A 72,089-nucleotide genomic window follows, 5' to 3' on the forward strand; every position below is an offset into this window, starting at 1 on the left:
GAAAGGATGACATTAGCCTTGTCTGATTAGTAGGAGCCATTTTTAGGTAATGTGCATAGCTTTGGGCCTTCAATCTTTCATTCCTGGCCTTTATTTCTTTGTATTTCTCCCTAATATCTTGGCTCTAGCCAGTTGGAGGCCTAAATGAGGATACTTCCATGCTCTGTTGTCTCTCTAGCATTTGACCCTATGAGGTGGAAGGTTCTTGTGTACCTCCTAAGGGAGTGGTCTACCTACTTTCTACTCTTTCTTTACCTGTAGTTCCAGCTGTTTCTTCAGTAAACTCTTGTTATAAAAATGGATTCAATCTTTGCCTCATGATATAATTCTAGGAAACAGGTGTACTAGAAGGAGTGGCCTCCTCTCTATCTCTCTTAGGATTCTTGTCCTCATTAAGAGGAGTCTATAAAATAGGTGGATTACATGATATGTTATGGCTGAGGAAGTTCTTTTGATATTTCTTGCTACTCTAATTCCTCTTGCTCTTGAGGTTCTTCTTCTGCTGTTTGCTCACTGTGTCCCTATGATTCCCTTTAATATTGGGATTCTCTTGGCACCTGTACAAATGAATCTTCATGAAGTCTTCTTTCTAAATCAATCAATACATTATTGACAACAACTTCTTTGCTATCTCGATCTACTAGAGTATTCTCCACCCATTCTAGTTGATTAGCATATTGTTCAATTTCAGGAATTTTGTGGTGGATATGAGGAGATAACTTGTTCTTTTGTCTCCTATTGCAAATGAACTCTAAAGGATCATATCCCTAGATAAAACTTTGTTTCAGTTTCAGCCTTTGGAGGATTTCTTCTACTTCCTTTCCTACTTCCCTACTATTACATACAAATGGGCCAAGCTAATCCTTTATCCTTAGTTGAGCCTTCTTCTTGGCCTTCACAAAATGCACCTCATTTGAATTAATCATTTGCCTGTAGTACTCCAGGGAAAAAAATCTAATGGGAAGGTATCTGGGTAGTTTGTACGGAGCCAACTCACATCCATATATTCTGATTTCATTGTGATTTTGGTATAAGTACCAATCTCCCACTCTATATTATTTGGACAACTGTAGGACCCTCCTGATATCTACATTGATCTTGGGGGGAGGACTTCCTAATGCCATAGTTTCCATTGGGTGCACAAATAGATCTACGAAATCAGTATAAGAATATTGAGAGTCGTATAGGTGGATTAATGAAGTCTAGAAGACCACTGATCTAGGGTTGCCTCTGGTATGAAGCTTTTGGAGTGTAATTGGGAGTTTATCATCTTGATAATACAGGAAAAGATGATATAAAACTAAAAAATATTTCAACACTCTTTCATTATCGATCCTCATGAATTGATCATGCATCTTATTAGCAATGAGCTTAGCATAGTCAAACATGATGCCTAGGCACTGCCCAAGAGTGTAGACGGACATAAAGGCTATAATAATTTCATCAACAAATTCACTTGTAGTCTCACCTAACACACTGAATATCATTTCTATGGTGTCTCAGCTAAGATCAGAGAATATGGTAGATAGGTATGGTGGAGGATCCTTTGGAATGTATTGCTCTTCCCTGATGAAGATCTGGAATAACTGAGTGATTTTGATTGAGGTGAGTGTAGGGAATCTGTTACGCAAATATCCAATAGAAAGAGGGGTCAAATTTTTCCCTGGTTGCAACTGTAACATTTCATTTATGGACTCAACAGTGATGGTAAATAATACATAATGGTCAGGGGTCATCACTGGTCTCTGGTTTGGGCTATGTTCATATGGAAATAGTGCATAATCTCTGGGAATATATGAACTCTGGGGAATTGGTATTTGGAAAACCTGATTCCCAAAGACCTATTTTGTCTGCATGGTTGAGGTACTGGTCTTTGTACCTGCAGTATAGTTTCAAAGGGGATTCTTGGACAGAGGTATCTTTAATTTGAAAATCTTTATATGCCAATGGGAGATGGTCTAGATCCCTATGGGGAGTAGAAATTGGTACGACCTTCAATGCAATGAGAGCAACCATCCTTGGTTCTTGTGGATTCAAGGATGGGGGTGAAGGGCTTTAAGTGAAATTGGGGAAAACTGGTCTAATTCAGAGTATTTTGGAGTCACTAGGTAACTATCTTCCTGAATTACTTAGTAATTTGAAGCAGTTGAGTCAAGGTTCGAGAATAAAATAGGGTTTCTTAACGAATTTAGGAAAATACCTGGTTTCGTCTTTGAACAGAGTGATGGCGATTGTGCACAGTTTGTAGGAAGTGCATGTGACTGAAAGGTGGTCTGGAGCTCCAGCAACTTCAGCAAGTTGGCAGTTGGACGTGGGTTGACGGTTGCACGTACTCTGGTGCTTGCATGGAGGTTTGAGCATGCTTTTTCAGATAAAACTACAAACAATGGGTTTTTTAGTTTTATTCACAAAGTCAACTATTTTAGCGGGTACACGGGGAAAGGGACACTTGGCGTTAAGCAGGGGATGAGACATTTTGTCGTCTATTAGGAGGCGGTAAGCAGGTTCATATCACACTACTTTTGGGCTAGAGTGGTTTTGGGGGGAGGTCGCCCGATGCCATTGATCGGGCGCCACATAGCAGCGGGGTGAATAGTGAAACCACCCATATCGGGTGGGTAAAGGTCAGCCTTCGGAGGCCACCTGATATGATCGTCAACCGTTCGATCAAAAGGGACCAAATCGTACGGTGATCGGGGCAGGGATTTGATATGGAGTTTAATGGAGGGCCCAACGGAGGTTTAAGCATGGCGGGATTAATTAATTGCGGATTATGAAGGTTTAATGACATCGAAAGTGATTTCATTGGCGGGGATAGATTATTAATTAACCACTGATTGATAAAATTAATCTCTTTTATTTCGCGGTGGGTCTTGGTTATTAATTAGCCATTGATTGACTTAATTAACCCATTAATCATTTATTAATAAAGTTTATGTTTCAAACTTTCAGGGACGGGATATCAAAGTTAAATGGGTTTAATGAAATATATGGGAAAAGATTTATTTTTCGGGAATTAATATATAAATAAAATTAGAAGTTAATATGGAAAAATGGCGGAAAAACGGATTTGCACTAAGTGTAATTTGTTTTGAAATTTATTTACTTTTCACATGGAAACATTATAACTTAGGCTAAGTGTTTTCGTGGGTTTTTAGGGAAAAAGGGGTTTTACATGGGGATGATTACTTTCCCTAGGAAAATGGTGCTTTTACCTTAGGAAAAGCGATTTTTTAGGGGAAAATGAATGAATTGAAGAGGGTGAATGTTTATGAGGGAATTTTAGTACTTAGAACCTATAAGTTATTGGGTTGAGGGTCTAGTCCCTCCAGAAGTCAAAGAAATGCTCTAAGCCCCTTTAACTTAAGGTTTTAGGTACTTTAAGACTTTTCTTGGAAATTAGTTAAGTGAAAAATGTAGTGAATGAGGGAGGTTAATCAATTTGACTTTTTGTACTTTGGTAAATGCTCAATTATCATCCATTCTTTAGAAATTTGATGATGAAAGTAAATGATATGATCTTCTCTTAATCAATCATCACAATTCTGCAACCATTCAACTACTTACCCATCTACTCATCCTACCATTTTTTCTACTCTTTATTAGGGTGCACTTAAGCTGGCAAACCCTTATCAAAAAATTTTTTTTTCTTTTAAAAAAGTAATCTATCTAAGTCTATCTTTATTACATCCAAGGGCTTAGATTAAACAATTGAGCTCCTTTTATTAACTCTACCTATCTACTTATTTGCCAAGATTAAACAGTTTGGTCTGATTTTATTTTTTATCTCTAAGCATAAAATTGAAAACATGAAATAGCCAAGCTCAAACATTTTGACTATCCATGGATTGTGGCAAAGGTAACAAGCTACACACAATCTTTTTATCCTACATCAAAAGTAAATGGTAGTGGCATTTTGACTTGCACGCTTTCATGGTCTTTTTTCTTTCTTGGGGTTCATTTTTTCATCTTTTTTTTGACCTTTTTCATTCTTTTTTTCCTTTGTTTTTCTTTTAGGACATACCCTCTTTACATTTTTTAATTTCTTTTGATATTTTGAATATGGAAAACATTTGCAGAAAGCAAAGGTATGTACATATTACAGATTTGACCGCATCCATTCAAAAATTATGACTCCTATTGGTATAGGAACATAACAGTGGCTCCACTTGGGGATGGCATTTCCTGGTGAAATGTCAAAAACTAGTAGATCAATGGCCTTCTGAATTACTATGATTTTACTCTGCAACTTTTCCCTTTTACTTTGCTGCTTTATTTATATTTATGACAGTGAAAATTTTGAATCTTGGGGCCTTCTCTTCGGACTTGAACTCCAAAATTACCATCCAATCAACACTAAACTTCGTGAAAATTAAAATATGTACAAGTGATTAGTGAAAGCGGTGACTGGGATCTATATAGTGCTTAAGAAGTCGACCATTAACTGGTCCTCCTTCTACTTCTACACCATCCAATTATTTGAGAAAATAAGCATTATTACCTCTGAAAGCATAAATGATGTAAGGGCCTTTCCATAGGAAGTCAAACTTCCCATGTTTACCTTTATCCTCCCTTCTTGAATCCCATTTCAAAACTTTATCCCTTGAGAAATATTTTTCCTTGGTCCTTTTTTCAAAATCTTTCTCAATTCTCTCTTGCACAACTTGGGATCTGATATACACTTCTTCCCTAGTTTGTTGCAAGTGAATTGTCTAGTTGATCCTCCTTTGAATATCATTTGGCTCAACCTATGCTTCTTGAAGCAATTTCATCATTGATGTTCCCAAGGAAGATGGGAAAACAACCTCCATTCCATAGATTAGCCGATAAGGACTAGTACCAATGGATTTCTTTGTGGTCATCCTATCTGCCTACAAGGCATTTACTAGTTTCTTATTCTAGGTTTTCTTGTTAGCTTCCAATATTTTTTTGATGATATTCACTAAGCTCTTGTTGGAAGACTCTGCTAGTCCATTTCGTTGGGGATAGTAGGTTGTGGAGTGACCTAGAGTTATATGATATTTGTTGCAGAAATTCGTCATCCTTTTTTATTTAATTGCTGTTGCATTGTCTTTGATGATTTTGGTGGGGCAACTGAATCTGGACAGAATGTTTGCCCAAGGAAACCTATTATGACAGTATCAGTAGCTTGTCTTGAGGGTACGGCTTCTATCCATTTTGTAAAATAATCTGTGGAAATCAAGATCCATCTATGTTGGGCAGAGGATGGGGGATGAATTTCACCAATGAAGTCAAGACCCCACTACTAAAATGGTATTTCAGTAAATATAGGTTTCAAAGGTAATGGCAATAGTTTTCTTTTTCCTTCAAAAATATGACATTTGTGGCATGAGGTTACAAATTTCTTTACATCAAAAAATAGAGTGGGCCAGTAAAAACCAACTCTTAATATCTTATCAGTTGTGGTCTTTTAGTAAAGATATCCCCCATAGTCACCCGCATGAAACTCCTGCAATATTTTGTCAGTTTCTTCCTTTAACAAACAATTGAGAAGGATGCCTTCGTGATTTTTCCAAAATAAAGCATTGTCAAAACTTCAAAGATTTCATTTTTAAGAACCTACTTTTAGTTCTAGATAACTGAGGAGGAGCTTGAAGATTTTGTATAACGTATATAATGTCAGCATACCATGGTGAGTCTGTAAAGTCCTAGATGATTTTTGGAGTCACCATCTCCTCTTCGTTATCCAATTCTGCAATGAAATTTATGTCTAGGACTTGAGAGTTCAATTCAACCATGAGCTTGGCTAAACCTTTGCCTTTGATCAATTTTCTAGGTTAATTTCTAAATCATATTCTAATATGGTAGCTATCCACTTCCCTCTCTTTCCATCTGGTCCATCCTCTGTTAGAATGTCTTTGATTACAACATTGGGAACATAAGCTACTATATGAGAATACAAGATATAAATTCTAAAATATTTAATAGCTTTAACTAGAGCAAAAGCTTGCTTTTCCATTATATTATACTTTAAAGGTGCATCTCTTAGGGCTTTGCTAAAGAAGGCTATTGGTTGTTCAAAACCCTGATCATTTTTCTGCAATAGGACTGCAGCGATTGTATGTTCTGAGGCGAAAGAAAAAAATATGAAATCCCTATCAAACATTGGACTGATGAGAACTGATGGTTATGTTAAGGCTAGATTTATATCTTCAAAAGACCTTCTAGCCTCTAGAGTCCATTTAATAGTCAAATATTTCTTTAACGTGTTGTTTAGTAATCTAATTATTTTAGCTAAGTTAGAGATAAATCTTCTCAAAAAGTTTATTTTACCTAAAAATTCTTGTAGTTCTCTGATGTTCCTAGGATGTGGTATCTACAAAATGGCTTCAATTATTGTTGGGTCAATCTGGATACCATCTTTGGAGATTATGTGGCCTAATAATTTTCCCTCTTCCAACCCAAATAAAGATTTTTTAAGATTTAGAGTAATTCCATACTTCCTACACTTGGTGAAGACCTGCCTGAGATGATCCAGGTGTTGTTGATCTGATTTATACAATACTGTGATATCATCTAGGTATATTACCAGGAAGTCATGGATTTCCTTAGCAAAGGCTATTTCTATTACTCTTTGAAAGGTTGCCCCTACGTTTTTAACCCAAAAGGCATTTTCACATACATGAAAGTGCCCCATGGAGTGGTGAATGTAGTTTTTGCTTGATCATCTAGGTGGACTAGGATCTAGTTATAACCAGAAAACCCATCTAGCAGTGAGATTCTAGTTGAACCTACTACCCTTTGTAATATGTGATCCATTTTAGGAAGAGGGTAGTTATCCTTGAGTGAAAATTTATTTAAATTCCTAAGGTCAACACACTGTCTAATTTCGCCAGTTTTCTTTCTTGTAGGTACCAAATTAGAAACCCAATCTGAGAATCTAATTGGTGCAATAATCTTATCTTCATACATTCTTTTGATCTCTTTTTCTATAGAAGGCAATAGAACGGGGTTAATACTTCTAATCTTTTGTTTAAAAGGCTTCTGGTTTTCTTTTAGGGGAATGGTGTGTTGTATTATGCTAGTATCATAGGACTTAAGGTTCTCATAATTCCAGGCAAAAACATCTTGGAATTCCTTTAGCAGTTCTATGTATTTCACTTTTTCATTGGGAGGTAAAGACTTTGAAAGTTTTATCATCTTGGGATATTCTTCAAAGCCTATGTTACATTCCTCAATGTCTGATTTTAAGGGTTTTGTTTTCAGCTTTTTACAAACATGGTTTGAATCAAATAAGTCCTCTAAAGGAGTTAATCTTTTGGGCAAAAAATTGTCCTTATGATTGATGACTTCAAATTCCTCATCGATTGCTTCATCAATTTCCATTTGTTTTAGGTTTCGAATATCTGATTTTGTAAACTTTGTGGGATGGAAACTATCTATCTTTCATCTTCTACTTCGTTAATTTCTACTTTATTAGTGTAATCAAAATCTATTGTTGCTATTTACAAATTCATCATCTAAAGTTAGAAAATTATTAATTTATTGATCATTATCGAACACTTGCCATTTCTTTAAGTTTTCATGAATAGCAGGTCTATGCCTAACCTCAGCAGTGTACTGATGGTTGGGCTGAAATGGCAACTTGCAAGTACTAGCAAACATCGCTAAACTGTGAGCTTGCATATTGTGTTTTCTTGGAATAACAACAAGCTTGGTTTCTAACTCTATAAAATCCTAACCTAGGATCCCTAGTCATATAAATAGTGTTAATTTGTTTTATTACCAACTCAGAATCTCCCATAATAGAGACTCTTATGGCTCCTAACCTTTTGACCAATTTCAGATCTAACAGGAGTGATTCATATTCGACCATTTTGTTTGTACATTTAAAGTTCAATCTGTATGCATGACCCTCTAAATGATCATTTTCTAAGTTGTAAATCCATATTGCTACTCCTGCACCTAGTTTGTTTACTGACCCATCGAATTCAAGATTCCATAGAATTTCATGTTCGTAATTCTTCCTGTCTAGGGGAATAAAATATTCTTTGACTAAAGTATCTAGGTCTTCTTTATTATCTGAAATCTCATGAATTTGGACACTTGGATTTTCTTCTGTTACTTTAATTTCTTTTGGTCCTACCATGATGCTGTCTGAAGTATTTTCTTGGTTAGTTTCAGCATTATAAAGAATGAAAGAATCAATATCAGAATGCATTGAATATATAGGAAATTTTTTAGGGCTCTCCTGGGTACTCACTACATACTTCATCAGTGTCTCTCTATAAAGTTTCTTAGGGTGTCCAAAGACTGATATGGTAGCATACAACATGTCAAGTTGTGGAGATCCCTAGAGTTTGGCACCCCACGATCTAGACAACAACTTACCATACTTAGGTGGTATATCAGCAACAACTATGTCCATAAGAATGGTCTTAGCAGGGTACTGCACTAAGGAAACACACAAGTCTTTTATAAGTCCTATGCACTTAACTTGGCTTGAATCAAATGAAAATAGGTCTTTGTAGGGTCTAGTGATAGCCAAGTTTAGCTTCTCCATAATAGATTTAGGCATAAGGTTGTGCGAAGCCCCAGAGTCTAGCATGGCATTATGCAGGATTTTATCATAGATGCTAAGGCTAATGTAGAAGGGCGGTATCCCTCCTTCCACTGGTTTTCCATTAACATCAGGACTGAAAATTAACTCAGGTTGATCATCAAATAGGTTAACAAAGTCTTTATTTTTAACGAAGTTTAAAGATTTTCTTATTTGAGATCTATAAGTTTCTTGTTTAACCAGTTCTATTAAAGGAACTGAGATTTTAAGTTTAGCCACCTCTACTCCCAAATTGAAAGGAAGAGGGGATTTTTCTGTTTGAACATTTGAAATCTTAGCAACAGGGTTCTGAGTAGTTTGTTCTTCCTTTTTAGTGTTTGGAGTTTTTTTTATTGGATTTTCTAATACAATTTATGGAGATTGTTCCACTATTTCCTTTAGGGGAACTGAAGTGGAAGGTTGTTCATTAAAAGGTTGGTCATTGGTTACATCTTCAATGGTGGGGTTGGGAGGGTTCTGATTTGGTCTAGAAAGGATTTGTAGTGTTTTTGTAACTGGAGCAGATTTCACTTTCTTAGGTTGATAAGGTACTACTTTCTTGTTTTGGTCTGGAACACCAGTGTTCTTTTTGCTCCTCAAATTGTACTATTTATGCACTTCGAAGACAGCAGAATCATACCTTTCCTTGTGGTCAAAAGATTCTCCAGTTTGGATCTATAATTGTTGAAACATGTATAATTCCTTATCATCTTGAGTCAGGAAGACAATTTCTTCTTCATCTAACCCCATTAAGTTGATTTGGGTGTCTAGCTCAGGGTCTTCTTGATGGGAAGTTTCAACATAATTCTCTTGGAAAGGAGGTCTAATGTTTTGATCAGGCCCACTTTTACCAGTGTTTTGATTCTAGTTCTTCCTAAAGTTTGGATTCCTTACTGGGGGTGCCTGTTGGTTATCCTAGTGAGGTTTCCTTTCAATGTTTTCTATTCTGACCATTAATTTTTCCATTCCTTTAGCTAATGCATCCATTTTTTTGGTCAAAGGGTGAAGTTTCATCTTTCAGGGGTGTTCTCCTTTCGTTTCTAACCCTAGATCTTTTGGATAGTAGATTAGCTTCTACACTAACTACTACACTTTGCATATCTTCTAGTGTAGGGGGATTCCTTTCTCTAAGTTGAAAAGCCATGTCAATGTCAAATCCGTTTGGAAACTTTATTAGGGCTAAGCCAAGTGGAGGCTTAAGGTCAAGTGGTATTGCGTTATATACATTATTGAATCTAGTACAGTAGTCCTGAACAGTTTCGTTTGATCCCCTCTTGAGGTTTTCATATTCAGAAAGAATTTGAAGAGGGTTATTTTTCTTCTCCCACCTATTAAAAATTGCTAGTGAAAAACATCTAAACTATCTATATTATTAGGAGGCAAAGATCTAAACCATGTTCTCACATCTCTAGTTAGAGTTTGGGCAAAAATTCTCATTTCGACATCTCCTATGTCAATTTCATGCAATTCAAAATAATCTGTCATTTTTTTTGTGTGTTGTTGTGCTGTGTAAGATCTAGTGCCATCAAATAAAACAATTTTACTTTGATAATCTACTGGTAAGACACCTTGAGGAGCAGACATCACAAGAGGGGCATATCTGAGTGCCATAGCTCTAAGTTTGATAGGATTGAGAACAAGAGTTGGGGTAACAGGGGGATTTGGAGTAACAAGGGGATTTGGAGTAATAGGGGTAATGGGTATTTGATGGGTGGTGATAGGCTGATGGGGAAGTGAAGGTATGAACGAAGATGAGGGATGATCTTCAGAAGTGTGGGGAAATGATGGTGAGCTAAAAGAAGTTGAAGTAGTTTCAAAAAGTTCAGGGATTCTATCAGTAGTAAGGGATAACTAAGGGGAGATTAGAAGGTACAGATCAATTGACAAGTTTGCTCATTGAACTTCAAGTTCTGCTATAAATTCTGGATCTAGAACTGTGTCCTCAAGTTAGCTCTCAGACTTGGTTCTAAATAGAGAATGGTCAAAATACTCGTCAAAACTGAGGTCTTCTATGAACCACTCACTAGGGTAGGAATTGGATCTAAATGAAGGTCTTGGGCTTACTGAACTTTCTTGTATTCTGATTATTCTCAGAATAAGGTTGGGATTGTTAAATACAAGGGGAGGATTTGGATCAGGGTTGGCCCTAGTATAGCGAGTTCTCCCAGAAGCTAGATTTCGAGCTTTTTCTAATTATTTTCTTTTTGAAATAACTTATAGTAAACCCTTTAAGAGGCTTAAAAATAAAAATTTGAATTTATCAACCGTTTATTAAGACTAGGGGTTTGATTCCCCAGTATGGTCGCCACTATGTTGTCACTCATAAGTCTTCTGTAGAAGTTAGCAAAGAAGGAATAATCTGAGGTAACCACAAACCTAATCTTTTAGACTCAGGTTCTAGCCAACCTAAGTCCAAAGAGGGCTCTCTTTTTATAATTTAACTTTGTTTCAGGTAGGATTTTACGCTAGTTCTTAATGCTCAAGATGTTTTGTTTTGATTGGGTGGTGGAATCAAGAAAACAGATGGGTAGAACAAGTATTCAGGCCATTGGGCTATGGAGACAATCAAAGAGTGGCTTAACTGGATCAGATCAATCACTAAAGTAAGAGTTCACAAGGCAGGCTAGCATAGCAAAAAGCAAATCTGTAGGTTCAAATGGATGAGGTAGTCCTAACCAGGGCAAAGGGCAATGAAGAATCCTTAACTAGGATTAAGATGGAGAAAAGAAGGATGATCAGTAGCAAAGGGAAACTAAGAATCCTTTACTATGGACCAAAAGGGTGGGGGGGAGGGGGGACTACAAAAGTAAGGGAGAAATTAAGAATTTCGAGACCAAGATAGTTTAGCGGAAAGCATATAAAAAGTAAATAGTTAAAACAGAGAGCATTTAAGCTAATTCTCAAATATCATTCCTTGCTTACTATTCAGATTTCATAAGAGACACAGGTGAATATTTATAACATGTCAAGAAAACAATATTTAAACATGAAGAGATAATACTTTTTTGGTTCCAACTATGCACAAGAATCTAGTCAAATGTCCTTAGCTTTATATCATGATCCAAAAAAACCAATCCAGTCTTGAATACAATAGCTCCTTAGCTTGATATAAAATGTCTACAAAAATATAATTTAATCCACCTTAACTACTTCAATTTGTGAAGTATTTATACAAAAAAGTTTACAAAATATCTCATAAGAATATGATAATTATTCTAGGAAACTGAAAATATCTTCAAGCATGAAGATAGAGACAGATGGAGAACCGTCTTCTTGTTGTCCCTTTTATTATGATTGTGCTAGCTCTTGTAATTCAGATTTGGATCTTTCAGTTGCTTGATATTTATGTGCTGGAATCACTTTATGTCTTCTACCTAATGATACTCTTTACCTGCTACACTTTGACTCTACTTTACCTATTTTACCTGGTTGTCATATAGATTTATTGCAGTAACCTAATAGTAAATTTGTTAGTTTCATCCACCATTAACTGTCAAGTGATTTCATCCTTATCATCTTTCTATATATCTCATCAGCTTTTGTATACTTGGCAAAATTTGGCCAATTAACAAACAAGTGCTTGACCTCATGCTCTAGAAAAAATAGATTTTCCAGACTAGTATATAATACCTTTCCAATGGGCAAAGATTTTACCCCTGAAGTACTAGCTTGGTTGCTGGCTAATTCTTTTAGTCTTTCAACATAATGATCTTGGGTCATCAGCTTGTCATTTATTACCATAGGACTGGGAAGTCCTTTATCTCTTAAAATACCAAAATTTGTCATAAATCTATCAATGTCTTCTTGGATACTTTGGCATTTTTTTCTTAAGACTGAGCATAAGGTTCCTCATAGTGAGAACCTTCTTTATTTCTATGATGGTTCCTGTTATAACTTCTATTTCCAGTTCATCAAGCTTATACCTATTTCTACTGTTTAGGAATGTTATCAATTGGTTGGCTTCTTCAAGCTTATCTCCCAACTCTTCCATTGTCTTGTGGATTGCTTCTGTAGCCAATTTTACCAGTTCAGTCTGTTCAAAACTTACTTGAATACAAGGCCAAACACCATTGATGGAGTCAATGATGTTGGCCCAAAGAATTTCCTTCATGTCTCCCAGTGGTTGTTGCAATGTCAAGTCCTTTTCAAGGACTTTTATTCTTTCTCCAATTCTTTGATTCTTTTGAGCTTCTTCTTTCTGTTGTATTTGTGCAAGTTTGCAATCAGTTTCCAAACTTGAGACTTGTTCTCTATGTTTTTTGAGCTCTGTAGCCTGGATGGTCATTTCCTCAATGGCCTTTGCCAATTCAGCTATCTTTTCTGTAGATGTCCTTGTGCTTGTAGATGTACCTGTAACTGGCAAAGCAGTAGATGGTGGAACTATTGGTGCTAAAGAAGCAGCCAATGTGGAGGGTAATGCTGTAGAGACTGCAGGAATTACAGTCTGAGGAGAGGTGGCCAACTCACTCTATCTAGACTGTATCATGTTATCCAACTCTTTCTCTACTTCTTTTAATTGTTCATTCAGCGTAAGGACTAAGTCCATAAGCTCTTCCTCCTTCTGATTTTCCAATACTTTAGCTCTCTGAGGATGATGTAGAGGAGGAATTTTGAGCTACTTTTTCAGTGCAGCTATGTCATCATTTTTCTTTTTAATCAGTTTTTCTATAGCTTTCACATCCTTGGGTCATGCCCTAGTTCTATGACTAAGTCCTCTAAGGACTTTATTTTGGTATCCTTAGCCTATGAAGAGGCCTTCTCTAACTAGAATTGTGTCGATATATTATTCAACGAATTTTGGAATTCTGGTCAAAGTGGAAGAGACCATTTCCCAGTCTGCTTGCATAATTCTATTTGGTCAAATAGATGGATATCCTTCGCCAATACTTCAAAGTCTGTTTTCAAGTAATATGCAATTGACCTAGGCTATTGTGTAGTAGACTTCATGAAAGTCATCTGCATTTTACCTTCTTTCACATCAAAGGCTGACATTAGCCTTTTCTGATTAGTAGGAGCCATTTTTAGGTAATGTGCATAGCTTTGGGCCTTCAACCTTTCATTCTTGGCCTTTATTTCTTTGTATTTGTCCCTAATATCTTGGCTCTGGCCAGTTGGAGCCCTAAATGAGGGTACTTCCATGCTCTTTTGTCTCTCTATCATTTGAGCCTATGAGGTGGAAGGTTCTTGTGTACCTCTTGAGGGAGTGGTCTGCCTTCTTTCTACTCTTTCTGTACCTGCAGTTTTAGTTGTTTCTTCAATAAACTCTTGTTCTGAAAATGGATTCAATCTTTGCCTCTTGATATAAGTTTGGGCAACAGGTCTTCTAGAAGGAGTGGCCTCCTCTCTATCTCTCTTAGTATTCTTCTCCTCATTTAAAGGAGTTTGTAAAATATGTGGATTACTCATGATATGTTCTAGCTGAGCAAGTTCTTCTAATATCTCTGGCTGCTCTGATTCCTCTTGCTCTTGAGGTTCTTCCTCTGCTGTTTTCCAACTATGTCCCTGTGATTCCCTTTGAGATTTGGATTCTCTAGGCACCTGTAAAAATGAATCTTCATCAAGTCTTCTTTCTAAATCAATCAATACTCTATTGACAACAAATTCAATGCTATCTCAATCTACTAGAGTATTCTCCACCCATTCTAGTTGATTAACATACTATTCAATTTCAGGAATTCTGTGGTGGACATAAGGAGATAATTTGTTCTTCTGTCTCCTATCGTAGATGAACTCTAAAGGGTCATATCTATAGATAAAACTTTGTTTCAGTTTCAGCCTTTGGAGGATTTCTTCTGCTTCCTTTCCTACTTCCCTACTATTACATATAAATGGGCCAAGCTAATCTTTTATCCTAAGTTGAGATTTCTTCTTGGCCTTCGCAAAATGCACCTCAGCTGAATTAATCGTTTACCTGTAGTACTCCAAGGCAAACAATGTAATGGGGAGGTATCTGGGTAGTTTGTAGGGAGCCAACTCACATCCATATATTCTGAGTTCAGCATGATTTTGGTACAAGTACCAATCTCCCACTCTATATTGTTTGGACAACTGTAGGACCCTCTTGATATCTGCACTAATTCTTGGGGGAGGACTTCCTAATAGCATAGTTGCCACTAGGTGCACAAAGAGATCTATGAAATCAGTATAATAATATTGAAAGTCATATAGGTGGATTAATGAAGTCCAGAAGACCACTGATCTAGGGTTGCCTCTGGTATGAAGCTTTTGGAGTGTAATTGGGCATTTATCAACTAGATAATACAGGAAAATATGATATAAAACTAAATAATATTTGCACACTCTTTCATTATCCATCCTCATCAATTGATCATGCATCTTATCAACAATGAACTTAGCATTGTCAAACATGATGGTTGGGGACTGCCCAGGAGTGTAGATTGACATAAAGGCTATAATAATTTCATCAAAAAATTCACTTGTAGTCTGGCCTAACACACTGGATATCATTTCTATGATGTCTCGTCCAAGATTATAAAATATGGTAGACAGGTATGGTGGAGGATCCTTTGGAATGTATTTCTCTTCCCTGATGAGGGTCTGGAATAACTGAGTGAGTTTGATTGAGGTGAGTGTAGGGAATCTATTAAGTAAATCTCCAATAGAAAGAGGGATCAGGTTTTGGCCTGGTTGCAACTACAGCATTTCCTTTATGGACTCAATAGTGATGGTAAATAATACAGAGTGGTAAGGGGTCATCACTGCTCTCTGGCTGGGGCTATAGTTCATATGGCAATAGTAGATAATCTCTAGGAAAATATGAACTTTGGGGAATTGGTGTTTGGGCAAACCTGATTCCCAAAGACCTATTTTGTCTGCATGGTTCAGGTACTAGTCTCTGTACCTGTAGTATAGTTTCAAAGGGGATTCTTGGACAAAGGTATCTTTAATTTGAAAGTATATATCTTCCAATGGGAGATGGTATAAATCCCTGTGGGGAGTAGAAATTGGTAGGACATTCAATGCAATGGGAGCAGCCATCCTTGATTCTTGTGGATTTAAGGATGGGGGTGAAGGGTATTTAGTGAAATTGGGGAAAAATGGTCTAATTTAGAGTATTTTGGAGTCACTAGTAAACTATCTTCTTGAATTACTTAATAATTTGAAGCAATTGAGTCAAGGTTCGGGAAAAAAACAGGGTTTCTCAGTGAATTTGGGTAATTACCTAGTTTCGGCTTTGAACGAAATGATGGCGACTATGCACGGTTTGCAGGAAGCGCGCGTGATTGAAAGGTGGTCTGGAGTTTCAGCAGCTTCAGCAGGTTGATAGTTGGACATGGGTTGACGGTTGCACATACTCTGGTGTTTGCATGGAGGTCTGAACAATCCTTTTCACAATAAAACTAAAAAAAATGAGCTTTTTAGTTTTATTCACAAAGTCAACTATTTTGGCGGGTACACGGGGAAAGGGACCCTTACCGTTAAGCGGGGTATGAGACGTTTTGTCATCTAGCGGGAGGTGGTAAGTAGGTTCATATCACACTGCTTTTGGGCTAGAGCAGTTTTGGGGGGAAGTCACCTGATGCCATTGATCGGGCACCACGTAGCAGTGGGGTGAATAGTGAAACCACCCATATTGGGCGGGTAAAGGTCGGCCTTCAGACGCCGCCCGATATGATCATCAACCATTGGATCAAAAGGGACCAGATTGTACGGTGATTGGGGTGGGGATTTGATATGGAGTATAATGGAGGGGCTTGGTGGCGGTTTAAGCATGGCAGGATTAATTAATTGTGGATTATGAAGGTTTAATGACATCGGAAGTGATTTCATTGGTGGGGATAGATTATTAATTAACCACTGATTGATTAATTAATGTCTTTTATTTGGTGGTGGGTCTTGGTTATTAATTAGCTGTTAATCCACTTAATTAACCCATTAATCATTTATTAATAAAGTTTATGTTTCAAACTTTCGGGGACGGGATATTAAAGTTAAAGGGGTTTAATAAATATATACAGGAAAGGGTTTATTTTTCAGGAATTAGTATATAAATAAAATTAGAAGTTAATATGGAAAAAAGGCAGAAAAATGGATTTGCGCTAAGTATAATGTGTTTTGAAATTTATTTACTTTTCACATGGAAACATTATAAATTAGGCTGTGTTTTTGTGGGTTTTTAGGGAAAAGGGGTTTTACATGGGGGTGATTACTTTCCTTAGGCAAATGGTGCTTTTACCTAAGGAAAATGGATTTTTTAGGGGAAAATGAATGAATTGAAGGGGGTGAATGTTTGTGAGGTTATTTTGGTACTTACAACCTATACGTTATTGGGTCGAGGGTCTGGTCCCTTTAGAAGTCAGAGAAATGCTCTGAGTGCCCTTTAAATTAAGATTTTAGGTACTTTAAGACTTTCCTTGGAAATTAGTTAAGTGAAAAATGTAGTGAATGAGGGAGGTTAATTAATTTGAGGGTGCACTTAAGCTAGCAAAGCCTTATCAAAACATTTTCTTTTCTTTTACAAAAGTAATCTATCTAAGTCTATCCTTATTACATCCAAGGGCTCAGATTAAATAGTTGAGCTCCTTTTATTAACTCTACCTATCTACTTATCTGCCAAGATTAAACAATTTGGTCAGATTTTATTCTCTATCTCTAAGCATACAATTGAAAACATGAAATAGCCAAGCTTAAACATTTTGACTATCCATGGATTGTGGCAAAGGTAACAAGCTGCACACAATCTTTTTAGTCTACATCAAAAGTAAATGGTAGTGTAATTTTGACTTGCACACTTTCATGGCCTTTTTTCTTTCTTGGGGTTCATTTTTTCATCTTTTTTTTTACCTTTTTCATTATTTTGTCCTTTGTTTATCTTTTAGGACATACCCTCTTTACATTTTTAATTTTTGTTTGATATTTTGAATATGGAAAACATTTGCAGAAAGCAAAGGTATGTACATATTACAGATTTGACCTCAGCCATTCAAAAATTATGACTCCTATTGGTATAGGAACATAACACAGTGATTGTTTTATCTATTCCGTTGTCTCTGACTGAGTAATCTTGTTGTTTCTCCATTTGTCTATCTTTGTAAACTATTCTTTGCTATTGCCATCTAAGTCTCTAAGCATAGATCTACTATGTTATGTATGCTATGATCTAACAAATAGAACCCTCAACGCCAAACATTAGAGAAAACCCCCAAATGAAAATTACAATCACAAGGCATGTGAATGAATGTTAGAGTTAGTTCCCACTACACCAACCGCCATTGATTTGGTGAGGCTAAAGCTTGTTCGTTGACGCATGACAGTACCTGAGTGCACCTGGATATCACATGGACCTCAAGGCCATAATCCCCTCCAAGGATGACAGGTGTAGCAAGGTACGATCAAGTGAAACCTAAAGATACATTTCGTTATGCTAGGATGGTAAGATATTAATCTTTCCATTCAAAAGTATTCATCCATATTCAATGCTAGAGGGTACTTTTTTCCTTAACATTGAAATTTTGGGTATACATAGAACTAAACCATTTATAATATAAGAGGTATCACGTGTATAAAAATAAAAATTCTTACATCATAGAGGGTCTTCCCAACCATAGTTAATGACTATCAAGAAAGGGAAGGAAAACATATCATGAGAAGTTAATCAAGCTGTCAATAACACCATTTATTGAAATAGGGCATTCAGTGACCACAATTAATTTTGAAACCCTTTTGTCTTGTATGATTCTTCATGTGAGTTGGCATAATTTAGCACGTAAGTTTATTGTTGGCTTGATAAGGATTAAATTTTTTCTTGAAAATCATGTTCAATCCTATTCCTCTTTTTATAGGTTTCCCTAGAAGGGGAAGAATGTTGTAATAGATTTTATGGTATGCATATTTTAATCTTTATAGGGTAGACTATTATGTGAGCATCAATAATATGAATTAGAGGTTACTCTCTTGAAAATTGATATTATATACATCAATATGGTTTTTCATTAGTAAATACATTTACAATAGGTTAATACAACAATAATTTTATAATCATTTTACACTTACAAATAAAAGTTGACCTATGTCAATGCATTTGCCATTTTATATCTACAACTCATTTATTTAATGCATGTGAAATTTGGATGAGTAGACATGATTTTATAATCCTTAAGCAATGGAAGAAAAATGAGGATGAAAAAGCATGCCCTTATAATCTTTATGTATTTATGCATGTGAAAGGTGGATAAATATACATGGATTTATAAATGTGTGCTTTTATTTAATGCATTTGAAATATGGGAAAATAGACATGCACTTATAACTATGTGCTTTTGTATTATGTTTTGGGAATAAAAACAACAAGATTAGTCATATTTTATAGTACTAACCTACATTGTTACATTGGAAAAGACAAGAATGGTTTTGTATTTAAGGGAACAAGTAGATTGTTACCATGGTTTTGTATTTAAAATAACAAGTAGATTGTTAGCCATGGTTTTGCAACAAGAAAAACAATGGGAAACAATACCATGGTTGTGCAAATTGATTCCCATGGTTTTGCATTTGGATTAAATGCATTAAAAATGTGGTTTCGAAAATAATGGTTAAGGTATTACATATGGTTGAGTACTTTATGATGCATGTAAAGGTAAAATATTAGTTATGGATATGAATTTTACTCTAATTTATGCATGTGCAAGAAAGTGTTTCCAAGCCAAGAGGTATAATTCATGGAAGATTATTAGTGATTATAACATTATGACCAATAGAGATTGAATATTTGAAATTTTGATTCTCTCACTTTATTTATTTGATAAAAAATCATAATCCTCTAGGTTTTCAAAAATTGATATTTTATATAATCATGATGTCAGAGTTGTTGACGATAGTGTTTGTAGGAAAGAATCATGACTTTCATAAATAATGGGGTCACAGTTTCTATACTTATCCATTTTGCAACAATCGAAACATGGATTCTAACTAATATTATTGCAGGTGATAAGGTCATTATATATCAATACAGGTTACATGTAGAGTGGAAGACAGTAAACCATTGTCTACAATAAGTAACTTACTATGATAAATAATTGTGCCATGAAGACAATGTGCTAGAATAACAATGGGGTAAAGTGTTCAAAAAACATGACATAATGTTTAATGTAATGGCCTTTAGTTAATTATTCTTTAATTAAGTATTATTCTTCCGTTGTAAAATTTGAACAATGGACAAGGGATGGACTCCCTTGCTACCATTGGGTGAGGAGTGAAATCCCTCACGAAACATTTAATAAAATAAAAGTTTGTTAGTTTTTCCCTTTAGAGTTTCTAGGGTAATATTGGTGTCTATTTATGTTTTTTCCTATTTATTTATCTTTATGGTATTTTTTTCTTGCATTATGTTGGAAATTACATCATTCAATGTCTCATTAATAATATGTCATTAATTGAACAAGGATAATGCAACACTGCAACAGACTACACTATGATAACCAGTTGCACTATTAGTTATTCCTTTACACAAATAGCTAATCCATTTCTATGTTTATTTCACATTATGATGAGGAATGTATATAATGATCAGTTAAATATGTGATAATTCATTAGTGAGATGTTACATATTGGCAAAATTTGATAAAAGAAATATTAACCATGTGTATTTTATACGAGATTTGCCAGGGGATGTTACAAGTGGTATCAAGGCCAAGTTACAACACTTGCACCTCTTGGGTTCAATAATAACAAGAAGGAGTAGAGGTATGACATTATTTGGATAAAGCTCAAATATGATACTAATGAAATTACATTGCAATGTATGCATTAGACTACGTTTAATAGGAAATGCACAATAGTGTTGATTTCTACTTTGAAGAATAATAATGTTAATGAATGACTTGAATAATAATGGTGTTTATGTCATTTCAGTCATTATATGGATAAAAGATAATTAGTATGAATTGATTATATCTAAATTATGGACATTTTTGAATACTCACACGACAAATAGTGAGAGTGTGGATTAACTACTAGCCCTTTTGTATTGTTTAATGGTGCAATAAAAGAAATTTGTTTTGAATTGAAATGTATTTCTTACAATTTTGGGAAAAGAATTAATGTGTGCATTTATTTGTCAATAATGAAAACAATGTGATAGTGAAAGAATGTAAGAATACACGGGTTTTCCTTGATTTTGATGATACCATGCTACAATGTTTAGGAAAAAAATAATAAGAGAACCCACTTGAATGTCAATTGAATTTACGATAATTTGGTGGCATTTTATATCTAATATATTGCAATAACTTTAATGGACTATGCATCATTTAATATTTTTTTGAATATTTTTGTTAAATTTGTAAACAATTTGATAGTGGTAATTCATAATCGTGTTATTGCTCTAATGGTGACAATACATTGCTAGAAATTGAATTTTTTATTCTCTTCTAAATTCCTTCCAATATTTTTTATAGGCACTCAATTAATGATGGTAAATTAGTGTTATTGTATAATTAAAGCTTTGTATATTATTTTATGCATATTAAGATAGTATGCAAAAATTTATGATGGTTATGTAAGTGTATATTTGTTTAATCATTCGTAATCATGACTATAAATTCTAGAATATTATAAAGAACTTAGATCATAATAACAGTAGTGACTTTTATAAAGTCACTAATTAAACATAAATGCATTGTTATGTTTATAATAAGAACGAAAAGGAAAAGGGGTGTGGCTTTTAATATGAAAATGCATAAATGGTAAATGGTATGATAAAGGAAATAAAGATAACTTTATAACTTAATAATGTATTATCCAATAATGGGAACATGTACGATGGTACATATTATCTATGTTTTACAAATTTAATGATAAAACTAGTAACAACTAGGTGTTGTTGGTTACATTGACAAATCAAACTTCAAACATGACAATGTAATTCTACAAGTTAGTTGGGGTGTTATTATGAATGAGCCTATATATAGAATGCATATAATAAAATATTTACATTTTCATCCTTCAAAAGTCCATCTCATATGTGTACATATTTTGATGCCACTAGATATTAAACATAATTAGTTAGGTATATTATGTTGTAGAACTATTGTGTCTTCGTTGCCATTGTTAAACAAAATATGGATGGCATTACTCATTTATTTGATAAAAAAAATCAGTGTGATTGACTTGAAGCTAGTAATGTTTCGTAATGGCTTATGGTTAGACACATGTGGATGAAATGAAATATAATTTTTCATGGATTAGAATTGTGGTGGATGATAATGTTTGGACAATTATGGATATATATTTTAGGTGGTCTTCTTTCCCTTAATCGTTTTCATGGGAAGCATTCTCATTGAACCTTTTTTTTAAATTACCTTATATTTATTGTCTAGAAGACGTATCCTTATTTTTTATGCTTATTCTTAATGTAGAAAAATGGTTTTATGTATATGAAAAGTAACATGACCAATACCTTCTTACTTTGATGAATTTTGAGAAACATTGATGCATATGGAAATTAAAATGCATCTTGAGTATATTTGACAATTATTTTTTAAATAAGATGATTTTGTGAAGGGAATGGCTTTATGAAGTACAATTGTGAGTAATTTTGTCACTATGATTAACCATGGGTAGCTTAATGGCAACATAGTGACATCACTTAGATTCTAGCAGCACGAAACATAAGAACTCATGAAAGGTAAAAGGTTGCAATGTAATTTGTGAATGAAAATGTGAAGGTATAATGTTTACTGTTATGTAAACACAACATGTAATATTTTTGCATTAAATATATAATGGTATTTTTCTAAAATACATGTTAATTACTATGTGTGAAATTTGAATGAACACTACTCACATGAAATGAGATGTTAGTCATGATTCTTGTGAAATGTTGGATTTTTTGGGATACCTTGATTGAAGGAAAAAATTGTGAGGATGTTTAGGTAGTAGGCTTGAAACGTTTCAAGGAATCATGAGTTGGTAATAAAAAATGATTAAAGGAATGGTGAGTTAGTAATCGAAAATGATTAAAGGAACCATTCGATGATAGCAGAAATTGAACTGTAACTTTGAATTTTAATTTAAAATGCAAATTGACAAATAATGTCAAGGAAAAGTGGTACATATGTTTTACAATGAATTTTATGATTTTCTAAGGTGACATGCAACTGAAAAGGTAAAAGGTAAAAAGTAAATATTTTTATGACAAAGTAAATATTTATTTTGTTGATAAAATGGAAGTATTTTATTTACTATTATTTTTTGGAATATTAGAGGAGCCACCACATGATATGTTACATTCATAACTTATAGGAAATAGTGAAAATCAATTATGTTCCCATAAGGTACAGGAAAAATCTTCCATTTTTCCAAGACAGATGACCCTATTTCGCTCATATAACCACCAAAAGCTAACATGACTAGAGATAAATGTCATGGGTGGAAGACCACCCAATGATAACATGACTAGAGATAAATGTCATGTGTAGAATATGTATTAAAAAGGATTATGAGAGATAAAGTAAATTTAAATTTAAACATGTGAATGGGAGATAAATGCTATACTTGTACCTAGAACTAACAAGACACTACTTGGGTTGAGGAGGTGTAAACCTGTGAAATATTTTCGATTAGTTTCTTGGTAGGAAAGGAGCCTAGAAAGAGGGGAGTGAATTTTGGAACTGTAATTCAAGGGAGGCCTTTACTATATTTCTAGGAATTGATGATACTATACTTATTAATGTCTATAGCAAGAGCTAAGATAATATGACGTTTGTGTAGTTATGGCTACTATGACAATTTCTATGATTAGATAACTATATGCTCTCTAATTATTTGCAGCGGTACTATAGTAAAAGATTTATAGTTATAAATATTATGATCAACACTTGTAATTACATAAATGGTTGATAGTTGGAAATATTGTGATTAAAAATAATATGATTACGATTGAGAATTAACAACTAGAATCCATACACCATGGGGTGCTTTCCAAGGAGGTTGATAAACCACCCAAGGTGCTTGTTGTCACTCTGATAAACGAATCTTAGAGTGCTTTCCATAGCTAATAAAATACTTCTAAGTAAAATATTATGTGCACTGGCCATGGTTTCCAAGAGTAACATCTAGTAACAATCATTTTTTATGAATATGTTGTTTTGTTTTTACAAATTCAAAAATGGCTAAAAGGTTGAGAGTAAAAGTTGAATATTTTCATAGTTGTAAATATTTATTTTATTTCTTGAAAAAAAGAAAAAATAAATATCCATCCTCTACAAAGGGGAAGGATCCCCTTTTGGTTGTTCTTGATACAAAACTATCATTAATGAAGATAGATTTCATGAGTGAAAAATGATATAAAAATAAGATCACAAGAGCTTAAAGTAATCTATATGAAAAGATGAAGTTCTAGTAGGAGATAAAGATGTGACAAAAATATAATAATGAAAAAATAAAGAGGAGATGAACATTGAGGATATCATTATCTTTAAGTGGCAAAGAATGTAATATCCCTATCCCTATAACACATTATAATTTTAATAACATGGAAATATTAATGAAATTAAATGGTCTGGATGTGCTGTGAGTGGCACAAAGAATTAGTTGTGGAGTGGTTTGCAACTACCATACAATAAGCATATGGTCCTTTCCAAGCTAAAAATCAAGAAGGAGGGTTTGAGGTCATCTTTGTTGCTCTGGAAATGAGTGTAGTTCAATAAGGAATGATTCTATCTTGTAGTGGCTTGTAGTAGATGAAGTCGTCCATGGGTGGTAGACGGTTGTAAATGAAATTGGTCTTTTGATCAACTGACCTTGTTTTCCTTATCAAGTAATCTATGACATGAGTTTGAATCACCTCAACTGAAGTGTTAGAGTATTGTGATATCTAAGCCAATTGTTTGAGAAAATAGTTGACAAGGTTTAGAAGCCATAATTGTGATAGTAATTGATATGGTGTATGGAAAAGAAAACCACGAGGAAGATAGAAGTTTTGAGAGTTCTTTTGAGATTCAAAGTGCTTGTCTCTTTTGCACTTTCTTCTTCGACCCTCTTCTATTTGACAAAGGTCATATTCTTGGAAAAGGTGTATAAGGAAAAACTACTACTTTAATAGTAATCTCGAGAAAAGTGGCCACTGTTGTTACTACAAATTTTGAGGTATTCAAAATAAAGGCTCCTTCAATTTGTATATATTTGTTGAATTTTTGACATGATATCATCGACTTTGTCTTATTCTTAGATTCCCTGAAGTTAGTAGTTACATTTAAAAAAACAATGCTATATTAATATTACAATAATAATGTAATGGTAACACTCTCCTGGAATGGTAGAAAGATAATCAATCGTACATATAGAGTATATTCCTAGTTTTAACTTAGGTTGACACCATTGAAACCCTGAAAATTATGAAGGTTTAATGCTTTTCCCTCTTAATGTGTGTAGCAATTGAGTATTAGCTATCACATTTGGAATTTGAATTACATAGTTTTGCTTAAAAATTAGATCTTAGCAATGGAATACCTGTGTTAGGAATGTTTTAAAATGGAGCAGGTGAAAGTATTGAATCCAAAGAACTAGACCAAGTTAATTTTGGTAAATACGGCATTCTGTGATCGGGATTAATTTTGAAACCCTTTTTCTTGTATGCTCCTTCATGGGAGATGACATAACATAGGACATGATTTTATTTGTGTCTTAATAAGAATTTAATTTTCACTTGAAAATATTGTTCAACCCTACTCCTGTTTTTATATGTTTCACTTGAAGGAGAAGAATGGTGTAATAGATTTTGTGGTACGCATATTTTAATCTTTACAAGGTAAATTATTATATGCTATGAATTAGAGTTTATTCTCTTGCAAGTGGATATTATATACATAAATGTGGTTTTGAGTTGGTAGATACATGTACAATAGGTTAATATAGTAATACATTTATAATAATTTTACACTTATAAATAAATTTTGACCTATGTTAACGCATTTGCCATTTTATAAATACCATGCATTTATTTAATGAATGTGAAATACAGATGAATATACATGATTTTATGATCATTATACACTGCAAGAAAAATGAGCATGAATAGGCATGCACTTATAATATTTATGCATGTGAAAGATCGATAAATAGACATGGATTTATAAATATGTGCATTTATTTAATGAATTTGAAATAATGAAAAATAAACATGAACTCATAATTATGTGCTATTGTATTATGTTTGGGGAATAAAAACAACAATATTAATTGTATTTTATAATACTAATCTACAATGTTGCATTGGAAAAGACGAAAATGGTTCTGTATTCAAGATAAAATGTACATTATTATCCATGGTTTTGTATTTAAAATAACAAGTAGATAGTTAGTCATGGTTTTGAAACGAGAAGAACAATTCAGAAACAATATTATGGTTGTACAAATTGATTCCAATAATTTTGTAGTTGGATCAAATGTATTAAAAGTGTGGTTTTGAATATAATGCTTAAGGTATTGCATATGGTTAAGTACTTGATGATGCATGTAAAGGTAAAATATTAATTATGCATATAACTTTTGCTCTAATTTATGCATGTACAAGAAAGTGTTTTCAGGCCAAGAGGCATAATGCATGGAACATTATTAGTGTTTCCGACATGATAACAAGTAGATACTGAATATTTGATATTGAAATTCTATCACTTTATTTATTTGATGAAAAAGTCATAATATTTTGGGTTTTAATATATTGGTATTTCAAATAATCAAAAAGTCAGAGTTGCTGAAAATAGTGTTTGCAAGAAAGAATCACAACTTTTGTAAAGAATGGAGTGATAATTTCTAAACTAAGCCCTTTTGCAAAAATTAAAAGATGGATTATCACTAATACTATTGCAGACGATGAGGTCATTACATATCACTATGGTTACATGCAGAGTAGAAGATCGTCAACTATAGTTTACAATGGGTAACTTAATATAGTAAACAACCATGCCACAAAGACATTGTGGTTGGAGAATAGTGGGGTAAAGTGTTCAAAAAACATGACATCATGTTTAATTTAATGGCTTCTAGTTAATTATTCTTGAATTAAATATTATGTTTCCTTTGTAAAATTTCAACAATGGACAAAGGATGGACTCCCTCACTGCCATTGAGTGACAATTGAACTCCCTCATGAAATGTTTAAAAATATAAATGTTTGATATTTTTCCCTTCGAGATTTCTAGGGTAATATTTATGCCCATTTATGTGCATGCCTGTTTAATTATGTTGATGATATTGTTACCTTGCATGCCATTGAAAATTACATCATTCAATGTGTCATTAATAAGCACTTATTAATTGAGCAATGATAATGCAAAGTTGAAACATACTACATTATGATAACTAGTCACACTGTTGGTTATTCCTTTACACAAATAGTTAATCCATATCTATAGTTATTTCACATTATCATATTGCTTTTATGTAATGATCAGTTATGTATGTCATAAACCATTAGTGAAATGTTGTATGTTCGTAAAATTCGATTAAAAAAAAAAACTAACGAGGTCTACCGAAGGATGTTACATCGTTAAGGTTTATTAAAATTTTGATTTATATGACTATGTTTATCTTTCAAATCAAATATAAACAAACTAGTGATATGGTCATACATTTACTTATTTTAATATTTACTAATATGTAAATTCTATTATAATTTGGTTTTGGATATATTATCTTTACTTTAATTAGTTTGTACTATTTTTTTATAATTTTATAAAATTTAGATATTAAATTAATTATTTAAAAATAATATATATATATATATATATATATATATATATATATATATATATATATATATATATATATATATATATATATATATATATATATATATATATATATATATTAATATCTACTAAGAACGTCAATGGGTTATCACAAGGAGTATCTTACTATTTTATTCATTCATTATCAATTCATAATTCCATGGACTATTTCTATTTTGGAATTAGGCTTTCAAGAAATTTTTTTTTTCCGAGGAAAAAAGACGAACTTTTTTATTAGGCATAAAAAAGTTACATAGTATATGAGTTAACATTCTGCAAAAAACTGCATGGTCAAGAGCAAGAACTCCTCTGAGTAAGTGCATCAGCATATCTACAGAAATCTATAAAGACTCCTGTACCCGGCCTAAACAACCATATCAAAAAACGAAAATGAAAAAAACCAATGTGTCTCCTGGATCTCCTTTCATGAGGAAAACAAACCAGGAAAAAACACATACAGTAACCAAAGTTTAACATCCCGCTCTATCAAGATAGAGCCTCATAGTATATAAAAAGAGACAGTTTTTATATGCCACCATTTTCAAAATAAAAACACTGGTAAAAACGGTGCATATGAGTAAAAACAAAAACCCAAAAACATTATATGTTTGGAGGGAGATCTGACACACGGATCTGATCCTGAAGCTGTTCTGTTACTCTCCATGCGCCCACAGCTTGTTGCATACCTTCTTTAGAAAGTCGGTCGGCCTCTTCATTGCTGTCCCTGTAGATGTGATCAATTGAAAAAACATTAAACTGCATTTTTAAAGATTGGATTTCCTCTAATAAAGGCAACAACATGTAATGCTGACATCTGTATTTCCCAATGACCCAATTAACAACATTCATCGAATCTCCAAAAATCTGAACTGCAAGGATATTTTTGTGAATGAGCCAACAAAGGAGAAGCTTTAAGGCTGAAAGTTCTGCAAAGTTGTTTGTTCCCATCCCAAGTCCCACTGAGGCTTTTAACGAGTGGACGGCACTAAGGTGAATACAGATCCCAGCTCCTGTGATATTATTTTGGGCTGCCCCATCGAAAAAAGCCCATGGAATCCCTTCTCTAAGGCGCAACTCTTTCCGCTGAACATTTTTTACAGGTCCATCCGGCTCAGGAATGCTGGCAAGGATGGCATTGCTTTGAATAGCAATAGCTGCCGCTGGGGTCGTAATGTCTTTAAAGATAACTCGGTTTATGGCAATCCATATGCCCCAGCAGATGATGGGAGGCAAGTTTCTCAGATTCTTTTCGTGAAAATGGTTCCACCAATAATCCCAGGCAGTAGATAATACATCCCCCTCCCACCTAACCTTTGCGTTTAAGAGCTTTTCCGCTTCACTCCAGACTTGCTTTGTGAAGGGACAGGCGAGGAACATGTGTGAGATGGATTCTGATTCTGCTAAACATAGAGGGCATCTACCAGGCCCCTGTTTAAACCGGGATTGAAGGACATCCCAAGTAGGAATTTTGTTTTTTAAAGCACACCAGACAAAGATCCTAGCTTTTTTAGGACACTTCAGTTTAAACAGAGGCTTTGCCCACCAAACAGGAGGCTCCCAACCCTTTTTCTTCATCAAAAAATTGTACCCAGCCTTTGGAGAATATCGCCCTATCTCAGCATGAGCCCAAACCAAGGAATCCGGCCTGTCTTTAATTCTGACATTTGATCTTTTAAGCTCCTGAAGAAAAAGCCACCATTCATTTCTCCAAATGAAATCTAAGCCTAAATCATCTGCCGACTTCCAAGCCTGCCCCCAAATAGATGACTGCTCCAAAATTGCTATCTGGTTTAGGCATTTTATTCCTTTTTCCTCCAAATGATTTAGCAGTTCAGGAGATAGGGCGAATCCTTCACTGCATCCAACCCACGGGTCCCTGCCGATCCTCAAACATTCACCATTCCCTACCCGCCAAGCCAGACCTTGTTCAATTACCTTAAAAGCCTCTGTGGTGGCTTTCCAAATAACAGAACAGTTCCTTCCTTTTTTGTTTGGGCACCTAATCCAATCTTCAAGAGGAGTAGGATCAATGTACTTCCTCTTTACCACCCTAGTCCAGAGGTTCTCCGAAGAGATGATTCTCCATCCCGATTTAGCTACCAAGGATTGACTAAAGTCAGTAGGGCTTTTCAGACCCCACCCGCCCCAAACTTTTGGCCTGGCGATCTTATCCCAAGCCACCCATGGGAGAACAGTGTCTTCTTTTGACCCAGACCACAGGAAACGACTGCAAATCTGCTTTATTTTATAGAGAGTCCCTTTTGGTATCCAAGTCAATGCAGCCCAGAAAACCGGAATAGCCTGCAGAACCGAATTTACCAGTGTAAGTCTGCCTGCCCGCGATAGCCACTTGAAGCTCCAATGGGAAATTCTTTGTTCAATTTTCGCAATCAACCAGTTCCAGTCCTGCTTTCTATAGGAGGATGGTTTTAGCCAAAAACCAAGATATTTGAAAGGCTACTCCATATTACAGGTTCCAAAAGGCAAGTGAGAAGCAATCAAGATCTCCTCTTGCCTACCGAAACCTTCAAAAATTAATTGAGACTTCCTTTCATTTATTTGAAGTCCTGTTGCTTTTAGAAACTGATCAAGAATGAGTTTAAACTCTTTAATTTCATTTACATTCCCATTTGTAAACAAAAGAATATCATCGACAAAAAGTAGATGGGTAATGAATAAGTTAACAGCAACTTCCAAACCTTTAACCAAACCTGAACTCTTGGCCTTTGAGATCAGTCTGCTTAGTCCTTCTGCTGCAAGGAGGAATAGCAGAGGGGAGAGCGGACAACCTTGACGCAGACCTCTTTGGCTTTTGAAGAAAGGTGATGCAGCTCCATTTATCAGAACAGCAAAATTTACATTTGAGATGCATCCCATGATCCAGTTTATAAAACCCACCTGAAAGCCTAAATGTGTCAAGAGCATCCTTAAATACGTCCAGCTGACCCTGTCATAGGCTTTTGAAAGGTCGATTTTGATCACTGCCCCCTTTTTGTTTGCTTGCCTGATACTATGAATAGTTTCCTGGGCAACCCCGATTGCTTCGTGGATTTGGCGGCCATCCAAGAAACCAAATTGTTCCTTTGAGATACAGGAGGATAAAATAGGTTTCAGGCGAACCGCTATGATTTTTGCAATAATCTTATAGATGGTATTGCACAGCGAAATAGGCCTGAAATCTTCAAAGGACACCGGGTCTTCTTTTTTTGGAATGAGAGCTATGAAAGTAGCATTAAACGGGCCATAGATTTCTCCTTTCCTTCTAGGTTCCTCCACTACTTCAGTAAGTTCTGCTCCAATAGATTCAAAAAAGTGGGAGAACAGCTCTATAGTCCATCCATCGGGTCCCGGGCTTTTATCTTTTGCCATAGATTTGATTATGCTTTCTACTTCCTCCTTTGTCACTTCTCCAAAAAGATCTTCTGCATCTTCCTCCTCTACAAAACGGGGAAAAGCTTGGGCCGTTCTGATTATTTCAGGCAATGAGATCCCCCCAGGGTCAGAAAAAATTGATTGGAAATGAGTCTTTCCCATATTTGATAACTCTTCAAAAGATGAGGCCTCTCTGCCTTCAGAGTCCCGCAGCTTCCAAATAGTATTTGCATTCCTTCGGCCCTTTGCATAATTGTGGAAGAATTTTGTATTTTCATCCCCCGCTTTCAACCAGATAGCTCTGCTTTTCAGCCTCCACTCCTCCTCTTTTTCCAGCAATATCTTAGCTCTACTCTTTTCCATAGCTAGAATTCTTTCTTTCGATTCCTGAGTTGCATAGGCATCAGAATCTGGGTCTTCCAGAACTCCAAGAGCCTCATCGATACTGACTAACTCTTCGGATTGCTTTTTCCTCCTAGCTGATGCCCATTCGATGGCTGCTTTCTTGAGTCTTTTTAGGCTATCCATGAAAAAAGCTCCTTTGTTCTCCGAATGCCCCAAGCTCGAATGTCTCCAAGTATCATTGAAGAGTTTAATGAAAGAGTCATCCTGAAGCCAGGATGCGTTAAATTTGAAGGGAGCAGCCGGCTTTGGAGGAGGCTTGGAGAATTCCAACAGAATGGGAAAATGATCCGAATTTCCCCCTTCACCTACCCATTGCCTGAACAAAGGGATGTTTGCAGCCAACCTTTCACTGATGAGAAACCGGTCCAATCTTTTTGCAATTCTTTCTTCCCCCGATCTTCTGTTCCTCCAGGTAGGTTTAGCTTTAATGATATTTACATCAATCAACTTGTGAGAGAGGAGGGCGTTTGAAAAGAAATCTGTCAGAGGATCCTCCCTCGCAAGAGGCCCCCATGCTTCAGCAGTCCCCAGAGAAAAATTTAGATCACCCCCAATTATTAGATTTTTATCCTTTATCAGGTCCTTTGAGAGGAGATCGTTCCAGAAAGAAACCCTACCCTGACAGGGACCGTAGACATTTACGAACAACAGAGGAATATCAAAGTCTGGGGAGACAACCTCCAATCCCAGAACATTTGAAAGGCCCCACTGATTTAACAGTTTCAGTCTTCCTTCCTTAAATCCAATAGCCAGGCCTCCAGAATGGTCGGAGGCATCAATAGCTATGAAGACCCAGCCCGGTAAGAAAGAACGAAGGGAAAATTCAACATCTGCGCTTTTGCCCAAAGTTTCTTGAAGGAAAACAATGTCCGGGTTAAGGCGAGAGATAAGGTCCTTTAAAGCCAGTTTTTTGGGTTTACTGGCTAAACCCCTGCAATTCCAAGAGAAACGAATCATTTTTTAACCACCTTTGGGGTTTTTGCTGCTCTAAGCGCCCCAGGAATTGGAATTTGTTTTCCATCAGCTACATCATAAATTGCTTTAACTTGTGCTTTTGAAAGGAGAGATTTTCGACCTCTACCTTTTTTTGATAGACTCTTAGATGACTCAGCTCCTAACCCACCTACGGATTCCATATACTCATTCGAAACCGCTGGCTTCTTACTGAGGGATCTAAGGTTATAGTGGCAAGTAGCAGAGGAAGACCCAGCACCCTGACCCCCCCCCGGGAAATATCCTCACAGTTCAGATTGGAGTCGACTGACAAATTTTCTAGTTTTTGCATGACATCATTACAGTTTTTAAACAGAGGAATATCCCCGACTACATATTCAGAATTTAAAGCAGAGGTGGATGGAGAAAACTGCATACCAGGTTCTTCAACAACAGCATCGGCATCCGGTTCAGCGGGAGACGGTTCCATGATTGGTTGGACATCTGGAGGACGCACCGAAATACCATCCTCCTGAGGCTGTTCCTCCGCTGACTGATGTAAGGGTTCTTCTGAATGAGTGCCAATTGGAACTGACCCCGCCATCGGCTTCACTTTATGCTTCCAAGCCCCCTCCCACTCCTCTTCTCTGCCTTGTGTTCTTCTCCTTCTCCTTCCCAACGGGCAATCCCTTACCAAGTGCCCATACTCGTGGCACCGATGACATCGAAAGGGAAGAAGTTCATAGTCCAGTGGCTGATCGATGACATACTCCCTGTATTGTAATGTTATTGATTCTGCCAAACCATCCGTCGGATTGAGCCTCACTAGAATCCTTGCCACAGTTTTCTCATATGTCTGGAGATATGATCTATCAACATCTAGAAAGGTGCCCAAAAGATTCCCTATTGATTTGAATACAGAGTCCGCCCAAAGAAAAGGGGGCAGATTTGGAGCCCTAACCCATACAGGAAATTCTTCGACCCTTTCTTTTGAAGCATCGAATAGAGGGGTCCATCTCTTGAAGAAAACAGGCCGGTTCTCAAATTCCCAGTTCTTTCCCTCTACCCACTCCAGAGCCTCCTTACTGTCGAAACTTGCCATGAACCAACCTTTAACTAGCAAGTTTGTATTGAAAGAAGAAGCTGGGGTATCCCTCCACTGCTTCTCCGCCCACTGCCTTAGGGAATTTCCCGAAACAGGCCGTCCTCTAATTCTGCCTACAAGGGTGACCTCTGCCACATCCAGAACCTCCTCCACCTGCACATCCATACCGAGAACCAGATTTGCAAACCGCTTCTTCTTCAGAGGTTTGGTCTTCTTCCTTTTCTCCCCTGACTTCCGCGACTCCGACGCCGCTCCCTTGACACCATCAGCGGGGTTTTGATCTCCAGCTTCCCTTGACTCCCCATCTTCTTTGCCAGTTGATTGTTCAACCCCATTGCTGGGCGGGGTTTCTATCAGCCCTTCAATCGGGCTGCCCACATCACCTTCAACCGCAAAACCCTCCTCAAAACCCTTATCTGCACCTGGAGATTTTGAATCAAGCCCCTGCTTTTCAGGTCTTCCAGCACCGGACGAAAACCCCTCCGGCCCTACTATCCTCTGAGAGGAGTCCTTTGAGAAAAGGACTCTGTTAACAGTCGATAGATGGGAGGTACCTCCGACTTCAATCCCTGTAGTTTGTATACCCCCTACGGGCCTCCAAATTCCTATATTCTGAGCTGAGCTGATGATATCTTCAAGGCCACCAGTCGGGCAAAAAAATTTTGAGGGAGAAAAAGACTTACCACCAGATGGGCCGATACCCTTGGCACCCCACGCACTTTGATTTGCTTGAGGGTTTTCACCTACAGAGCCCTTGCCGTTTAGACCCAAAACGCCCGAGAGGTCCCAACTCTCGTCCAACAATCCTTTTGCAGTTTTTGAGGCCCGCAAAAACCCTGCCGAGAAAGCACCAGACCCATGACTGTCATGTTTTGCAAAGTATTCACCGAGGTTCTGCTCATTGATATCCTTTCCCCACACCGAAAGGATGTCTTCAGGGGATGGGTCAAGCTCCACCGACTCGCTAGTAATTACCATGGTAAATACCCACACCAAACCTCGAGATAACGACCCTCCTCGCAACCGTTACCCGGGAATAATGCTGAAACCGCCTGCAGGCAAAGGAAACAATCTTGCCAAGAGCTCGAAACAGCATAAAACCACGAGAAGAATCACGGGTATAGACTTCAGTAAACCGCTCTCTGCAAAACCCCAAACCGAAATGGAAAACTTCGCCAGTCTGAAAAGAGACTTTTGACTCCCAGCTGTCTCCTAAACCGGGTGCCCAAAACGAAAACCGCAGACAAGCTTGAAGAGTCCGCCAGCGCTGCAAAAACTCCGTACCTGCGTGTCACAACTGCAAAGTCTGCATCACCTAGGCCATAGGCCTAGGGTTCCCGGGTCGAAACCCTCGCTCGCCATCCATCCAGTAATATTGGGGGGACTCTAGTTGTTGTGACTCTTTGGTAGGCTTTCAAGAATTTTAATTTAATTATCAATAATTATTAAGTGGATGGTAGAGATTTAATCTACATAAAATATTTTGGAATATTCTTAATAGTATTCACAAATAAAATGTTGATCTGGAACTTCATTGTAGTTATGTCGTTTCTGCACTTTTAAATTAATTGATTAAAAAACATATCATATTAATGAGTGCCATAAAAAATGAGTTATGATTTTTTTGGACAGGTAGTATTGATAAATCATGGTAGTGTAGCAAAGCCTAGAATCTACATAATAAAGTGGGGTAAATATTCATGGATATATATATATATATATAGAGAGAGAGAGAGAGAGAGAGAGAGAGAGAGAGAGCGAGAGAGAGAGAGAGAGAGAGAGAGAGAGAGAGAATTATTTTTATTAATAATAATAATAATAATAATAATAATAACTTAACATAAATTTATAATTTAGTTAATTTATGGTTTTTTTTTTGTTTTTTAAATGTAAAATGTATCACTAAGGATTTTAATGCTTATTATGGATTCATGTCTATCAATATTTATTAACTATTTAATTTGTATAGCTAAATTAATTAATTAATATAAAAAATTAATTATTGAGTCGAGCACTAAGGATTTTAATGCTTATTATGGATTCAAGTCTATCAATATTTATTAACTATTTAATTTGTATAACTAAATTAATTAATTAATATGAAAAAAATAATTATTGAGTCGAGAGGCTCATTCTACATCATAGAATGAGGGGGATGTGTACATTTGTCTTCATCCATCCCTTGAAAAAAAAAATAAAAAAAATTAATATATATATATATATACATACATATATATATATATATATATATATATATATATATATTCTAAATAGAAAAATAATGTCGTCTATAATAATAAAAAAAAAAATAGAAGTAAAAAAAAAATGTATGATTAAGATGTTTAAATCTTATACTTTTCAAAAATATTTCAAAAACAATTTAAATAAACTATTCGAAGATTTATGTTACCTATATTGACTTCATATATATCTATACATAGAAAAAAATTGTTAAAATAAAGCATTTTAATGTTGTATATAAAAAATGATTCAATGTAGTTTATCAATAATATATTATAATAAGAATTAATATTGGCATATACTTAAAATATATATTAATGTGACGTAACTTATATTAGTCTAAATTAAGCATATATTATATATAATTTTTAAAAAATTATGTATATATCATGAAAAATTATTTTTTTATGGATAAAACGTTTATTTGGTCCTTTATATACTCTATTTAGCATTCAAAAATACAATTTAAATAATGAAAAATAACCTATTATATTTTTCACTCTAAAAAGGTTTGCAGCTGAAGAAATTTGATCCCTCTCGACGCATGTTAGATCTGTACTTAAGATCGACCTATGTTGACTTTTATCTGATTTCAATAAAATAATAATTAAAAAAAATGTCAAAAAGGAAGGAAAAAAAACTCTTCATCATTAACAATGAATATCTTGATAATTAATTAGTATCAATGACATTGATGTCATTATAGTATGCAAACACCACTTGGATTCAATACATGGTTGTTTACAAGTTTTTCAAATTTGCCATGGATATGACTTTACATCCTAGTAGGCTCGAGATTTCACATATGTGTTTAACATATTCTCTCTCTCTCTCTCTCTCTCTCTCTCTCTCTCTCAACAGAAAAGGTGGAAGAATCAACTTGCAAGAATTTCTCCCTTGATGGCCTATAAATCATTATCAAGCCACCCATTGGTAATCTTTCTCAAGTAGGCTTGTTTATATACAGGTTTGTAGTATACGCAGAATCGGTGCCCGTTAGCCATGACAAGATTTATTTCTTCATTTGTAGTGTGGAGCTTGATGGCTCCATTTTCATAGAAAATATCAATCACATAAGGGTCGATCCAGGTGATGCATAACTTCCCATTGAAGCTTTTAAACCTAGAATCAAATAGTAGAACCTAATCTCGAGCTTTGAGTTTCTTCTTCTTGATAAGTTTGTCATGCAATTGTGCCCTCTAGCTTTGTATGATATTTGTTTGGTGCAAGCTATCTTGACTTTGTTGATCCAGTTCACTAATCTAAAGGAGACTATACTTTTGAGCTTATGATAGCTCCATTCCAAGTTAAATAGTTTTTATTAATGTATATATAATTATCTCTATTAGTAGCAATACTTTCTTACCATAAACTAACTCATATGATCTATAGCCAATAGTAATCCTCCATGTCATTTAGTAGGCCCATAAATATTCAAGGGCTCTATCAACCCAATCCTTGAGGTGCAATTGCACAGTCTTAGTAATGATGGACCCAACAATTTTATTTGTCCCTTCCAACTATCCATTACCCTACAAATGGTATGGTGTAGCTACCTTGTGCTTGATCTTGTATTTCTCCATTAATTTTTTTATTAGCCTTTATGTGAAATAAGTCCCTCCATCTATAAATATCTCCCATCGTATCTAAAATCTGGTGAAGGTCATTTTTTGAAGGAATCCAACTACTACTTTCTAAGTAACAACTAGGTGTGCCTTGGTTTGCATCCATTTTGTGACATAGTCTGTACATAACAATATATATGATTTTCATTGGGAAGGAGGATTAATTGGCCCAACAAAATAAATGACACATTTGTCGAATGGTTCCAATACTAGTTGTGGTTGTAATGACATCTCATATGATTGCGCTAGTCTTCCCATTCACTAGTAGTTGTCACGCATTTTTACATATTCCTTGGCATCTCTAGAGATAGTGGACCAATAGTACCCTTAATGGAGTACCTTGTACCCTGTTCTTTTATCAGCAAAGTGGAATTTGCATGGAATATCATGGAAAGATATTAATATCTCATAGATCCCATCCTCTCTTACACACCTTTGAATTATCATATTAAAGCCTATATAGAAGAGGAATACCTCAATCTAGGAGAACCTTTTTAATTTCCTAGTATTCTTTTGTGTTTCCTTCAAAGATAGGTGAGGTGGAAGTCTACCTAGAGTTAAGGAATTAAAGATATATGCAAACCATAGAGAGTTATTTGAAACCACAAAAAGGTATTCATTAGGAAAATAATTCTATACATTAGGCTCATTTTCATTATATATGAATCTAAGATAAAATTAGCTATGGAATTATCTTTTCCTGGCTTATCTAGAATGGTAATATAATATTATTGCAATAATAGTAACCATCTAGTAACTTTGCCATTGGTAATTGGTTTATTCATTAAATACTTAACAAGAACATGATCAATGTGTAATATAATTTAATAGCCTATAATGCAATGTCAAAAAATTTCAGTTGCATGAATTACCATGAGAAACTATTTTTTGTTATCATATAATTTATTTTTGTGGCTAAGAGGATTTTTCTGATGTAGTAGATCACATATGTGTCACTTCCTTCAAGTTGTCCTTCAACTCTGATGAAGGTATATAAGTCATCTTTAGAAATATGAAATGGTAAATATCAATTAGGTCCTCTTAAGATGGGAGCCTTAGACACTCTATAATTTGATTCTTCAAAAGTATGATCACACTTCTTTGTCTATTCATACTCATAATTTTCTTACTAGTGAAGAAAGTAATGGATGAGTGATCTATGAAAAAAGATCAATAAATCTACAATAGTATGCAACATGAGCAATAAAACTCCATACCTCCTTTTGTGATCATGGAGTGGGTAGGCTTCATATTACCTTGTTTTTTATATGATCCACTTGAATAGCTATTGTTGATATGTGGTGGACTAAAAAATGACATTAGTTAGTATTATTTCAATTTTATATTTCTAAGGGATAAATTAGATTCGCTACACCTAATTAATGTTTTCTCAAAATTGTGAACTTCTTCTTCAAACTCATCACCGTAAGTTGTGAAATCATCCATGTAGATTTTCACACAATTATGGATTAGGTCTAAAATATACCAATAACAACACTCTAAAAGGTTTCTAGGGCATCACATAATCCGAATGGTAAAACATGAGAAGAGAATGTGTCCGATGGGCATGTGAATGTGGTCTTATGTTAGTCTTTGGGAACGATTTACATTTTGTTATAACCATTGAATCTGTCTTGGAAGGAAAAGTATTTCTTTCCAACTAAGGTATTGAGGACCTAATCAATGAAGAGAAGTTGGAAATGGTATTTATGGGTTTCTTTATTGAGTTTTTGGTAATCCATAAAAATCCCGCATTTGCCATTTTTCTTGGCAATAATGACAAGTGGGGAGACCCATTAACTATAAAAAAAAAAGGATAAATGAAATTGGTTATGAGTAACTTTTGTATCTCCTATTTTACTATGTTCCACAACGTTGGGTTCATTCAGTCTTGGGGTTGGTGGATGGGTCTAGATTCTACATATATATATATATATATATATATATATATATATATATATATATATATATATATATATATATATATATATATATATATATATCTGTGTGTGTGTGTGTGTGTCTTTGTGTGTGTCTATGTATGTATGTATGTATATGTATAGGTATATGTATATATGAGATGAATTCCCTTATTAATGTCTGAGTAACCCCAATCAAATGAATCACTATGCTTTTATAGCACCTTAATCAATCACTCATTTTTTTCTTCCAATCCCTAGTTGATATTCAAGGTCATACCAGGGCTAATTTCTATGGTCTCTATAGAATCTTGATCCGTGTTGATTGAAGATTCTTATTCTATAGGTGAAATGATTATGGGAGAAAGAAAGATTGTGTCTCATGATGAAAAATATGATCAAATATGTGTTTGTTATCAGAGTGAGAAGAGGAGGAGGCTATCAAGTCACTAATGTCATCAACCTTCATTTTCTCATCACTAGACAAGTATTGATCTATAGAGAGGAGTTGGTGAACTTCTCCTTTTTCATCAATATCTTCCCCTTTAGCCCAAAGAGATATTTCAAGTACTGGGATTGGTAGGAGGATAAATGATCAACTGTTTTGTATAGGTTCCATGAGAAATGGTTATGTTGCTAGATTGACATCAAATATAAGGGTCAACACTTGACAACCATGGCCTTCCTAAGATTAAAGGATTCCCTCTCAAAGATGATTTAGGTTTTAGGACCATGAATACCATGGGGTATTCAAATAAATCTACTCAAATTACTACATATTCCAATATACCTTCGAGCTTTATGGTGGATCTGTCAGCGAGTTGTAGCATGGTGGGGGTTTGTCTAAGGTCAGATAGTCCTAAGGTTTCCATTGTTTTTTGTGTCATGAAATTAATGGAAGCACCTAGATCAATTAATGTGTTGGTAATAATATATGTTTTAATCTACACATTAACTATTTAGTTTCCAAGGCCAAAATATTTAGCAATATGGACTCCTCCCATCATTAACTCCGAAAAGTTTCCCACAATGTGGATAATTTGAGGATCTTTCCTCTTCCTTCCGCAATTCCTTAGACAAGTTTCCTTGACCAATTAGAATAGTTGTGAACGTCCTTATATTCTTGAAAGAATGGTATTTTCTCACATACATTTTTGAGTTCTCCCAATAAATCAAATTCAAGGTAAACAATTGGCTTCTCGCAGTTTAATCTCTAAAGATAAGGTGGGTTTTGAGGTGCTTGGTGAAGTAAAGGTTCAACATGAAAAATTTCTGGGGTATATTTTTGTTCTACTAGTTTATTTTGATCCTCTTTATCAAGATCTTCAATATGGGCCTGAGGTTTAGTTCCAGATAGAATCCTTCCATATTGTACTTCTACTTCATTACAATCTAAGGGAGAAATAGAATAGGTGTGGTAGGCAGTTGCAGCTTGTGCAAGATTTATTATTTTCCCATTATTGAGGTTAGGGATTGCTTTTCTATGAGGTTGTGGTCTTGGAGGGATTGGATTAGGTGTTGGGATTTGCATCAATGGGGGAGGAATGAGTTGCACAAGAGGTTACATGACAGGTCACTAAGGTGCCCCATTGGTGGCATTTATCCACCTTGGATACCATAACTAGTTTGAGGGAGGAGGAGACATCAACGGCTATGCTAGAATATTCCATGGCTGAGAAGTATACTTCAAATTGGGGTTAGTCCAATAAGCATGATTATAAAATTGAGATTGATCTTGGATCATACCTGGAGGTCTGGGTTGCCATGTTTTCTTTGGAGAAAAAAATATAACAACTCTTGTTCTTCTCTTCATATACAACCTTCAATCTTGGTATAGATGGGCAGATTTTTGTTTCATGGTCATTCGCGGATATAGTGTATATTTCCATTTTATTTGCAAGGGACTCTTTTAGTGGATGCCTTCTTATGAATTTTGGGTAGAAGATATCCATGGCTACATCTATTTTCTCCTTCTTCTCCTTAGCTCTATATGCATATGTCTCAGAATATAAATAGCTAACGATATACATCTTAAGGTATTCCAATATATGGCCTAATTTGGTTGTGGTGACTCCATTTATAGTAGATTTGTTAGAACTTGCTAATAATTCTCTTGGTCCCTTTCCTAGTTTATATTCTCCTCAAGAATATCTTCAACGTAAATCTTCATTATAATAATAATTTTGTTTAGATATGTCTCCTCCACTCTTCAAGTTCAGGAGATCCATACACTAATCATGAACTCCTCCTTATAGAAAATTTATGTGTACCTTTGGGGATAGGTCATCCTTCCTTGTTTTGCACAAATTGTATTTGAACTTTCCCACATAGTCCTCATGACTCTCATATTCTTATTCAGTCATTATGAACACTTCCTCCCTTCCTCTTTTAGATTTGTAGTAATAATAATACTTCATCATGAATTCTTGTTTCAATCTTTCCACTGAGTCAATTTTATTGTTGCTAAGACCCATGAACCAATGTATTGATGCATCCTTGAGTGTGGTAGGAAATAGTTTTAGCTCTTGTCCATCTAATGTATAATCATAACTTTGTCAGAGAACATCAAATTTGAAAAATAAAGTGTTTGTATCTTCCTTAGAATGGCCATAGAAGTTTGGTATTGCTAAGTGGTGGATGTTCTTCATTTTTTCATCTAAATATGATTTTGTAGTGGGGAATCCAAAGGATTTAGATTCCCTTTTGACATTCTCATTTTCCATTCCTTTTAAAGATATATATTCTTCTTTTTCCTTCGGAATTGTGTCTTCAAAGTCGTATTTCTCTTCAAAAGTGGTGGGTTCGCCCTCTAGAAGGCCTTTGTTTCTAAACTAAGTTTCAAGAAATTGTTTTTTTCTCTCCAACGAGCCCTCCCCAATAGGATGAAAAGAGTATCTCTCAAATTAGATATTTGAGCAGACGATTTAGTATTTTTATTGGTATGAGAGCTTATTGTTGGTGCTAAATGGTGTGTTTGTCCTTTTATCTCTTTTGATTTTCCCACAGTGTTAGTTATAGGGGTGAGTTTTGCTAGTGCTAACAAATCTACCTAATACATCTCTAGCTTTGGGCATAAAAGAAAAATTAAAAATTCATCATATCTTAGTTACAACAAAACATTAAACAATGGAAAAACAAACAAGTAGTGTAGGAAAATCAAAATTGCAAATCCTAATACAAAAATTACTCTTTGTGATAGTTCCCCTACAACGGCACCAAAAATGACAAGTTTTTCAATTAATTCCTAATTACTTAGCAAGCGACTAGTTGTTCATTTAAATTGTCAATATGAGGTATTTTATGACTTGTGAATTGTCATGCACAATCTATGCAAAGGTAATGTTGTATATGTCAAGTGGTTGTAGTATTTAAATATTGTCATAGTGTAAGATTAAAGACGCTTTCACAGGTCATTGATCTAAGGAACAAACCACACATGTGAAAAATAAAGCACTTGTGATAGGAAAGTAAATTGTAGGAAATGTAAATCACACTTTGCTAAAGTAAAAACACTTGCAAGAATTAAATGCACTTGTAGAGATTATACACACCAATAGCTAGAGTGACCTATGCAAGAATAAAAGTGTTCTTAGTATACTACAACAACATTTGATGGCATGTGTCTATAATGCAATCATTAAATGACTATATCGAGAATGTGAATCAAACATAAATTTAATAGACCTCAACACCCATTCTATTGTAATTTTTAAAGCAAAGTAATTGGTATGCTATGGGTGATTTGCAACAATAGATTTGCAACAACAACTAAGAACCTTGTTCACATGATTTGATATAAGGTTGATTAGTAAGTAGTCTATTCACAAACATGATATTTGAATCGATATGAAAGCAATGAAAATGTATTACAAGTGGACTAAGAATAGTGTCAATGTAAATTAATTAAATAGCAGCAAAAAGGAAAACAACAAAAACACAATTTACTAATAAATTGCTAACCATTAATGCTATCAGCAGTACCAGGTTAAGGAGGGCATCCTAACTCCTTAGACAAGGTACTAAAAATAAGGATGTAGGAGAATTAAAGAAATAAAGACACCATCACCAAACATATGTGGTGATATTGATATATTATTGGAAACTATTACAATAATAGAGTTTTCTTGAAGTAATAATTCTTCTCCTGTATTCACAAGTAGCACCAATTATTATACATGGAAGATACATCCTAATTTTAGGAGAGAGATCATTGAGCATTCATGATAATCATGTTATTCAACCATCAATTCATCATTGTGGAAATTAGCAAACGATTGTTGATGCAAAGTAACTATGAAGTGACTAATTTCCATAAATGTAATTGATGTTTACCCATTTGAGTCACTATATACAATTTATCAACTAGAATCGTGAGTGGTGGCCAAGTTTCATGGTTGCGGCCTAATTATAGGGTGGCAACACATGTCAAAATGGTTGGTTGAACAATTGTGTTGTTAAATAAGAATTACCGCACCAATGGGAATGACTATTAGCATTGGGGATACAACGAGTTGTCTTAATGGTAGATTACGAGCTCCTACAATAATGAACCATTAAGTTGTCACAACAATGACTAATGATTTTCCACAACAACAAATGAAGGAGTTGTGTTGGATAAATAAAACAAAGAATTGTAGCAACCAGTACTTACTATAACTATGTCCTCCCAAATTCCGTTAGTACAAGAAGGTAAACAACCAAAAATGCATGACAATATACATAAAAAAAATCAGAACTATAGAATTGTCATACTTGAGCAAAAGTATAACGATATAGGTGGAAATCAGATAAAATGGAATGGAAATGGGAGAAAGGATATGAAAAACGCTATTAGACGAGTGCCAAAAAGATACTAATTTGGGCACGCATTAGTGGTCTTGGTTGACTATGTGGACAATGTTTGACCATGTGGACCGTATACCATGGTGACCTTGATTGGCCATGTTCAACCATTCTATCGATGGTTATTCTTGTTGAGCATGTTTAAGCTTGGATTGATAATGGTTACCCAAGGTTGACTATGGTTGACTATAAATGATCATTGTTGATCATGGTAGACTAAGGCTACCCATGCATGAGTATGGTTAACCATAGTTGACTATGGAAAACTAAGGTTAATTGTGGTTGAACATGCCTAACAATGTTTAACCACATTGATAATGTTTAACCATTTTTTGCAATGATTGAGTTTGATTGAGCATGTTTGATTATGGTTTACCATGCCTGATAATGATTAATAATGTTTGACCATGGTTGATCTTGGTCAAACATGGTTGAATTTAGTTAAAATGTAGTTTGCTATGGTTGTACATGGTTGATTAGGATTGTTTGTGCTTACATATAGATGATTATGGTTAGCCATGGTTAACCATGATGTCCATGTTGATTTTGATAGAATATGTTTGACCATGTTGTCCATGATTGATCATAGTTAACCTTGTTGACCACAGAGAGCATTATTGAACATTGTTTGACCTTAATTAAGCATGGTTTCACAAGTTGACTATAATTAACTTTTCTTTATCGTGGATAACCATGATTAACCGTGTTTGACCATGGTCAACCAAGTGTGAGTCATGGTTGACTTAATTAAACATTCATTATAATGATTTTGTATGCAGCATTACAATGTTCAATTGTGATGGAATTTGTGGATCATCACATTGTGATATCATTTTTTGTCTGTCACATGGTGATAACATTTGTCATTCATCACTTTGGGATGTAGTTTGTTGTTTGTCACATTTTGATGACATATTTTCTTTGTCACATTATGATGATGTTTATTGGTCATCATAATGCAACATATTTTGTTTTCATCATATTATGATGTCATTTATTGTTTAAGACATTATGACATCATTTATTCTTCATCACACCACAACATCAATGTTTTGGTCCAAGTGTATCATCATTTTTTTGTCGATGTTGACTATCGCTAACTAGGTTTTAACATGGTTGATTATGGCTAATCATGGATGATAATGAGAAAAATGTTTGACCGTGTTTGACCATGGTTGAGATTGGTCGAACATGGTTGATTTTGGTTAACATATGGTTGACTATGGTTTTTCTTGGTTGATCATGGTTGTTCACATTTAGATACAGATAATTGTTGTTAACCATGGTTGACCATGATGTCCATGTTGACTTTGGTTGAGCATGTTGTCCATTTTTTACTGTGGTTAACCATATTGACCACAAAGAGCATTATTGAATATAGTTTGACCATTTTTTCCCTTAGCTGACCATGGTTTGAACATTTTTTCCCTTAGTTGACCATGGTTTCCCAATTTTTCTATGGTCGATTATTCTTTACCTTGGATGACCATGGTTGACAATGTTTGACCATGGTTAACCAAGGGTCAATCATGGTTGACAATGATTGTGTTCGTTGCATTGTGATGTCCAATTGTGATGATATTTCTGAACAATCGCATTAGGACATCATTTTTTTCATCAGATGGTGACAACAATGTTTTTCATCATTTTGAGACATAGTTTGTTGTTCATCACATTATGATCACATATGTCTTTTGTCGCATTGCAACATTTTTGTTGGTCATTTCATTGTGACATTATTTTTTGTTTATGACATTGTGAATTCATTTTACTATTTGCCACATTATGACATTATAATGTCACATCATTTGTTATTGACCACACTATAAAGTCGATTATGTCTATCACATTGTGACGTCATCTTTGTTTGTCACTATTTATCTATAGATTATTCTTTATGGCCAAGGTGGACCATGATAATGGCCATGTTGACTATGAAACCTATTACATATGTCCCTATGTCTTTCAAGACTAAGTGACAATGAGAATTCTCTGATGAGGGATTATGTTCATGACATGGTGACATTGATGGAGGATTATGTTCATGACATTGTGACATTGATGAAGGGTTATGTTAGATTCAACATATTGTGACATTTATCTTGGTAAAATAAAAAATCAAACATAACATTTATTAATCGTTATTTCACACTTCCATGTTCATCAAGAGTTTTGTTAGTTTAAATATGATTTATTATGATTGAATATGATTGACAATGGTTAATTATGGCTAAATATATTTTAGTTATGGTTGAGGATGGATTAATATGGTCAAAATAATAAATTCAACACTATAATCCTCATTATTTATGTCACACTATGACATTCATGAAAGATTGGGAAATATCTCAACATCAAATAAAAAAAGTATTATGGCAGTCTTCAAAAACATAGAGACATAGTTACATTAAAGAGTAAAAGGCCATGATATTTTTTTGCAAATTCATAATTTAACAAGATAAGTTTTAATATTATGTTGTGTGTGTATGTATATTATAAAAGTAATAAGAAGATATACTTTTCCCATTGAAAAGGAGAAACAAAGGTTCTATTTCGCGTGTACATTTCCATATTATGCGAAATTGAAAAGATCAATAAAAATATCTCTAGTGTTTTTTTCTTTCTTCTTGTTGGTTGATATTGTTATAAATAATAATATTTGAATTAATAGTAAAAATAGAAAAATAATTATATTAAAGATAATAATATTAGAATGTTTATAATGTTACAAACAATATTTCAATTTTCTTCTCTTCTTTTGTCCATATTGTTATAAATAACAATATATAAATAAATAGTTAAAAAGGAATAATAATAATAATAATATTAAAACATGAAATTATAAATATATGAATGTTTATATTGTTATAAAATGTATGTATTAAGTAAATAATATATTTTTCTTTCAACCAAATTTTTTAAGAGAGTGCTGAGGAGGAACATTTTAACTTGGTAAGACTCGATATCAGGCGCTTCTCCAATGGACCACGACACCTGCCTTTCTCTCCTACAGGCCTGTGCCAACACTAGAACTCTGGCAGATGGCAAGCAAATGCACACCCGAATACTCATAACTGTTTTAGGCACGAAGCTCGCAAATTTGTATGCCATAAGGGTTTCATTCAAGGATGCCGAGATTGCGTTCCAGAGGATACCGAAGCGGAACGTTTATGCCTGCAATGCCCGGATCAGAGGATATGTAAAGCACGGATATAGCGGCGAGGCCCTGGAGTTTTATGATCAGATGCAACAGGAAGGCGTGGCTCCAGAAAATCTTACATCTCCCCTCTTTCTGAAAGCGTGCACGGAGCTCTCCGCTCTGCAGAAAGGGACCGAAGTGCATGATTGTATTGCCAGAACAGGGCTCGGTTCCAATGTGTTTCTGGCAAATGGCCTGTTAGACATAAATGGAAAATGGGGCCTAATCGAGGATGCGCGCCAAGTGTTTGGAAAAATGTCTGAAAAAGATGTTGCCTCATGGACAGCGTTAAATACAGGGTATATTCAGAGCGGTCAGATTGATGAGGCCTGGAAGCTTTTATATGGAATGCAGGAGGAATGTGTCGAACCCAAATCGATGACCGTGGCAACCGTTATTTCAGCGTGCGCAGTCCAAGGGGCTCTGCAACAGGGTAAGGAGATTCATGACTCTTTGCTTAAAAGGGGTTTCGAATGTGATATATTTGTAGGGAGAGCTTTGGTAGACATGTATGCAAAAGGACCACCCAGACGGCCAGATCCAACAAAGCAAGGGTTCAACAAGATCCATCCACTTCGCATGGACGCTGATCTGGTACAGCGAAGGCTCCACAAGACCAATCTACCCAGCACGGAAGCAGACCTGATTCAGATTTTTATCAAAGAAGTTGAGGGCAAACACATTTGTATGCGGCTGAGTAAGGCAATGAGTATCCATGCGCTAAAAAAGGAAATCCAGGCTCGCTTTGGAACCCCTGCATGCTGTCAAAATCTCATTTACTCAGGGTACAGTATGCAGGACAACAAAACCCTCCAGTACTATGGCATAGCAAAAAATTCAACCATTATCATAAACCTTCGGCTGAGAGGAGGATACTCTGGGTCCAGTTCAAAGAATACAGGCTCCTTCAAGGACGCGGTGAACGGTAAAGGGGAAAACATTCAACCCAAACCAGCACCAGCACCAGAGCTACCAGGTCCCTATATTGTGGAACAAACACTGGAATCTCCAACGATCCAAGTAACTTCACCGGAGGTAACTAGTCTACACACTGATCTAGCCACTCATGTTGTTATATGTAGATTTAATGGGTTCTGGCCAAAATCAGATGCACTGCATCACTGGATCCTCTCAACATGGTCACCTGACTGTGAAATTCACCTATGCTCAAAGGGTTTCTTCATAGTTCGCTTTACAACAGAACAAGAACGTGACAACATTATCAATCAGGGGCCTTGGTTCTGGGGAAAGGCTGGCCTCTTCACCATCCCCTGGTTTCCTGAATTTGATGCAAATACTATGAAAGTAACAACAGTTCCTGTTTGGGTGAGGCTACATAACCTCCCTCTACATTTCTGGCACTACAAAGTTTTATCAGCCATTGGAAATTCTTTGGGGAAATTCCTTAAAACAGATGAAGAAAGAATGAACCAAGGAATATTCACCTATGCTAGATTATGTGTAGAAGTGGATCTAAGTCTGGGGCTACCTGATCACATCACATTGAACTATAATAATACGCAGAGGATACAACCGCTTGATTATGAAAATACAGCATTCAGGTGCCTTAGATGCATGCAAACAGGGCATCTTCAAAACACCTGCCCTCTGGGCAAGAAGGACCCCAAAGTGAACAAGAAACAACAAAAAAAGCCGAATGGATGGCAGCACACCGATTGGAGGGAAAAAGAGGATATGCAGACAGAACCTACAGGGAACCAAACAAAACCAGATGTACAAATGGAACAGAAATATACACAGGAAGGAAATGCCCCAGACACACAACTGGGGCCTGACAATAGGAAACAGCAACAAGAAATACAGTTGGAAGTAAGCGGCATCAAACGATCTCATGGATCTGAAGGCTCGGAATCTGATAAGGAACAACAAATAAACACAATGGAAAAGCAGCTGGCTATCACTGCACCCAACTTCAACTCTGATGGTTGGCGCAGGGTAGAGAAGAAGAAGGGCAGGAAAGCATAGGCCAGTGGACATCTATTTTTCATTTTTTATTTTTATTTATTCTATAATCTCTGGTCGCTTGTGAATACAGAGACAGACATCTGCATATACTTAGGCATCTACAAAATGTATTTTTTTCTTATGAATAAAATTACGACTTTTTCTACGGGAAAAAAATATATTTTTCTTTTTTCCTTTTTTTCTTTTTTCAGCTGGTTGATGGACACCCGCGGTCACTGGGTGGCTGCTACGTCCACAGAAATATCTGAGCTTGATCAAGGGTATCAAGCCCGGAGGCCAATAGCTAAGCCTAACCCTAAGGGCTTCAAGGAAAATTGACCCTGTGACCTCCCGAATAGCGAGGCACTTATTTGACCAGTGGAGCTAATCCTTAGGGCTTATTAAGTAAATAATACTAGTTTAATATTAAAAGGAATATATCGATAACTTAATATATTTATAAATATATACAATAATGTATTAATATATTTATATTTTTTTTCTATGTGGTTCATGGTCAATGGAGATTCGTTCGTGACTGCTAGGTCCATGGACAAGAAATATTTGTACCAGGAATATCTACTTGAAATGATCACTTTTTGCCAGCTCAACCAAGGAGCCTAACCCTAAAATATTGAGAGAATTGAACTCATAACCTTTGAAATAGAAAAAATTCCTTAACTAACTCATAATCTCTAAAATAACAAAAATACTTAACAACATAAACACAACCAATTAAACTAACTCTCAAAAATTAATATATTTATAATAAACATATGTATCACATATTTATATTTTGATACTTAATATAAGCAAATAATTACAATAACAATAATAAACATTTTACCCATTACCAAAAAAAATAATTTTGTTATAATAATCCATAATTATTCTTAAAAATAAATGCTTTGATTTCTCAGGTCTATTTGCATAGTTACTTCTATTTCTCTCCGGTGTTGTGATAAACCAAATCTTTGGTTGAATGTTTTGGTTGTGTTAGTTTTCCATTTAAATAGAATTTTTTTATTTTTAGTTTTTAATTTAAATATGGTTTTTCTTCGAATTAGACGAGGCTTATCTTCAACGAGATGTTGTGTTTGTGTTTTAATTTCATTTTTAGTTAGGAAAAACCAAACAGAACATGCCCCATAAGAGAAATAGATAGACGTAATTGTGTTTAGCTGTTTTTGCTATTTACATAAATGAGAAGTAGGATAAATTCGATTTACTGCATTCTAAACATCAACGTATTAACGTCAACGTATTAGACACATGGCTTTATTGAAATCTTCAATTTTATACCTACATTAGGTTAAAGGGGAGGAAAAAATCAAGCTTCATACAATTTGATTCAACATAGAATGAATATTAATTTTGATTTGAGTTTGATATATATTTTATATCATTAATTTTGTTGGTCGTAAGAGTAGAGATTTAGAAATTAATCGGCTTGTTGACTATTATTTTAGCATTCAATAACATAATTTAAAATATTTAATTTAAATTGGACTATAATTTATAAATTTTATTATAGTTTTTACATAATATAAAGCTATGTAAATAACTTTTTCACATATTTTATGTTATAATTAGTGGATATAGTTGCAATATTCATGTATGATTTTTATATCTTTGTTGAATGAATTTTTATTTTATTTTTTTATGTTAATTTCTCCTTGAAAATCACGTAGAAGTAAAATCTTTGAAAATAGATTGAAAATTTCTCTTAATCACGCAAATATGATATTTTCCATCAATCATTTCCCAACATAATTTTAACAAGTCTTTGCATAAAAAATGGATAAGATTAAGATGCAAATAAATATAATTACTAGGAGTTACTTCCAACCACTATTAATGTTTTCCTCAAAATGTAGGAGTAAAATTATGAATATGTAGACTTGCTAATGGTTATTACCCACCAATATTTATCCAAGTCTTTGTGCCTAAGGAAGCAATTTATTAATTCCTGCCAAAGCAAGAGTACAAGAATCATTTTTCTTATTAACCACTATTAATTCATTATTGATCAATGTAGGTTATAGTTTGTATGTAATTTTTCCCCAAACATCATTCCTAACTTACATGGCAAAGACTAAATTACCTTGCAACACTTATTTCACTTTTAAAATATAATTAGCTATCATCTTTCTTTCAATGTTATTTCGATAATTGGTTTTAGTATTTATAATAAATTATATTTTTTCATTAAATAATCATGCAACATTATTATGCCACACAATTCTGGGATGAGTTTAAATAACTCTAGCAACTTTTAAAAAAACTCTACAGCTAGGATTCTGTTGACTCACCTACCTACAGACACACAGCATTGTGATATTTTATAAACTGTCCTCTTGAAAACAAAGAATAAAAATCTAAAAAATAAAATTCTAACTAAAACATGGTTGATGGGTGCTTGCTCCATTGCTGAAATAAAGTGGTAAGTTTTCAATTCGACCATATTTTGATGTGCAAAGGATGATACAAGTAGCTTTGCATCACATATGTACGATATGCATTAGCCCTATGGGAAGCTATAAGTTGCTAGATATCCTTTCAAATTCAAATATTGTGTGACTGAAAGGGAACAAATGTTACATTCAATTCTTCAATGTTTCATATTTGATTCATATCAAAGGAAAATCATATGTTTAGAATGTAAGACATAAGTTCGCCATGGGGTATGTATAGGCCACAGGGTATATATAATCTCGCTGAACCTAGTATCCTTTCAATATAGTCGTTATGCGGAAAATCATATGTTTAGAATGTTAGACCTAAGTTGTAAAAAGGAAAACGGTGATAAGTTCATTGCTTATTTAAATTTATTAATCGTCTATCTATTATTAGTCTCTATTTCCGACATAGCAGGGACTATAGTGTTCGATATGGTGTTTACTGACCATTAAACACTTCTAAAAATTTCAAATCGACCTTTTATTGGAAACTTCATGTTTCCCAATGCAACTTTAGATGTACAAAGCGTTTTTATCCAAAATTCGAATTGCATTTCTTCTTTGTCTATTTTGTGATATCTAAAGTAACTTTCCCTTCGTGTATGCTACCACACCATTTTCTTGGATGCCACCTGTTCTTGTTGCCCTGAATTCTGGCACAACTATTTGATGCCACATGTTCTCGGTGAGTTGAGGTAAATTGTGGTCATTTCTATGGATTTAATCGGTGAGTTGAGGTAAACTCCGGTCGTTTCTATTCTCTTCAGAGCCAGTAAATGTTTTCGTTGTCATCTGTGAATTATAAACAATAACTTACAACAGATCCGGATCAGTAAGCTATCGTAAGATGCGGTCAGTTCTATTCGCTTCAGAGCACTGCAGAAAAGAGAAGAAAAGACATCTGTGAGAATCGCTGCAAAAAAACATGATTGACTATGAGAATCACTTCAAGTTCACAATAAATATGCACATGAGTGACCAAGAATTTACAATTTGATACGGATTGTGGTGCAGGTTGTAGTTGACGCTTCGGTTGCCACTCTCGGCCAGCTGACACCTACTGGAACGAGTATTCTAGTGGAAGGGGTCCTGAGAAAAGCAGCAGAAGGAACAAAGTATAAGGTGGAACTAAAAGTTGAGAAGGTTTTGCAAGTTGGAACGGTGGATCCTGCCAAGTATCCAATTTCAAGGACGCGGCTGCCACTGGAATTCCTCAGAAACTATGTTCACCTCCACCCTAGAACAAATAGTGTAGGGTTTTGATTTATTGTGAACAAATTAATAGGATTAAGGAGTTATCTTTATCTTGCTTTTCGAAATTTTTAGAAATTAGATGGATAAGAGTGAGCTCAATTTACTCTGTAATCTGTCAGTTCGATTCATAAAAATTCCATACATTCCTTATTTTCAGAATCATCAATCTAGTTAAATTTAATATAATTAAGGACAGACCGATATTCCGGAAATTCTGATAATGTCCTTTTTCATAAACATTATTGTTTATACAAAGATATTACCATTCATTTTGGAATATTTCAGAAATCCAATAGAAATGAATAAAATTGTTTCATTTCATTCATACTCATTATATTTTCGAAATATTCCAAAACCTGAAATCAATTTAAAATTTGACAATGTGCATGAAGTATCTTGAACTATGACATATATATGTGCAGTGACTGTTTGTTGTAATTTAATTTGCAGTTTTCCTCTGTTGCCCGAATTCGTAATGCTCTTGCATATGCAACGCATACTTTCTTTCAAAACCACGGGTTTCTGTATGTTCACACACCTATCATCATGACCAGTAATTTCCTGGGTACAGGCGAGGCTTTTCAAGTCACAACACTGTTTAGTGAAGCAGACAGGGCAGAATGGGAGCTCAGGGCTCTTAGACAACCTACTGACGCGGATCTGCTAGAGACCAGGAATGCAGTAACACAGAAAACTAAAAAGGTATTGGATCTCAAGAAAACTAACAAGGAGTCTAAAGCTACCATAGATGCAGCCATTGAAGACCTTGAGAAGACCAAGGACTTGCTGTCCAAGTTGGAAGAAAAATTCAGATCGAAGCCAGTCAAGGCTCCGGAAAAGGATGGATTTCTTTTCTCGTCAGGCCTATTTGACAGTATCAGGTCAGTTTCATGTGGAGAGCTATGCCTGTGCCCTCATTAGCATTTACACATTTGAACTTTTTTCTATTTTTCTATTAACAAACTTTCACTGAAATCTATAAGGCTAATTGCCATGGTACACCTGGACAGCTTTGACAGCTAGCGAATTCACATGATTCATGCAGCCTACGACATCCCTTTTTAAAGAAAAAAATTCTTACCAGATGAAGCTCCCTGAACAGGGAAAGCATACCGCAGTCCCAAAAACGCATTACAGCCCATGAGAGGGCGAAGCTGGGTGGCTCGCCTCACAGCGGGCTGCATTGTGATGATCTACACTTTCCGTTAAAGAGGATCGATCAATCTTCACCGAAAGCACCTCCTCTGCCCTAACTCTGACCCTAACCTGAACACACAAATATTTGTAAGCATGCCAATTCTGCCTGGAAAGGAAAAAATAAATGCCTAAATCGACGAAATGCACCCAATATAATAAATGCAAATGTCTCTGAACGAATACCAAGCCTATCAACAACGATGAGATGAAGGTCGATTGAAGCGTTAGCCATGCCTTCGCGAATGGGCACTCACCAACATTATTTATAACAGTTTAAAAAGGATCATTGGGAAAAAGATTGGGTGATTCACTCACCAACATTATTGATTATATAACATTTTTAGATTATCACCAAATTCTAAGCCTGTAATATAGCGAAGCACACTGTATATCAAACACATGATAATACTAAGCACGAGCTTTTAAGTCTTGACCCGAGCATGTAGCATGTTGAATATGGTTAAACATGTTTATTAATTGGTGAATGAATCCTCAAATACAAGGTATTGACTAGGATATAATACGATGCATGTGACATAAATAAGATTATAAAACATCGTTCCACTTCACGAGGGTTAGAAGCTCTGTGGGGTGATATATACGTTGTGATATGATATGATATTTGACATGGCATAAAATTACTTTTTTTAAGCGATACAATGCATATGGGAGTTGTTTGTACATTCATTTAGTGGTTGGAAGTTGATTGAGTTAACGAGATTGGACGTTCTCTAAATGTGGAGTAGAGCCTTCAGTCCACTTACTGCATGAAGGGAATAAGCAGCTTTCATTTTATTTTCATAGCAAGAATTAGATGGAGAGCTGGGAGCACCTTCGAAAACCCTCGTTAATCTCAAAGAAAGCTTGGCCCAACACAACCACTACTTGCAACCAGATTCATCCACCATTTAAGTGCTCAGACTAAGGTATTAGTACGCTTTGTTTCTGCTCCAATTTTGAGAAATTGTGGCCTTTCTCAGCGAGTAATCCTAAAAATATACGTGTGTTTACTATATTTATTTGGGATTAAACATGTTCCACATATTTTTTCCTGTATCATATTCCCTGTGTTGGTTAATGCTATCTTTGCATGCAAAAGACAGTGGATTCTTCTTTTTAACTTACCACTGGCAAATGTATATAATTAGTGAGGGTTTGAAGAATTCCCTTTTCTTTTCATAACAGTACAAAATAATGTCTCCCATTTGCTAGCAGGTATCTCTTAGGCCATTTCCTAGTTCTATTTTTGATACACAAGTCGGCTGGTTGACGGTGTTTTACATTATGACAAAACATACATTTAAATGTTTGAATCTGGCTTCTACGATTCTTGTTTTAAATGATGCCATGCCCATATTCGCAGTGTAATACAATAATATCCACTGTGGCTCTATTATGTTCATTTTAAAAGTAAAAAAGGAAAGCTAAAAAATGGCCCTAAATATATAGTGGTTATCGCCTTCATCATACTACCTCCCTCATTACAAGGTGAAGTCACTGCACATTTTCAATTTTCTTTTTCAAGCCACCTTTCGTTACTACGACCCTCGATGGTGCTTTGTACCCCTCCCCCAGGGTCAGCAACCTTTGAAATGATTTACATTGTATTAATTTGAAATCCAATCCTCATTTACTCTAGGACTTCCATACATTTTTGAGGTATATGCAGAGGGCTTCTCACTAGTTTGGTTAAAATACTCAACAACATTTAAAAAGTATGAGAAGGGAATTTATTGTGCATTTCGTGTTTTTTTTTATAGTGAACATCTTACATTGTTATGCTTCTATTCAATTTGAAATTTGATAACTTGGTATTTTCGGAAGTCTTGTAATTATTATAGGAATTTTGAGGTTTAAATTAGGTTGTCAAAGGAAAATAATAAAACAAGAGTTGAAATAATAAAATAAAAGTTATGAATTTTTAAAGAAAAGAAAAGAAGCTATTTTTTTTAATTATATTTTTGGCTTATCTCCTTGTAGCTTTACTCAAATGTCAAGTGTAGAAACATGTTGGATACAGAATTAAATTTCACATCCAACTAGTACCCACTCCACATACTTCTTAGTAAAAAATAAAATAAAAATAAAAATTGAAATTACATGAAAAGATCTTGTTCACGTGTTTTTTCCTGTATTTCCATTCTTTTTCAATTTGGGTCTACTTAGAAGTATGTGGAGTGGGTACTCATTGGATGTAAAATTTAACTATGCATCCAACGGACGTGTGCAATTGACACTTGAGTAAACCTACAAGGAGATAAGTCGAAAATCCAATTAAAAAATAGTTTTTTTTCACTCCAAAATATTCTCCCCTTGGGATGACATCATCATCTTGAATCATATTGATTCTTTTAAATTTAATTTTGTTAGTACATTTTTGGTTTTGAGGCCTATTTTTTATCTCAAAATTCCCCTAGTGATAAGACTCTTAAAAAAATTGGATGTGAAACACCACACCTTTAAAGTAAGAGTGTTGGCTCCAAGTTTACGTACCCCATATTCCCTTGACTTTATTCCCTTGACTTTAGGTTCAAATTTTATTTCCTTATAGCACTACCTTGTTGATTTCACTACAAAGCGTAGACTTAGGCAAGAGCGTGGCTCAAATTTGTGCATGAATATATAGTCAACAAACTTGCTAACATATGATTTATATCCTCTTTCCCACTTTTCGCTAATTTGATTGCATACTTGATTATCATGTGTGGTATATTATGAATGTGATTTCTTTTATTCACACAAGCTATAATGCCAAAAATACTATACAACAAAGACGTCATAGCCATATCGAATAAATGTCATCTTTTCAAAGTCACGAATAAAGTAAGTGAAGAGAAAAAAATGTTCACTCTCCGTACACTCATTTTTCTTATCGCCCTTCACTCTTATGGCATCCCTCACCTTGCATGCACGATTCGTATAGCACTTTATAATATAATAATATATAAAATGCATCACATCCCTAGATTCTGCCTAGTCGTGTGGTTTGAATCTTCCTCATCTTGTCTACATATAAACCACGCACTCTATTTTATCACCTATCTTGCATTCTTTGGTTGTTGCCAATGCTTGGTTACAAGATCTGTTTATCATTATAACATATGAGTCCATTTATTATACATAATGACCTGTAAAATATTCTTTTGACAATAATGATAAGGCACACTCAAGCACACTATCCCACTTTGCCTCTATTCGTGGAAAGCCCAATTGTTTTTCGCATTCCATCCATTTTTCATATGAATGTAAGAGGCTCTTCATGGTTTGTATTTTCCTCGCAAATCTTGGAAAATAAAATTACATCAATTCTTTGTATACAAGTCTATTTCTTTTCCAAAATATCCTTTCATAATACATATAAACAATTTTCTTATCTTGGCATGTGTGAGCATATTTCCATTTCCTATATGTACAATACTTCACATGAATGTTTTACCATGTACCCTTGCAATTAAATAAGCATCATTAGAAATTATATTTACTTTGTACCCTTGCAATTAAATAAGCATCATTAGAAATTATATTTACTTTGTTAATTCACTAATTGACATTTTGAAATCCACATTGCAATCAAATAACTTAGCTAATGCATATAATGAACTTTCACACCATAGGTTCACATAATAACAAAAAGGGTCATGGCATCATGGGGAATGTATAGAGGGAATGTAGTGTGGAGGGAGGAATGTATAGAGGGAATGTATTGTGGAGGGAGAAATGTAACAAGAGAATTATATTTTCTATATATTTCAATGTTCATTTTTAAAATTTTAATAAACTCACTCAAACAAGGCATCTCTACTTGGGAAGCCTACCAGCTCATCATCCCGATCCACAACCTTCTCAAAATATGCCATTACCACATCCTAGCATCTTAGAAATTCCACAGCAATAGCCCGTACAGCACCACCGACCACTTCATTTTGATGAAAAAGACCCAAATCCCATTGGACCACCATCTAAACATGCTTATTAGCCAACCATTTCACACCACTCAATGTTTCTTCTCATATATTCTCACCATGTGCCTTCAACTACTTGACCAGCCATGTCTCAACACCAAAACCATATTGTTCATTATCATCCAAATATAATTGGAGACAAACTCCAACCTCTTATAACTCTTTCACATCCCTCCTTAGAGACCACTTCCTCCCATTCCCACACCAATGTTTCATGGACACGTGAGAGGAAAGATGTCTCTTTTAAAGATATGCATCCAGACACACATCATGGAGAAGAAAATGCAACATAAAAGAATTAGATGATATATATAGTTCATATCCATAGGTTACATGACATTTCATATTTACTTCACCATGTAATTTTCATGAAACTTTTTTTTTTTGGCACATATTCTACCGTATATTTTGTAGCATGCTTTATTTTCAAACCACACCCCATTTTGAATATATATATATATATCATGGTATGTTTTGAGAAGATATATATAATATGTCATGAGCGATATTTTTATAACTTGATTTTTTATGATTGTATGGATATGTATATTTCTTTCCAGAGGCACAAGATGTCTTCATAATAGGAACTATATATGGTGGATGGTATGTTGGTTATATTTATATATGTTTTTTTCTGTATGATATATATGCATACAAATTATGAGAGGTATAAGGAGTTCTACATAATATTATACATGAGGGATGATATGGAATTTTTATTTATTAAGGATATTATTTTATATTATTATAGATAGAAATATTGTATATGAGGGTTACGAGAGTGAGAATTAGTTTATCAGAATTATGAGGGGTTTTATCTTCCAAAACCTATTTTAAGAATTAATCAATTATAATTACTTTAGAACGCTTTTTTCCAGAATAATAAAACATCTATTAAGTTAATTAAATTAATGAAGAAACTAATTACAAAATAGTTTAAAAATTAATTAATTATAACTCCCTTAGAACACTTCTTCCCAGAATAATAAAACATCTGTCAAGTTAATTAAATTAATGAAGAAACAAATTACAAAATGGTTACGTCCTCTAATTGTTCCAATAAAATACAAATAGGGAAGAAGTCTATAAAGGAGATGATGGAAAAATAGTGAGGATAGGTATGCACCATATTTTATAGTTGTCATTTTTCTACTTATTCATTATTTATTTGAGTAGAAGAGGTTGATTTGTTTGGTGACAGCGAGATTTTTTGTAGGAGTAAACATGAGAAGGGCCAGCTCATCTACTTCTTTACACTAATAGAAGGTTTGATATTTTATATAAGTGATAACTAGCTATTTTTTTAATACATTTTTTTTGAATATATCATATCAAAGTGGTTCCAGAAGAATTGTCATTGTTATCTTACTTTATTTTTGTTACCTTAGTGTTTGTATGCAAGGATTGTCTTTACTTTTGTTTCTTGAGTGTTTATGTGCGAGTCTTTTAAATCTGAGATGCTTTTGAATTAAGTTCTAGTCAACATTTTTTGCAAAATTTGGCCAAAGAAAAAGAACAAGTTGTACTCAGTTTTCATTAATAAAAATAGTGTTTTTTTTCAGCCACCATTATGTTGAAAATTTCATTAATGTTTATGAGTTATACATCACAGTCTGCTTCATACCTACTCATGCTCATAGATTTATTGTTTATTAGTCCTTGCCCCTTCGGGGCTACAACGACTATTGTAATCAGTTTGGTGTATTTCATTATTAGTCTTTTTTAATTGAACACATTTAACCTAATGTTTTCATCTCATATTTAGAAGCACCTTTTTCTCAACTTATGAACTTCTTCCTGCCGCTATTTCACCGAAAAAAAAAATGATGTCTGATTTGGCCTCATATCAAGGCAAGATGTAGAGAAACTTACGATAAATGTCAACTGGTATCAAGAATTTCTATTTCAATAAACTAATACCAACATTACTTCATAAACATTTTCTACTTAACATATCTTCATTTTATGTGAATACATTTTATCTCATTTCATTTGAAGACACTTGTTTTCTCCACAAAGGACATGTGGTGAGAGCATGAGTATGTGCTATAGTTACAAAGAACATGTTGTGAGAGCATGAGGATGGATTGTAGTTACGAAGCAGATGCAATAACGAGGATTGCAGCTGGAACAAAACAATAGTTTCTATGAAAATTATTTAGGGAGCAGCAACCTGGGCACAACAATTTCTATGAGAGTTATTCGAGGAGAAGCAACCTCATGAATAGGAGATGAATTTGAGATGAAGAGAAAGAAGAAACAATTCCCCTTCACCTCCCTACAAATTACGAACCTCCCTACAGATTACTTCAGCCCAGACCTGTAGAAGCTACGGCTGGAATCAATGACTTGGGAAGAATTGGTACAAAATGAAACCTTCCTCCATGAACAACAAATTCCAAATAATTTTCATGCAGCTCCTCCTACTTCGTATTGTTCTCCCAGCTCCTCCTACTTCGGATCTAAAGAAGAGGAGAAGTTGTACAACAATAGGAGTAGGAGGGAAAGAAAAGTAATGTAATAGATGAAAGAAAAACAAAAAAGAATGTTGTCCAACTCTGTAAAGAGGTCCAAAATGAGAAAACAAAAACAAAAACACTTGTTGGGTAGAAGCTTTAATTCTCTAGGTATAAGCTTTACAAAATGTTGGATAATTTTTATTTATTTTTATGTATTTTCTTCTTTTCAAAAAAAAAAAAAAAATGTTGCTAAGAACATTATGAGGCAAAGGCCTGATTTCTCGTTCCCTTCTAGTCTTTTCCTGAAAGCAGAATCAAATCACAAAATTGTAAGCCTGGAAACAAAATCAAGGCGCAAAAAGATCAAACCAAGGCATAAATAAATCAAAGCACTTACAGTTGTAGTATGTGTCTTAAAAAAAAAACTTCCTCAGTCCCGTGTATTCTTATCCTCCTGTTTCTAATATACCATATGAAACATTAAATTGGTATTATAATGGATTTATTCATATGTTTTTACTTATAAATTTCTCAATTTTCTGCAAAATCGCTCTATCTGGTGCTTGGATGCTACTTCCTATACCTCATTGCCCCTGAACAGGATTTCCTCTTTCTGTTATGTTGATCTGGTGCTTGGTTGTCTCCTTCATATGCCTCACCCCCATGTTTCACCTGGCCTAACCAGGAATCATAGGGGTCAATGTATCTCTCTCCACAGGCATTCAAGGAGGGTAGCCACCCTTAAACCACACGACCTGATCCACTTCCACTGAGGGATTACTGCAAGGTTGTTGTCTCATAGAATGGTTCCTATAACATGAGCGTGTAGAGAGGGAAGTGCTTGCAGATACTAGTATACTCTTGTTCGTATTCGTGGGCTCTGCTACGAGATCTACCAGACGAAAAGAAGGTGGAGCGTACAAGCATGATGGGCAAAATGATGCAAGTAAATCATGCCCTACTCCATTGATCAAGCGTGCTAGAGAAATAGTGGAAAGCTCAGATCTCACTATATAGTTGTGAAAGTTCGATCTAGATCTGTTTAAACCACATACTAATCATTGGAATCAAAACTCACATCACTGGCAAAAAACACGTGCCCATGTCCATAGGAACTCATAGGTCATCCAGATATCAAGAAGAGAAATTAAAGGTCAAGCAAGGTCAAATTCGTGATCGATGAAATGGGAGAACAAACTAATTCCTATGCCCATGTCACAACTTACTTTAAGGTTGGATTGCTCTTCCATAGGCTAGAGGTGGTTGTAGGTTAGTTATAATGAGTTGAGAGTTGAGCTTCAGAATGGCTTATATTTGGAGCTTGTGCATAGGTAGTTATTAAACTCTAGGATAACTTATATTTGGAGCTCGCACACAGGTATATTAAACAACAACAAGGAGGGGTTGGTCCCGGAGGGGTTAGGGGAAAATCTGTTGATTGAAAATCCCTTCTTAATAATGAGAATATTGAATAGAGAAAGGTGCTTGATTATGGCAAGAGAGACAAGTGGTTATATAGTGGGCCATAGAGTCAAACAAGTGGTAAAATCATGGGCCCACAGGTTCAGACAAGTTGCAATTTATATTTAATTCAATTATCAATGAATGATTAAGAAATTTTGTATATGATGTTTCTACATGCAATGCATTACATGTGTCTTTTGCAGGAAATTTTTTAGAAAGCCACACAACTCCACTTGTTATAGAAAATATGCTCCGATACTTTGAATTCTTGACTTTTTTCTACTTATTGCATTTTCATGAGCGCTGAGTTCTCAACTTGAAGTTTTTGACACCATACATTAGTGTCAATTTCACAAAGAATTTATTGTCATGGAGCTTCCATCCGTATTTCAAATTGACATCTTGAAGTGGTATTTTAAATTTTGCATCTTGTTCTAAAGTTGAAAACAACAAACCCTATCATTAGTGATATTATTTTCCTAGCTAGCTATTTTATAATGAGGTCCCATAAATTGTGATCTTTGTTATTATTTTCCCTACTTGATTTATCTTTTTAGTTTTTAGTAGTTGTTGCAAAGAGGTCTGATTGCTCAAGGTTGGTTTCAATACCAAGATAGTTATTTTATTTCCAACAGGTCTTTGTTCAGTGGTGAGGTTAAGATATCCACCAGTGCTCTATTTTGTATCACTTAATGGCATCAGAGTAGAAGAGTCATAGCATTCATGGTTATTTGTGAGAAAACATGTCAACTCTAATCCAATTAACAACATATAGATTTAAAAGAAGTAGATCAACCACATTGATGCCTTTTGATGACTATATATAATAGCCCTACAAGGTTTTTGCTTAAACTTCAATTCCCAACTTGTATTTTAGAATATAACCACAAAATATAAACAAAAATATTTTCATTGTAAAAGTTTTATTTATTTAGAATGTATTGGAGCCATAGTGATAGGAACAGTAAGTTTAAATTTGTCTCCTTTCCATATAATTGTATTTTTAACTATTAGCAATCAGTGTCTCAAGTCTTCTTTAGTGCATGATTGTGATTGTGCTGAGTTTGTGGACATTTATAAGGGTTTGTATTGTTTGATAGTTATTCTTGTTGTTTTGTCAATTCTTGAAATCTAAGTTGAGCCTTGGTCAAATTTTTTTCATGGTATATTTTAATAATGAAATTATTGATGTCATAATATTGACTCTGACTACTATTGTATCAATTTCTTTGTTTTGTCATATAATAGTTATTCTAGTTGTTTGTCAGTACTTGAAATCTAAGTTGAGCCTTCGTCAAATTTTTTCATGGTATATTTTAATAATGAAATTATTGGTGTCATAATATTGACTATGACTGCTATTGTATCAATTTATTTGTTTTTTCAAATAATAGGAATAATTTTTGTTTCTCTTCTCAATGTTCAAAGCACGTTAGATCTTTCTCCAACATTTTTTATTGGATTTTTAGAGGTAGTATGTTGCATTGTTTCATATGTAAAGAATGTGTTGTTTATAAGCTCAGTCTTGCAACATTTTATATATTATATCTATAAAATTTGGTTGTTGTGTATCCTATGTAGGTCCTAATACCAAATCTCTTCATGAATATTTATGTTGTGGATTTGAATGAAATATCTAACATTGGAATAAACATGGTAAAAATTTTGTTGCTTTCTTTCACAGTATATTGTTGATCTAATTCATAGTATATTGTTTCTTTCCTTCACAGTATATTATTGATCTAAAAATCATCATTCTTTTGTCTTATACATTATACGTCTATATAGTTGGTTATATTGAATTAAATCTCAATTCATAAAGTGTGTGTGCCGCAAAGAGAGGGCAATGAGAGAATTAACTTTTATTTCTTTTGGATCTTTTGCTAGTCCTACAATGGTGTCAAATGAGTTGGAGGAATGAATATCTCTATCATACCATTGTTATAAGAAAGAGTAACATCATTGATTGCAATATGTATGGTTTTTATAAGCTGTATGCTTAGGTGTTGTATCATAACAATCTAGTATCATTTGTATTAGCGTAGTTTCCATAATAGCTTGTACTAAGGTTATCTCAATACTAAGTGATTACTCTTAATATGTATGAGCTTGTTTCCAATGATTACACCATAATAGGAACCAAGAGTTTATCTCTATCGACACGATATGTGCTAGTGTTCATTATAGATATACAAGTGTACGTACAGTATAGTGAATAAGTTAGAGTGCCATATCTAAGTGGTATAGGTGATTTCAATCTTATTGCATAACTTACTCATACTAATATGAGTGAAATTGATTAGAGTTAATTAGGTGAATGGTTACTATTGAGATATCACTCTTTCTCTGTATTTTAGCTTATCTACGCTCGTATAAGTTGTATTAGTAACCTTATTTATTCTTTGTATCACATTAATTGAATTACACTTGTACTTGAATTAAAATTGAGGTCCCCAACTTATTTTACTAAAACCCAAACCTATCTTCCTGATCCTTGATGTCTTCGGTCATGTACTTGTCTATCTGCTAGTAAGTGATTTGGTCTAGCTGTGTTGTTGTGTGGTGGTCCTAAGCAGGAACAACTAAAGTACCGAGGAACTCCTAGAAATTCCAAAATGGGGAGAACAATGGTTCACAATATGAGGAGCAATGCTTTGAGAGGGAAGAGCAAGATCCCTAAATTGGCACTACCAAGCCTTGAGCCTGCCATTGGTTTCTGAGGTTGAAACTTGGGGTTGTGAAGCCAGAGTTTCTATGCTGTCTAAGCCTTGTTGGCTTATAAATGTTTCCTCACTACGTGGGTCCAAGATCCTAGAGGAGTTCAAGATTTTACTATGTCCAAGATGATCACATATAAAGAAATCTTTTGATCCAAATCCTCGCAAAATACTTTGAATGCAAGTGTCCAATATTATTAGAAATTGATAAATTTTTACTTTACACATTAGAAATACCAAATGATGCTCACATTAGAAAATTCAAGGGAAATCCAACAATTAGCAAATGCAAGGGAAAATCCTCTTGGAGTTCCAGCAAATTGACAAACAAAATGGCATGACAGGTTCATGCAAACATAATGAAAATGGAAGACAAGTTCACAAAGTTGGTTCTTTTCTTCCCATTCCAAATTACCTTTACACTACCTTCTTTATGAACATATTCATTTCAGGATGTTTACCTATGGAAGAGGATTATGTCAATTGCTTTTAGCTTTTGTCAAAACCTCTTTGTTGCTAGATTGATGGATGTTTGATAGTGGATGGGATGGTTACATCTTTGGGTTGGAAAAAGAATAAAAATTGCGGGTGTGGTTTGATTACTTACGCGGCTTACTGGCTTATCTTACTACTTGAAAGGAACAAGACCTGGACGATGAAGTGACAAATCCAACTATAACGAACATTTCAGCTAGGCCTTCCATGCTTGCATGGGGCAACAAACGTAAAGAGGTTGGCTATCCTTGATTTGACCTTGTGGACTAGATGATTGTTGGAAAGGTGAAAAAGACAAAGCAGAAATTAACACATAAAACACATGACTTGCTGCTCTTCTATTGATCACATGAAACATGATGCTTACAATGAACCTAGTGAAGCATATTTAACCTTTTCGAACTAGCTACTTGCCTAAAATACCTTGACATGCAACCACACCTAAAATTCATCTATCACTTAATTTGATTTGACTTAACACTTAAACACCGAATCACTCAGTTAACTAACTCTCTATGTGTAGCTAACTCCACATGCAGGAGTGATTACAATTTCTAACACTCCCTCTTAATTATGACCGTATGACTCAACATGACTTAACTATCAGACAAACATGCCTGTTGGTCTATGTCTCAACTAGGCTTATAATGACTTGAATTTTACAATTTTTCATTTTCTTTTTTTGTGCTTCCAGATTCTATATCCTCGAAATTGCTTCATTCTTTGTTGAAATTTCTTGTTGTAGGCTTTATTTACTTGTAATTGCTGCAATTTTTCTTTTACTTTCCCTGAATTTGTGCTGAAACAAAATTTGTTCCTGTCTACTACATCTTCTTCTTCAAACATTCGTTCAACCATGGACTGTTTCCATAACATTGCATAAAAAATGGTTCAATGCATTCATATTTGTCTTTCATATAGTTATTTCCACTTTCATCATTTGGTATTGTTGTTTTTTTCCTATAATCTGCACACTCAAGATCAATATTCACCATTTCATTCAATTCTTTTATTCTAGCTGTGTCTTTAAGACTCGCATCAATTTGTTCTATTGGTTTCTGAATCCATTCTTCAATGAACTTCAAGTATGCATCTAATTTATTATCAACCTTACTTTCAACTTCTGCTCCCATGCTATTTTGAACACCTGCATATTCAAAAACAATGTTAAAAACATCGTTAATGTGACTCTCTTCAGTGAGGGCTTCTTGCTCTATATCTGCCTTCTTTTCAACTACATGGGGGTTGTCTTCCACTATTATGATGTTAGTGGATATTCTCATCAAAAACTCTTCAAACACTTTATCCTGTTCTTGATCATCAACTACTACTCGATGATATACTACTTCATGAGCAGTTCCAACTACTTCATATCTTGCTGCTACAGTGGCAAATTCAACCTTCAATGTTTCGTCAAACATTACACTTACTATATTGCCACAATCAATCCATGTTTCAAAAAGAAACCACACATATCATCAACATAATGTTCATCTACACTATGGTGGGATATCCGAGCATGCATGTGCTCATTGTTAATTTCATTGTAATTTCAACTTTACCAAATCCATCAGCTGCGTCTAAATTTACCAATTCACATATAACTTTGCAATCAGGATCCACATGTGTCTCATCACAGTGGGATTCACCATCGTCTGTATCATCCACATTACAGTGGAGTCTTTGAGCATTTATTTGCTCTTCCTTTGTTTCACACACAAAGAATTCAACTTCTCTCTATGAAATCTTTGTTGCATCTTCTTCATCCATATGCATGCTTGCATAATGGGTTTCAATTTTATGGTCTTGACAACCATCATCCACTTTTGAGTGGGGTTCTCCAAGCTTTGTTTTCCTCTCAGAGTCTTGCTCATATGTTCTTAGATCTGCCACCAACTTCTTTGCTTGTGACATACCGTGTTGCTGCATGTTACTCTCCCTTCCACCAAACTATGATTCGAAAAACTTCCATGCTTCCTTGAAAGTTGTAGCTTTTGCTACCATGTATATAATCGTTTTACCTCATAATAAAAATTAACAATCATTTTTCGTAATAAACCTTTGGTTTTTTTTTTAATAAACAAAAAAAACCCTTCAAAAAAAATCTTTACTTCGAACCTTTCACAATCCTATAACCAAAACGTGTTTTTTTAAATCACCGTGTTTTGAAATAAGCCCACCATAACGAACTTTTTCTTTTAATAAAAAAACCTTTTTTCAAAACTCCACAATCTTCAAAGGTTTCCAAGTGACCTTTTAACACCTTATAAATCAACTTTTCAAATAACTTTAAAGCATTAAAAAAAAAAAAACCCAAAAAATGGTCGTTTTCAAACTTGCCCATGGATAAATTAACGGCTACGGCTTATGCTCAGTTTCCCTTTGCACGCGATTTTAACTTCGGCTACGGTTACAGCTACGGTGCGGTTTTGACTTTGGCTACGGCTTATGGCGGCTCTCTCTTCTCACGCTATCTTGGGCATTGTTAGCAATTTGTAGACCGCGACTCCGGCTGTGGCTCACGGCGGTGGCTACGACACCTTGTGATCAGTGTACAGGTGATTCTGCATAGTGATCATTCACGTACGCATAACCGAGAATAAAAACTTGGATTCTCTTAGTTATTTATCGCTCGCCCAATATGACCCTCCACGTTTTCTATTTCTGGTTTTTAGATTTTCCAGCTCAACTTCGTGACGTTGCCTCTCATACCAATTTGTTGAAAAAGCGGAAGAGAAAAAGCAGAAATTAATATATAAAACACACAGTGGCTGCTATTCTATTGATCACACAAAAAATGATGCTTACAATGAACATCTTGAAGGGTATTTAACATTTCCCAACTAGCTACTTGCCTAAAATATCTTGACATGCAACCACACACTAAAGTCATCTATGGCTGAACTTGATTTGACTCAACAGTTAAACACTCAATCACTCAGTTAACTAACTCTCAAACACTTAAACACTCAATCATTAACTAACTCTCTCTATATGTAGCTATGTGGAGTAATTAAATGGCAGGACAGGTTCATGCAAACATAAATGAAAATGGAAGACAGGTTCACAAAGCTGGTTCTTTTCTACCCAATTCAAATAACATTTACACTGCAAAAGGGCAGACAAGTTCATCCAAACATAATGAAAATTGGCTTCAATACCTTGCTTTTGCTTCATACCAAGAGGTATCAAACTCTAATCAAACCAGCTTCTTGGTCATTATCTTTACATTGCAAAATGACAAACAAGTTCATGCAAACATAATGAAAATTACCTTCAGTACCTTTCTTTTTCTTCATACGAAGTGGTATCAAAATCCTGCCTAACGTACTTCATACCAAGTGGACAGGGACTTGTTGCTTGGCAACTTCCCTTGTTTCAATTTTGTCCTGGTTCATACTTTTGTTGTTATAGATCTCAACTTTTTCACGTGTTGTGCGAGATTGAAGGTGAAGTATTAAAACTTCATCCATCAACACATTCACTTGATGATATCACAATAGCTCATACTTCGACTCTATTGCATTTCTTCCCAACTCTACACCTCTATCTTTGCACAATACCAAATATTTCTAGCTCGATATGTTTTCAAAAATTCCAAGGTAATAAATTTTCGACAGTGGTGCTGAGGCGGGCTAAGCCATGATCCAAGACACTTTGAGTGAAAATCCATTCTCTTCTAATTATGATTCACATCAGTGGCTAAAAGGTAAATCTCTATGGCTGCAGTTCACGGTTTGTTTGAAGTCAAGTATTTTAATATTGGTCCTGCGTGTTAACTTGGTAATTTGGGCCATCTTCTCACATTTTTGGAATTTTAGGACATATCCTGTTTTTATAACATTACAACATTACATAGATATAAAATTATTTAAGTATTTTATTAGGTTATTTAAACAAATATCAATTAAATAGAATTCTAAATATAAATAGATTACAATTTGGTTGATTTATTCCCTAACCTTTATGATTTTCTTCTTGTTCTAATAATTCCAAGTTGACATGCAGAGAAGCAGATACTCCATTTTTTAAATTGTTATAGTAAGACTAAAAGCCAAGATAAATGATTTTAATGTCAATATTTGAGATATATGGACCAAATCTCCGAGGTATTTCGTGTAGCTGGGACGGGTCTTAGATCTGACAGGCAAAAGCGAAACCCAAAAATAGCGTTGATGGGATGAAAACTATTCGAGTTGCAATTTGAGGGTTCTAAAATGAAGGCAACGAGAGGCTCCGCAAGCTAATGTGACTCGTATGCCATGGATTATCACCATTCAACTTCAAATTAACACGGTTGCATTCGAAGCCTGTGCTAATGTATTTTTATTTTGTTGGTGGGGGAAGGGAGGGAGATAATCGTATTCATGCGCTGGATGAACGACTGTGAAAAGGATTGAACGAAAATGAGCATCAAACTTAAACGAGCATCGGACTGAGACGATTATACAGCCATACGAGGCCGAGGGATGGTTAGGACTGTCAAAATTGGCTGGAATTTTGTTAAAAAAATTGGAAAAATATAATAGTAGTATTGTTTAAACTATATTTTTTAATGTCAAAATTGGTTGGAATTTTGTTTAAAAAATTGGGAAAATGTAATAGTAGTATTGTTTAAATCGTATTTTTTTTAAATGTAAATAGATTTAGTATCATTGAAAACTTTTGAAATATTCAAAATTTTGAAATTTAACAGCTATAAATTAGTTTTATGAAAATCTTACCAAAAATTCCATTATTTTAAACGAAATTTAGAAACTCTATAGAAGGAAAAGTGTTTATCTAAATACCTCGACTGATTAGATTATTGAAAATTTATTAGAGTGGTAAAAAGCATTTTGTTGTATGTGGATTAGATTTTTGAAGATTTATTAAATGGTAACAAGCACAACGTTCGAAAGACTAAGAATACTCTGTGAAGTGAAATCTTGGATCATCGAAGATGATGAAAAATATTAGGCGTAAGTGAAGTCCTCACCATCTTTGTAATTTTTTATTTCTTTTTGTTAAACTATCTTGATATATGATTTAATTGATTTTATTTTATTAAAAAAATATCTACCACATGTATAGGTAGGTTGCCCATTAACAGATTACCATGGGATTATTTCAATTGGTGTAGTCTTCTATTGAAATTATGATAAATTCGATTCCAGTAAAAGTATTCTAAAATATACTCGAAATGTTATTAAATGTAGATTTTTCTTTATATATGAACTCGTATTAACAGATAATGACTATTCACACAGCTAACTAGGTTATCATAAATTTGTTTACTTTACCAATATGCTGATTTCAAATTAAAGTGATCAATTTCATTGCAATGAATTAACAGATAATGACTATTCACACAGCTATCTAGGTTATCATAAATTTGTTTACTTTACTAATTTGCTGATTTCGAACTAAAGTGATCTATTTCATTGTAATAATAAAAAATATAGTAAATGTTGGGAATAATGTTTAATTTGTTATGTAAATTGCTCACAATTTAGCCAGCAGATTGTGAAAAATTAAGGCAACAAGTTATTAGGGAGGTCAGTGCTCAAAATTAGAAGAGTGGTTTAATCATATATGAGATTCACAACAGGTTTGAGCTTACAGGGTAACTGTGTTTTATTTGTTCATTTTTTTATATGTATTTTTCTTCATAGTTATGTTGGCTTAAAGAGGCCATTTTATATTCTACAAGTGATATCAGGGTTAAAGTTTTATTGTTGGAATTTCGCCAAAGTTAATCATGTTGAATTAGTAACTGTGTTTTATTTATTCATTTTTTTTAGATGCATTTTTCTTTATAGTGATGTTGGCTTATGAGCTAGCTTAAAGAGGCCATTTCATATTCTACAAGTGGTATGAGAGCAGGCAAAATTGTTTTGGGTTAAAGTTTTATTGTTGGAATTTCACTAAAGTTTATCATGTCGAGTTCTAACCAGATGCCCATTCTAGAATTTGATGGGAACGATTATGATTATTGGTGCATTAAGATTGTTGACACCTAATCCGAAACGGATGAGGTGAAGCCGGACAGTCATCTAGAAGATGAACTGATCCGTTTTGTATTTGTATAAATAAAGTGCTAGGTAATGAATAAAATATCAATCAGAGTTTTCTCTCGTTCAAATGAGGAGTTACCCTGGCCTGACATGGTATCAGAGCTCAGGTCCCAGTCCCTCAAATAGTAGTAACTCCTGTCTTAAGAGCTGCTCTGGCGTGATTCCCTGGCCTGGCTCTGCCTCTGCCTTTCCCTGAATCCGCTGCCCCTCTGACCTGAATTCTTTGCGCTGCCTCTGACTGCCCTGCGCTCTCTGACACTGCCCTCTCATGAGACTACGCCCTCTGTATTTGAATAAACGTTTGTATCTCTACGCTTGAATCTAATGAATGCATCCGTTATGAGAACTCCCTTGTGCGTTCCTGGACATACCTCTGCGTGATTCTTTGCATGATTCTTTGCAGAATCCCTGAAGCTCTGTCACGGCTTTCTCTAATGAATGCATCCGTTATGAGAACTCCCTTGTGCGTTCCTGGACATACCTCTGCGTGATTCTTTGCAGAATCCCTGAAGCTTTCTCTAAGAGATTCTGGTGCGAAGAATTGGCGAAGTGTTTTTGTGGTTCACACTCGTTCAACCATCCCTCTGATGCCTCTTCAGACTTGCACATACTTTCAGGCATAAACAGTTTACTTCCTTGACGGAAAGAGATCTAGATTCATCGTTTGTGAAGATGGAATGGTGATTGAATCCGATGCAGCTGTGGAGGAATGGTGATTGAATTCGGTGCCGCTGTGGAGGAACTTTGGTCCACGGGAACGCTTCGGTCCTTGCAAAGGATGGTGGGTATACCAATATTCCCGTCGCATATGGTAAATCAAATCGCACAGTCCTCCATTTGATCTCCCATACACATATATATTGCGCCTCCATACACACTGATTGACCTCCGTCTCTGCATATATGCTGCCCCTCTCCGCTCCGTGTGTCTATATTTTTTTTTTGTTCTGTTGGGAGGGATTTAACATTCAGGTGAGCGCTGCAGTGTGACTCTCTTGATTCGACTGCAATATCTTGTGATATTTGACTCTGTTTTTTAAAACGTTCCAACGTCGTCGAACCTCGAAGTGGGTCAAAGATCGTAAGGCCGGTGCTTCACTGCTCATCACATC

General features: G+C 34.8%; 1 protein-coding gene across 1 annotated transcript; it reads right to left on the reverse strand.

The window, feature by feature from the left end:
- Positions 1 to 27,909: 27,909 nt before the first annotated feature.
- Positions 27,910 to 34,102, reverse strand: LOC149169906 (uncharacterized). Its single transcript, XM_089425377.1, has 3 exons — positions 32,214 to 34,102; positions 29,932 to 32,017; positions 27,910 to 29,610 (listed from the first exon to the last, which is right to left on the reverse strand). The coding sequence occupies exons 1-3, from the start codon at positions 34,100 to 34,102 to the stop codon at positions 27,910 to 27,912; spliced, it is 5,676 nt and encodes a 1,891-aa protein (XP_089281503.1).
- Between the last annotated feature and the right edge of the window lie 37,987 nt (positions 34,103 to 72,089).

Source organism: Pinus tabuliformis, chromosome 4_2, assembly GCF_031772625.1.
Source record: "Pinus tabuliformis cultivar Carrire ecotype Pingquan chromosome 4_2, CPIR1, whole genome shotgun sequence".
Taxonomy (NCBI): Eukaryota; Viridiplantae; Streptophyta; class Pinopsida; order Pinales; family Pinaceae; genus Pinus; species Pinus tabuliformis.

Bases quoted from the DNA above. Each gene is read 5' to 3' on its own strand.
- LOC149169906 (XM_089425377.1), bottom strand. From the start codon at position 34,102: ATGGTAATTACTAGCGAGTCGGTGGAGCTTGACCCATCCCCTGAAGAC. The intron at 32,018-32,213 runs GTAGGTGGGTTA...TTGGAATTGCAG, and splicing joins CGAATGAGTATATGGAATCC to GGGTTTAGCCAGTAAACCCA. The intron at 29,611-29,931 runs GTAAATGAAATT...TCGGTTCTGCAG, and splicing joins TTTTGTTTACAAATGGGAAT to GCTATTCCGGTTTTCTGGGC.